The 60948-nt window shown below is 45.0% G+C and overlaps 1 protein-coding gene across 1 annotated transcript; it reads left to right on the plus strand.

Annotated features, from left to right (window-relative positions):
• Positions 1 to 25169: 25169 nt before the first annotated feature.
• LOC138672768 (centromere protein V-like) lies at positions 25170 to 57486 on the plus strand. Its single transcript, XM_069761104.1, has 5 exons — positions 25170 to 25859; positions 43339 to 43437; positions 44604 to 44673; positions 49506 to 49620; positions 57238 to 57486. Exons 1-5 carry the CDS (start codon positions 25552 to 25554, stop codon positions 57360 to 57362), a joined length of 717 nt encoding a protein of 238 aa, XP_069617205.1. The 5' UTR covers positions 25170 to 25551; the 3' UTR covers positions 57363 to 57486.
• The last annotated feature ends 3462 nt before the right edge of the window (positions 57487 to 60948 follow it).

Consider the following 60948-nt stretch of genomic DNA (forward strand, 5'->3'; position numbering starts at 1 on the left):
GCTCCAATCTCAGAAGCATCAACCTCGACCTGGAACGGGAGTGAAACATCTGGCTGGCACAACACAGGGGCAGAAGAAAAACGACGCTTCAACTCCTGAAAAGCTTCTACAGCAGCAGAAGACCAATTGACCACATCAGCACCCTTCTTGGTTAAATCAGTCAACGGTTTAGCAATACTAGAAAAATTATTGATGAAGCGACGATAAAAATTAGCAAAGCCCTGGAACTTTTGCAGACTCTTCAGAGATGTCGGCTGAGTCCAATCATAAATGGCCTGAACTTTAACAGGGTCCATCTCGATAGTAGAAGGAGAAAAAATGAAACCCAAAAATGAAACCTTCTGAACACCAAAGATACACTTTGACCCCTTCACAAACAAAGAATTCGCACGCAGGACCTGGAACACCATTCTAACCTGCTTCACGTGAGACTCCCAATCATCCGAGAAGACCAAAATATCGTCCAAGTATACAATCAGGAATTTATCCAGGTACTCTCGGAAGATGTCATGCATAAAGGACTGAAATACTGATGGAGCATTGGAAAGCCCGAATGGCATAACCAGGTACTCAAAATGGCCCTCGGGCGTATTAAATGCTGTTTTCCATTCATCGCCCTGTTTAATATGCACAAGATTATACGCACCACGAAGATCTATCTTGGTGAACCAACTAGCCCCCTTAATCCGAGCAAACAAATCAGACAGCAGCGGCAAGGGGTACTGAAATTTGACTGTGATTTTATTTAGAAGGCGGTAATCAATACAAGGTCTCAACGAACCATCCTTCTTGCCCACAAAAAAGAACCCTGCTCCCAATGGCGACGACGACGGGCGAATATGACCCTTCTCCAAGGATTCCTTTACGTAACTCCGCATAGCGGCGTGCTCAGGTACAGACAAATTAAACAGTCGACCCTTAGGAAACTTGCTACCAGGAATCAAATCGATAGCACAATCGCAATCCCTATGCGGAGGTAGGGCACTGGACTTGGGCTCATCAAATACATCCCGGTAATCCGACAAGAACTCTGGGACCTCAGAAGGGGTGGATGATGAAATAGACAGAACTGGAACATCACCATGTACCCCCTGACAACCCCAGCTAGACACAGACATAGATTTCCAATCCAATACAGGGTTATGGATTTGTAGCCATGGCAACCCCAATACGACCACATCATGCAGATTATGCAACACCAAAAAGCGAATATCCTCCTGATGCGCAGGAGCCATGCACATGGTCAGTTGGGTCCAGTACTGAGGCTTATTCTTGGCCAAAGGCGTAGCATCAATTCCTCTCAATGGAATAGGATACTGCAAGGGCTCCAAGAAAAACCCACAGCGCCTAGCAAAGTCCAAGTCCATCAAATTCAGGGCAGCGCCTGAATCCACAAATGCCATGACAGAATAGGATGACAAAGAACAGATCAAAGTAACGGACAAAAGAAATTTCGACTGTACCGTACCAATGGTGGCAGACCTAGCGAACCGCTTAGTGCGCTTAGGACAATCGGAGATAGCATGAGTGGAATCACCACAATAAAAACACAGCCCATTCCGACGTCTGTGTTCTTACCGCTCAGCTCTGGTCAAAGTCCTATCACATTGCATAGGCTCAGGTTTATGCTCAGATAATACCGCCAAATGGTGCACATTTTTACGCTCACGTAAGCGTCGATCGATCTGAATGGCCAAAGACATAGACTCATTCAGACCAGCAGGCATAGGAAATCCCACCATGACATCCTTAAGGGCTTCAGGGAGACCCTTTCTGAAAATTGCTGCCAGCGCACATTCATTCCATTGAGTGAGCACAGACCACTTCCTAAACTTCTGACAATATATCTCTACCTCATCCTGACCCTGACACAGAGCCAGCAAATTTCTCTCTGCCTGATCCACTGAATTAGGTTCATCATACAGCAATCCGAGCGCCAGAAAAAAAGCATCAATATCACATAATGCAGGATCTCCTGGCGCAAGGGAAAATGCCCAGTCTTGAGGGTCGCCACGTAATAAAGAAATAATGATCTTTACTTGTTGAACTGGTTCACCAGAGGAGCGGGGTTTCACAGCCAGAAATAGTTTACAACTATTTTTGAAATTCAGAAACTTAGCTCTATCTCCAGAAAATAACTCAGGAATAGGAATTTTAGGTTCTAACATAGGATTCTGAACCGCTAAATCTTGAATGTTCTGTATATTTATAGTGAGATTATCCATCAAAGAGGACAGACCTTGAATGTCCATGTCCACACCTGTGTTCTGAACCACCCTGATGTAAAGGGGAAAAGAAAGACAAAACACAGTGCAAAGAAAAAAAAATGGTCTCAGAACTTCTCTCTTCCCTCTATTGAGAAGCATTAGTACTTTGGGCCTCCAGTACTGTTATGAACTGGTGATTCAGAAACACAATGGACCTGGTGGTTAAGAGCACACAAGTGACCTGATAGTTACTAATAACATAGGACGAGCTCTGAGACGTGGGAACTCTGCTGACCGCAATCCCTAATCCTATCACACCACACTAGAGGTAGCCGTGGAGCGCTCCTGACCAGACCTAGGCGCCTCGGGCACAGCCTGAGAAACTAGCTAGCCCTGAAGATAGAAAAATAAGCCTACCTTGCCTCAGAGAAATTCCCCAAAGGAAAAGGCAGCCCCCCACATATAATGACTGTGAGTAAAGATGAAAACACAAACACAGAGATGAAATAGGTTTTAGCAAAGTGAGGCCCGACTTAGGGTGGTTTCACACTTGCGTTTTTGTCTGCAGCGTTTTTTTTCAAAAAAACGCATGCGTTTTTTCCCTATATTTAACATTGAAAACGCATGCGTTTTTTTGTGTACGCGTTTGGTCGCGTTTTTTGACGCATGCGTTTTTTTACTGCATGCGTTCATTTTCTGAAATGCTACTTGTAGTATTTTTAGAAGCGTTTTTTGGACCAAAAAAAAAACGCATGCGTTTTCATGCGTTTTTTTTGGGTCAAAAAATACATTGGAGTCAATGGGGACGCATGCGTTTTTTGGTGCATGCGTTTTTTGCGGTAAAAAACGCATGCGTTTTTTTACTAAAAAACTAGAAAACACACTGATATTCCACCCCCCAGCATAAAGGTGATAAAGGGAACCTAACCCTACCCCTAACCCTACCCCTAACCCTAAGGGATCCTAACCCTAACCCTACCCCTAACCCTACCCCTAACCCTAAGGGATCCTAACCCTACCCCTAACCCTACCCCTAACCCTACCCCTAAGGGATCCTAACCCTAACCCTACCCCTAACCCTAAGGGATCCTAACCCTACCCCTAACCCTACCCCTAACCCTAAGGGATCCTAACCCTAACCCTACCCCTAACCCTACCCCTACCCCTAAGGGATCCTAACCCTAACCCTACCCCTACCCCTAACCCTAAGGGATCCTAACCCTAACCCTACCCCTAACCCTACCCCTAAGGGATCCTAACCCTAATCCCTTTATGGTTAGGGGTAGGGTTAGGGGTAGGGTTAGGGGTAGGGTTAGGGTTAGGGGTAGGGTTAGGAGTAGGGTTAGGGTTAGGATCCCTTAGGGTTAGGGGTAGGGTTAGGGGTAGGATCCCTTTAGGGTTAGGGTTATGATCCCTACCCCTAACCCTCCCCCTAACCCTAACCCTAACTATTTCTGTTTTAGTGGGTTTTTTACTTTATTTTGATGATTGGCAGTTGTCACACATTTTTCTGCATGCGTTTAAAAAACGCAAACGCATGAAAAAATGCATGTAAACGCGGTAAAACGCCGCGTTTTTTCACCACATGCAAAAACGCATGCGTCAAAAAAACGCAGCGTTTACACGCGTTTACATGCGTTTTTTCACCATGCGTTTTTTTGCGTTTTTTACCGCAAAAACGCACCCGAAAAAACGCCAATGTGAAACCAGCCTTACTGAATAGACCGAGGATAGTAAAGATAGCTTTGCGGTCAGCACAAAAACCTACAAACAACCACGCAGAGGGCGCAAAAAGACCCTCCGTACCGACTAACGGCACGGAGGTGCTTCCTCTGCGTCCCAGAGCTTCCAGCAAGCAAGAAAAACCAATATAGCAAGCTGGACAGAAAAAATAGCAAACAAAAGTAACACAAGCAGAACTTAGCTTATGCAGAGCAGACAGGCCACAAGACGATCCAGGAGAGAGCAAGACCAATACTGGAACATTGACTGGAGGCCAGGAACAAAGAACTAGGTGGAGTTAAATAGAGCAGCACCTAACGACTTAACCTCGTCACCTGAGGAAAGAAACTCAGAAGCCGCAGCCCCACTCACATCCACCTGAGGAAGCTCATAGACAGAACCAGCCGAAGTACCACTCATGACCACAGGAGGGAGCTCGACCACAGAATTCACAACAGTGTGGCCATTATACAGTACTGAGCATTATGTGGGGCCATTATACAGTATGGAGCTCTGTGTGGCCATTATACAGTATGGAGCATCATGTGTGGCCATTATACAGAATGGAGCATCATGTGGGGTCATTATACAGTATGGAGCACTGTGTGGCCATTATACAGTATTGAGCATCATGTGGGGTCATTATACAGTACTGAGCATCATGTGTGGCCATTATACAGTATGGAGCATCATGTGTGGCCATTATACAGTATAGTGCACTGTGTGGCCATTATGCAGTATGGAGCATCATGTGGGGCCATTATACAGTATGGAGCATCATGTGTGGCCATTATACAGTATTGAGCATCATGTGGGGTCGTTATACAGTATGGAGCACTGTGTGACCATATTTTTTTTTTGCTTATAATTGTTTATGACACAGTGTGATCAGCAGTACTAAATGGGTGTGGTTGGGATGTGGACATGGGTGTGACTAGTTGTGAAATGGGTGTGGTCAGAGGCGTGGCCTAAAATTTGCCACGGCGCGCTTTCCCTTCTTCAAAAGTTGAGAGGTATGATACCGCATTTGCCGCAAATGTCCACAAATCCCATAGGAAATGAATGAGGCTGGACACAGTGTTCCCGTAAGTGATCAGTTACGCGGCAGATGCGGAAAAACTGCCCCATCTGCTGCAAATAGCTACTTTCACATTAGCAATTTTTGCCAAAGTCACTGCCGATAGTGTCATACTTACCAAAGGTGCTAAAAGTGCCTAGGGCAGCAGAAACTCTAAATACGGCCCTGAGTCCAGTGTCGGCTCCCTGACACTTCTCAGGTCTCAGTGTTGTGCCTGCAGTGGTGACGCCATGCTGACAGTGGAGGTGGACCCAGGGAGGGTGAGCAACAACTCTATTTGTTACTTTAGGTATTTTAGAGAGCTTTTGGGTCCACTTTCCGGAAAGTGGAAAACTACTTTAGGATATGTGCACATGATGTTTTTTTCAGGAAGGTCTGTTGTAAAATTCATCTGAAAAGGTGTCTGAAAAACACTCAAAAGATTGAAAATATACAGGTGTATGTCAAAACTATTTGCTTTTAATAGCTTCAGGATTCAAAAGATGCAAAAAGTTGTAAAAAAAAAAAAAAGTGAACAGACCATTTTTCGTGCGTCTTCTTGGACAATGCCACAAACTAAATTATTAAGTCTATGATGAGTCCAAAAAGAAACACGAAAGACGCCTAGCTTCTTTGGTAGTGTTTTAAGAAGGCAGCAAAAAAATACCAGCATTTCATTCAGCAGTTCCGCTTAAAAAAAATCTTTTAAAAATTGGTGGGTTTGACCGAGTTTAAAAGATGTCGTGTGCACATACCCTTAAGGGGGTGGTCTGGTACCTAAAGTGTCCTTTATAAATATCAATTTTTATTTCCTAATCACTATTGGCATTTGCTTTATTATAAAATGACCTACGCTTCTCCCTATTTTGCTAAGTGTTTTTTTTTACTTCACTTCCTGTGACGTTTCGTTAGAGAGGAGTGTCAAACAGGCATCATAGGAGGCTGGGGCTGCACTCACTTCCTTGCAGTGTCCATCGCCCCTCCTGGGATAGTATGTCATCAGGTATCAGCCCTGCAGTTGCTCACTAGTTTTTTTTTTTATCACTGCCTCTGTATACACTGCATGCAGAATTATTAGGCAAGTTGTTTTTTGGATCACATGATACTTTTTATATATGTTGTCCTACTCCAAGCTGTTCAGGCTTGAGAGCCAACTACAAATTAAGTAAATCAGTTGATGTGCATCTCTGTAATGAGGAGGGGTGTTGTCTAATGACATCAAAACTCTATGTAAGGTGTGCTTAACCCCTTAGCAACCGCCGATACGCCTTTTAACGGCGGCCGCTCAGGGTACTTAAACCACAGCGCCATTAATTAATGGCGCTGTGGAAAAAGTGAATAGCGCCCCCCAGAGGCGGATTTTCTCTGGGGTCTCGGCTGCCGGGGGTAGCCAAGACCCCAGAGAACATGATTCGGGGTTTTTTTTACCGACCCCGCATTTGCGATCGCCGGTAATTAACCGTTTACCGGCGATCACAAAAAAAAACCAACGTGATTTCTTTTTAATTTCTCTGTCCTCCGATGTGATCGCACATCGGAGGACAGAGAAATGGGGTCCCAGGTAGCCCCCCGATACTCACCTGTCTCCCCCGGTGCTCCTCGTGGCTCCCGATGGGCGCAGCCATTTTCAAAATGGCGGGCGCATGCGCAGTGCGCCCGCCGGCCGGCACCGGGGGAATCTTTGGGGTCTTGGCTGCAGGGGGTAGCCGAGACCCCAAAGAACATGATCGGGGTCGGTTTTACCGACCCCTGTTTTGCGATCGCCGGTAATTAACTGTTTACCGGCGACCGCAAAAAAAAAAAAAAAAGCAAAGTGTAATTCTCTGTCCTCTGATGTGATCGCACATCAGAGGACAGAGAAATAGGGGGATTCAGGGACCCTATCATACTCACCGGTGTCCCTGGGTCCTCCTGCTGCTCCTCCTGGCTGCCGGGGAAAAGAAAATGGCGGGCGCATGCGCAGTGTGCCCGCCATCTATCGCCATCTGCCGGCCGGCAGGAGAAGAGCAGTTGGGGCTAAAATTAGGGTTAGGGCTAGGGTTAGGGCTAGGGTTAGAGCTAGGGTTAGGGCTAGGGTTAGGGCTAGGGTTAGAGCTAGGGTTAGGGCTAGGGTTAGGGCTAGGGTTCGGGCTAAATTTAGGGTTAGGGTTGTGGCTAAATTCAGGGGTAGGGTTGGGGATAAATTTAGGGTTAGGGTTGGGGATAAATTTAGGGTTAGGGTTGGGGCTAAATTTAGGGTTAGGCTTCTTTCACACTTACATCGGTATGGGGCCGTCGCAATGCGTCGGCCCGACATACCGACACACATTGTGAAAATTGTGCACAACGTGGGCAGCGGATGTAGTTTTTCAACGCATCCGCTGCCCAATCTATGTCCTGGGGAGGAGGGGGCGGAGTTACGGCCACGCATGCGCGGTCAGAAATGGCGGACGCGACGTACAAAAAACGTTACATTGAACGTTTTTTGTGCCGATGGTCCGCCAAAACACAACTGATCCAGTGCACGATGGACGCGACGTGTGGCCATCCGTCACGATCCGTCGGCAATACAAGTCTATGGGCAAAAAACACATCCTGCGGGCACATTTGCAGGATCCGTTTTTTGTCCAAAACAATGGATTGCGACGGATGCCAAACGACGCAAGTGTGAAAGTAGCCTTAGGGTTAGGGTTGGGGCTAAAGTTAGGGCTAGGGTTGGGGCTAAAGTTAGGGTTAGAGTTGGGATTAGGGTTAGGGTTTGGATTAGGGTTGGGATTAGGGTTAGGGATGGCATTAGGGATACGCTTGGGATTAGGGTTAGGGTTTGGGATTAGGGTTGAGATTAGGATTAGGGATGTGTTGGATTTAGGGTTTTGATTAGGGTTATGGTTAGGGTTGACATTAGGGTTGTTTTGGGGTAAGGGTTGTGATTATCGTTAGGGTTAGTGATTACGATTATGGATCGGGTTGGGATTAGGGTTAGGGGTGTGTTGGGGTTAGGGTTGGAGCTAGAATTGGGGGGTTTCCACTGTTTAGGTACATCAGGGGGTCTCCAAACACGACAGCCAATTTTGCGCTCAAAAAGTCAAATGGTGCTCCCTCCCTTCTGAGCTCTGCCGTGCGCCCAAACAGTGGGTTACCCCCACATATGGGGCATCAGCGTACTCGGGATAAATTGGACAACAACTTTTGTGGTCCAATTTCTCCTGTTACCCTTGTGAAAATAAAAACTTGGGGGCTACAAAATCTTTTTTGTGGAAAAAAAATATTTTTTTTATTTTCACGACTCTGCATTCTAAACTTCTGTGAAGCACTTGGGCATTCAAAGTTCTCACCACACATCTAGATAAGTTCCTTGGGGGGTCTAGTTTCCAAAACGGGGTCACTTGTGGGGGGTTACTACTGTTTAGGTACATCAGGGGCTCTGCAATCGCAACATAACGCCCACAGACCATTCTCTCAAAGTCTGCATTCCAAAACAGCGCTTCTTCCCTTCCGAGCTCTGCCGTGCGTCCAAACAGTGGTTTACCCCCACATATGGCACATCAGTGTACTCGGGATAGATTGGACAACAACTATTGCAGTCCAATTTCTCCTGTTACCCTTGTGAAAATAAAAATTTGGGAGCTACAATATCTTTTTTTGTGGAAAAATTTTTTATTTTATTTTCACGACTCTGCATTCTAAACTTCTGTGAAGCACTTGGGCATTCAAAGTTCTCACCACACATCTAGATAAGTTCCATGGGGGGTCTAGTTTCCAAAATGGGGTCACTTGTGGGGGGTTTCCACTGTTTAGGCACATCAGGGGCTCTCCAAACGCGACATGGCGTCCGATCTCAATTCCAGACAATTCTACATTGAAAAAGTAAAACGGCACTCCTTCTCTTCCAAGCTCTGCGGTGCGCCCAAACAGTGGTTTACCCCCACATATTGGGTATCGACGTACTCAGGAGAAATTGCACTACAACTTTTGTGGTCTAATTTCTCCTGTTACCCTTGTGAAAATAAAAATTTGGGGGCAAAATATCATTTTTGTAGAAAAAATGTTTTTTTTTATTTTCACGGCTCAACGTTATAAACTTCTGTGAAGCACATGGGGGTTCAAAGTGCTCACCACACATCTAGATAAGTTCCTTAAGGGGTCTAGTTTCCAAAATGGTGTCACTTGTGGGGGGTTTCCACTGTTTAGGCACATCAGGGGCTCTCCAAACGCGACATGGCGTCCGATCTCAATTCCAGACAATTCTGCATTGAAAAAGTAAAACGGCACTCCTTCACTTCCAAGTTCTGCGGTGCGCCCAAACAGTGGTTTACCCCCACATATGGGGTATTGGCGTATTCAGGAGAAATTGCATAACAAAATTTATGGTTACATTTCTGTTTTTACATTTGTGAAAATAAAAAAAATGGTTCTGAATTAAAATGTTTGCAAAAAAAGTTAAATGTTCATTTTTTCCTTCCACATTGTTTCAGTTCCTGTGAAGCACGTAAAGGGTTAATAAACTTCTTGAATGTGGTTATGAGAACCTTGAGGGGTGCAGTTTAGAATGGTGTCACACTTGGTTATTTTCTATCATATAGACCCCTCAAAATGACTTCAAATGTGATGTGGTCCCTAAAAAAAAAAAGGTGTCGTAAAAATGAGAAATTGCTGGTTAACTTTTAACCCTTATAACTCCCTAACAAAAAAAAATTTTGTTTCCAAAATTGTGCTGATGTAAAGTAGACATGTGGGAAATGTTATTTATTAACTATTTTTCATGACATATCTCTCTGATTTAAGGGCATAAAAATACAAAGTTTGAAAATTGCAAAATTTTAAAAATTTTCGCCATATTTTCGTTTTTTTCATAAATAATCGCAAGTAATATCGAAGAAATGTTACCACTAACATGAAGTACAATATGTCACGAAAAAACAATCTCAGAATCAGCGGGATCCGTTGAAGCGTTCCAGAGTTATAACCTCATAAAGTGACAGTGGTCAGAATTGCAAAAATTGGCTCGGTCATTAAGTACCAAATTGGCTCTGTCACTAAGGGGTTAATTATTACGCAACTTCCTTTCCTTTGGCAAAATGGGTCAGTAGAGAGATTTGACAGGCTCTTAAAAGTCAAAAATTGTGAGAAGTCTTGCAGAGGGATGCAGCAGTCTTGAAATTGACAAACTTTTGAAGCGTGTTCACCGAAAAATCAAGCGTTTCATGGCAAATAGCCAACAGGGTCGCAAGAAGCGTGTTGGGCAAAAAAGGCGCAAAATAACTGCCCATCCCATGAATTGAGGAAAATCAAGCGTGAAGCAGCCAAGATGCCATTTGTCACCAGTTGTGCCATATTTCAGAGCTGCAACGTTACTGGAGTAACAAAAAGCACAAAGTGTGCGATACTCAGGGACATGGCCAAGGTAAGGAAGGCTGAAAAACGACCACCTTTGAACAAGAAACATAAGATAAAATGTCAAGACTGGGCCAAAAAATATCTTAAGACTGACTTTTCAAAGGTTTTATGGACTGATGAAATGAGAGTGACTCTTGATGGGCCAGATGGATGGACCAGAGGCTGCATTAGTAAAGGGCAGAGAGCTCCACTGACTCAGACGCCAGCAAGGTGGAGGTGGGGTACTGGTATGGGCTGGTATCATCAAAGATGAACTTGGGATGGAGTGAAGCTCAACTCCCAGACCTACTGCCAGTTTCTGGAAGACTTCTTCAAGCAGTGGTACAGGAAGAAGTTGGTATCGTTCAATAAAAACATGATTTTCATGCAGGACAATGCTCCATCAGATGCCTCCAACTACTCCACAGCGTGGCTGGCCAGTAAAGGTCTCAATGAAGAAAAAATATTGACATGGCCCCCTTGTTCACCTGATCTGAACCCCATAGAGAACCTGTGGTCTCTCATAAAATGTGAGATCTACAGGTAGAGAAAACAGTACACCTCTCGGAACAGTGTCTGGAGGCTATGGTGGCTGCTGCACGCAATGTTGATCGTAAACAGATCAAGCAACTGACAGAATCTATGGATGGAGGCTGCCGAGTGTCATTATAAAGAAAGGTGGCTATATTGGTCACTAATTTTTTTGGGTTTTGTTTTTGCATGTCAGAAATGTTTATTTCTAAATTTTGTGCAGTTATATTGGTTTACCTGGTGAAAAATAAACAAGGGAGATGGGAATATATTTGGTTTTTATTAAGTTGCCTAATAATTCTGCACAGTAATAGTTACCTGCACAAACAGATATCATCCTAAGATAGCCAAAACTAAAAATAACCCACTCTAACTTCCAAAAATATTAAGCTTTGATATTTACGTTTTGGTTGATTGAGAACATAGTTGTTGATCAATAATAAAAATAATCCTCTAAAATACAACTTGCCTAATAATTCTGCACGCAGTGTATGTGCTGGTTCCATGGCGCTGATAGAAACTGTGGAAGTTAAAAAAAGTAATTTAGGGATTAGCAGGATAGGAAGAAGTGAAGGATATTTCATAATCAAGCTAATTGCAAAAGTGGTTAGAGTGTAAATATAAATATTTAAAAAAGATATTTCACCGGACAACCCCTTTAAACAGACTCAAATTCACCTATAGTCTATGTGCACATAGAGTTTTTGGAGGAGTTTTTTTTTGAGTCTGCCTGCTGTAAAAACTGCAGGAATATTTATTTAAAAAGACTCTTCCTGTTCATTTGTTACACCACAGTGCCTTTCACATGTTCAGAATCCGCCTGGAACCCAACTGGAAAAGCGCCGCAAAACCACTGCAAGAAGTGAATAGAATGTGAGTCGCCCGCCACGGCCGTGGGGTACCCGGTACCGGGTCCGGTATTCACAGGGGGATGTCACGGTGGTGACCCGGTCTGTGGCCCTAGGCGCCCATGTAAACGGGGAATTGAATAAAGTTTATGTTCATGACGCCATATGTGGTATTCGGTCAGGGTGACCAACGCTGCTTAGGGGTCTGCTGGGGTGATGTTATGGCAGCTAGATGGTATAACTTCCCACAGGTGAACTGTATCCCCAGGGCTCCCGGTGTGTAGATGGAAGATGGTGAAGTAAAGAAAGGGGACACAGGTTTGCAGTCTCTTTACCTGGTTTACTAAAGACTTCAGGCAGCCACAGTCCAGGGCACCAGATCACAGGACAGGCAGGGTCCGGCTGGCTTGGAAGCGAATTCAGAGTCCCCTTTACCAGGTGGAGTTAAAAGCCTTCCTCTAGCACGGTAGTGTTGTAGTCCCTTACTGCCTATGGCTTTGGCTTCTGATAAGGTCCTCACAGTTCTCTCTGTCCTCCATAAAGGTGAGACATAAACCAGTATGGCAGGTGACTCGAGCCTTTTTACAGGATCTCTATCATGACCCGAGCTCTATGTGTCACTGTGCCTCCTGGGTGTTAGGGCGGACAGGTGATATGTAATCCAGCTGTCCTGACGGTTTCTGCTGTCAGTCTTAGAGTCCCTGACAACCTCGGTGTTCCGGCTACCGGTAATCTGCGCCAGTCAGTGAGGTAGCTAATTCACTGCTCTGCTCCACTGGTATCACCCTCCTGTGCTTTGCTCTCCTACACGCTCGCTGCAATCTGTTCTGCTTTCGGTATTATCTCTGTCCAGGAGCTGCAGCACTTTCTCGGGGCTGCAGGTCTCTTCATTCGTTCTTCCTGCCTCAGACTGCTCCAGTCTGCTCTCCGGCACTATCTGACTAACTTTCCTGACTAACCACAATATATCTCTATATGCAGGGGAGTCACCTATAAATAGGATCAAAAGCTCCCCCTTGTGGCCTGCAGTGTGAACATGTTGCATGTTTTTGTTACCTGGTGAGAGTTATCCTTCATCGTTTCCAAGCGTGACATCACTCTCCCCGTGAGGAAAGCAATGCCACTGTGACGACCAGGACCCTGGGGCGTCACAAATGCACAGCAATGTAAAAACGACATTGTTGTGCACATGTTCTGTGCTCATTACTTTCTTTAACCACTTCAGGGTTTGGATATTTTGGAGGAGTTAAAAGAAGTAACATGTTCATTACAGGGGCGAAAGCTGCTCACTGGTAATAGTTCAAGTTACAGAAGAAGCTGCTGCAAAGACAGGCGGCAAAGCTGCCAGTGCATCCACTTCAAGAAAAGGGAAAACATTGGGGAGTGTGCCGAACTCTTTGAAAGGAATGTGTTATCAGCAACTTTTTTTTTCAGCAATTAACAAAAAAATTAAGTATTAATGTTTTATTTATTTTTCATATTTTAAAAAAACTGTAATGGTATAAAATATGAATAATAATTTTAAAAATTGTGCTTTTTCCACTTTTAAACACTGCAGAAGTAAAGCCTCATTCAGATGTCCCTGCATCACAGACATTTGAATGAGGTTTTACTTTGACACAGCAGAGCTAAGTCAGTGTTCAGAGCACTGCAGTGGGAGGATTTAACTACTGTGCTCTGAACTGTAGCGGTGACAGCGGCGGTGGGCACAGTTAGGACAGCTTGACATTGTACTGATAGCAGGTTACTAACCTGTTCTCATGGCTGGAAGAAGTTACCACCGTAGCCCTGATCTCACTGCTCAGACAGAACTAAAGAGGCAAATGCTGGTGAGAGCTGCTTGGTAGCCTGGAATTACTAGTACAATGTCAGGCTGACTGACCTATAGTCACTGCCGTTGACCAGAGCTCCGGTCACCGCTCGCCACTAGTGTTGAGCATTCCGATACCGCAAGTATCGGGTATCGGCCGATACTTGCGGTATCGGAATTCCGATACCGAGTTCCGATACTTTTGTGGTATCGGGAATCGGTATCGGATCCATATTAATGTGTAAAATAAAGAATTAAAATAAAAAATATTGATATGCTCACCTCTCCGGAGGCCCCTGGACATCACCGCTGGTAACCGGCAGCCTTCTTTGTTTAAAATAAAGACACAAAAGAGAATAGTAAAACCAAAAACACTCAGTTTGAAAAAATGTTGCAGTAATCCGCAAGTGCTAGTAAAAGATGTAAAAAACAGGGTATTTGGTTGATACGTTTTTTGCAAAAAATGTATACTAAGCTGCTCTACCAATCTTCACGGTATACCCTTATCAGAGCAGTCCTAACTAATGTATGCAATCCCTATCTGATGTATTTAAAAACCTGATCATCTGTATATAACCTGTGTGAACAGGGTTCAGAGAGGAAAAATCCATGTGTGCATACAGGGTAGAACAGCTTTTGTGCAGATAGCCCAAGAGGAGTGGTGGAACTCCCCAGTCTTGTAGACACAAGAGAACAATTATGGAAACAGGAACACATGGGCTACTTGCACAGTGAACAAGTCAGTATGATCATGTTCACACACCACCAAGAAACCTGAAGTCACAAAAGAGAATAGTAAAACCAAAAACACTCAGTTTGAAAAAATGTTGCAGTAATCCGCAAGTGCTAGTAAAAGATGTAAAAAACAGGGTATTTGGTTGATACGTTTTTTGCAAAAAATGTATACTAAGCTGCTCTACCAATCTTCACGGTATACCCTTATCAGAGCAGTCCTAACTAATGTATGCAATCCCTATCTGATGTATTTAAAAACCTGATCATCTGTATATAACCTGTGTGAACAGGGTTCAGAGAGGAAAAATCCATGTGTGCATACAGGGTAGAACAGCTTATGTTCTTATTGTTCTCTTGTGTCTACAAGACTGGGGAGTTCCACCACTCCTCTTGGGCTATCTGCACAAAAGCTGTTCTACCCTGTATGCACACATGGATTTTTCCTCTCTGAACCCTGTTCACACAGGTTATATACAGATGATCAGGTTTTTAAATACATCAGATAGGGATTGCATACATTAGTTAGGACTGCTCTGATAAGGGTATACCGTGAAGATTGGTAGAGCAGCTTAGTATACATTTTTTGCAAAAAATGTATCAACCAAATACCCTGTTTTTTACATCTTTTACTAGCACTTGCGGATTACTGCAACATTTTTTCAAACTGAGTGTTTTTGGTTTTACTATTCTCTTTTGTGTCTTCAGGTTTCTTGGTGGTGTGTGAACATGATCATACAGACTTGTTCACTGTGCAAGTAGCCCATGTGTTCCTGTTTCCATAATTGTTCTCTTGTGTCTACAAGACTGGGGAGTTCCACCACTCCTCTTGGGCTATCTGCACAAAAGCTGTTCTACCCTGTATGCACACATGGATTTTTCCTCTCTGAACCCTGTTCACACAGGTTATATACAGATGATCAGGTTTTTAAATACATCAGATAGGGATTGCATACATTAGTTAGGACTGCTCTGATAAGGGTATACCGTGAAGATTGGTAGAGCAGCTTAGTATACATTTTTTGCAAAAAACGTATCAACCAAATACCCTGTTTTTTACATTTTTTACTAGCACTTGCGGATTACTGCAACATTTTTTCAAACTGAGTGTTTTTGGTTTTACTATTCTCTTTTGTGTCTTCAGGTTTCTTGGTGGTGTGTGAACATGATCATACAGACTTGTTCACTGTGCAAGTAGCCCATGTGTTCCTGTTTCCATAATTGTTCTCTTGTGTCTACAAGACTGGGGAGTTCCACCACTCCTCTTGGGCTATCTGCACAAAAGCTGTTCTACCCTGTATGCACACATGGATTTTTCCTCTCTGAACCCTGTTCACACAGGTTATATACAGATGATCAGGTTTTTAAATACATCAGATAGGGATTGCATACATTAGTTAGGACTGCTCTGATAAGGGTATACCGTGAAGATTGGTAGAGCAGCTTAGTATACATTTTTTGCAAAAAACGTATCAACCAAATACCCTGTTTTTTACATCTTTTACTAGCACTTGCGGATTACTGCAACATTTTTTCAAACTGAGTGTTTTTGGTTTTACTATTCTCTTTTGTGTCTTCAGGTTTCTTGGTGGTGTGTGAACATGATCATACAGACTTGTTCACTGTGCAAGTAGCCCATGTGTTCCTGTTTCCATAATTGTTCTCTTGTGTCTACAAGACTGGGGAGTTCCACCACTCCTCTTGGGCTATCTGCACAAAAGCTGTTCTACCCTGTATGCACACATGGATTTTTCCTCTCTGAACCCTGTTCACACAGGTTATATACAGATGATCAGGTTTTTAAATACATCAGATAGGGATTGCATACATTAGTTAGGACTGCTCTGATAAGGGTATACCGTGAAGATTGGTAGAGCAGCTTAGTATACATTTTTTGCAAAAAACGTATCAACCAAATACCCTGTTTTTTACATCTTTTACTAGCACTTGCGGATTACTGCAACATTTTTTCAAACTGAGTGTTTTTGGTTTTACTATTCTCTTTTGTGTCTTCAGGTTTCTTGGTGGTGTGTGAACATGATCATACAGACTTGTTCACTGTGCAAGTAGCCCATGTGTTCCTGTTTGTTTAAAATGAGCGCGTTTAGGGACTTCCATGACGTCACGGCTTCTGATTGGTCGCGTGCCGCTCATGTGACCGCCACGCGACCAATCAGAAGCCGCGACGTCATTCTCAGGTCCTAAACTCCTCATTCTAGGAATTTAGGACCTGAGAATGACGTCGCGGCTTCTGATTGGTCGCGTGGCGGTCACATGAGCGGCACGCGACCAATCAGAAGCCGCAACGTCATTCTCAGGTCCTAAACGCGCTCATTTTAAGCAAAGAAGGCTGCCGGTTACCAGCGGTGATGTCCAGGGGCCTCCGGAGAGGTGAGCATATCAATATTTTTAATTTTAATTCTTTATTTTACACATTAATATGGATCCCAGGGCCTGAAGGAGAGTTTCCTCTCCTTCAGACCCTGGGAACCATCAGGATACCTTCCGATACTTGGTGTCCCATTGACTTGTATTGGTATCGGGTATCGGTATCGGCGATATCCGATACTTTTCGGGTATCGGCCGATACTATCCGATACCGATACTTTCAAGTATCGGACGGTATCGCTCAACACTACTCGCCACTGAACACTGCATAAGCAAAGGCAAAGGGAAATTGTAGCTATGTGCGCGTAGAGCTACAATAAAATGGCACCAGGCATCACCTACAGCTGTGAACTGAAAAGCCGAGACAGGGAACAGAGCCAGTTCACGGCTCAGGCAGTCACATTACTAGAGATATGGTTGGACACTGACCACATATTCTATGCCCAGTAGCTGCCGTATTTGCAGTGTTTCAGTGTTGTGCTCAGAAACTCACATACCCGTAATTAAAAATGTCAGCCCCTAGTTTCTAAGTTAATTTAATTACCATTTATTTGTATGTATTTATAAATACACTTTTAAACATGTGCTCCAAACATTTTTTTAAAAACTGTGCTAAATTACTTTTAAATACGTCGTGTGCACAAACCCTAACCCAAGTTGGCTTTCTCTAATATCTGCTAAATGTAGTCTTAAAAATGAAGGCCTACATTCATCAGTTGCAAGGGGGTGAGGAGGTTTGTTGTTTTTTTTTTCAGCAAATTCTTCAAAATGTTACATGCTGTTCATGAAATTATCTCTATTTTTCTTTAAATTCTTTTGTAACTTTTTAGCACAAAAAATTTGAATATTCACGTAAACTGATGCAAGAATTGTGCCATGATAATTGGCATATACAGTTATATGAAAAAGTTTGGGCACCCCTATTAATCTTAATGTTTTATAAAAATTGTTTTTTTTTTGCAACAGCTATTTCAGTTTCATATATCTAATAACTGTTGGACACAGTAATGTTTCTGCCTTGAAATGAGGTTTATTGTACTAACAGAAAATGTGCAATCTACATTCAAATAAAATTTGACAGGTGCATAAGTATGGGCACCCCACCAGAAAAGTGACATTAATATTTAGTAGGTCCTCCTTTTGCAAAAATAACAGCCTCTAGTCGCTTCCTGTAGCTTTTAATGAGTTCCTGGATCCTGGATGAAGGTATTTTTGACCATTCCTCTTTACAAAACAATTCCAGTTCAGTTAAGTTTGATGGTCGCCGAGCATGGACAGCCCTCTTCAAATGATCCCACAGATATTCAATGATATTCAGGTCTGGGGACTGGGATGGCCATTCCAGAACAGTGTAATTGTTCCTCTGCATGAATGCCTGAGTAGATTTGGAGCGGTGTTTTGGATCATTGTCTTGCTGAAAGATCCATCCCCTGCGTAACTTCAACTTTGTAACTGATTCATGAACATTATTGTCAAGAATCTGCTGATACTGAGAGGAATCCATGCGTCCCTCAACTTTAACAAGATTCCCGGTGCCGGCATTGGCCACACAGCCCCAAAGCATGATGGAACCTCCACCAAATTTGACTGTGGGTAGCAAGTGTTTTTCTTGGAATGGTGTGTTTCTTGGCCACCATGCCTAACGCCTTTTTGTATGACCAACAACTCAATCTTGGTTTCATCAGTCCACAGGACCTTCTTCCAAAAAGAAATTGGATTCTCCAAATGTGCTTTTGCACACCTCAGCCGACTCTGTTTGTGGCGTGCTTGCAGAAACGGCTTCTTTTGCATCACTCTCCCATACAGCTTTACAGCTTCTCCTTGTGCAAAGTGCGTTGTATAGATGACCGATGCACAGTGACACCATCTGCAGCAAGTTGATGCTGCAGCTCTCTGGAGGTGGTCTGAGGATTGTCCTTGACTGATCTCACCCTTTTTCTTCTCTGTCTTTCTGATGTTTTTCTTGGCCTGACACTTCTGGCCTTAACAAGAACTGTACCTGTGTTCTTCCATTTCCTTACTATGTTCCTCACTGTGGAAATTGACAGGTTAAATCTCTGAGACAGCTTTTTGTATCCTTCCCCTGAACAACTACTGTAGGTTGAATAATCTTTGTTTTCAGATCATTAGACAGTTGTTTTGAGGAGCCCATGATGCCACTCTTCAGAGGAGATTCAAACAGGAGAACAACTTGCAAGTGGCCACTTTAAGTAGCATTTCTCATGATTGCATACACCTGGCTATGAAGTTCAAAGCTCAATGAGGTTAGAAAACCAAAAAAAGTGCTTTAGTAAGTCAGTAAAAAGTAGGTAGGAGTATTTAAAACAAGAAAATGATAAGGGTGATTGCATCATTTTCACTGTTTGAAACGAAAGTATTTCATTGTATGTACCTTGGGATGTGTCTTTTCTGTTTTTTGACACGCATGTGCATGATTTCCTGAGATCTGAAACACATAGGATTCATCTGCCCATGCGCAGGGTTAACCCTGGACCTTTAGACCACATACGCCTGAAATCACCCAGTAAGTGCCGCCAACAGGTGTCGGTGCTTTCGGGGTGATTTGCAAGTGCACTTGCTTACTATTTATAGGGAGCTGACTCGTGCTATGACGACTTCCCCTGATGAAGCTGCTTTAAGCAGTGACATGCATTGGGCAGAGCGGCTCTGGTGACTCTCCACTAGGTAACTATGATCATATGTATTGGCTACTTATCTTAGGGATGTTTGGATTCACGAGGAAAAAATGAAAAGTGGACCCACTGGACCGTGACGACGATCCCCTCATGGACGAGCTGACCAGGTGGACCTCCCCCTATACAGGGAGAGTTAGGGGCAGGCCCGTGAGGGACTATCGCCTCGGAAGCTGAGGAAACAAGACAGGAAAAAGGCCAAAGAAGGCGTGGGACCAGGAGGAACACAAGAGACACCAGGCTGACGTGAGTGGTAGAGACACAGGACTGATGAGGGGACCAAGACACAGGAACGCAGGGACTAGGAATGGAGAGAGGACTGCCGTGACACAGGACTGCAAAGGAGCAGGACTGCAGGGATACAGGATTTGGTGAGACAAGGCTGCAGAAACACAGGAATGAAGGGACCCAGAACAGTGGAGACACAGAAATGGCTCTGGAAGAAACAAGGAGAGAACCAGGATCAACAACACAAGGAGTATTAAGAGAAAGCGAGCGACCAAGAACATAAGTAAAACACAAATGATCTTCAGGCACAGAGGGGCGGAAGCAGCTTACATACCAGTACAGCGCAGCACTTCCGGGTGAAGGTCCTCCAAGACTATAGAGAGGACGATAAGGAGCGCCAGCAGGAAGGTTAGAATTGTGCGCGCGCAGTGCTGAAACTGGCATGTGCGCGCACCCGGCGAGCAGCAGAGGGCGGGAGCGCACGCAGAGAGGAAGACACCGCAGGAGAGGAGGCAGCGGCATAACAAGGAACCTCATGAGGTATATATGTCTCAAAGGAGTATAATATAGTGAAGCTACCATTGACATCTTGATGACAACTGGCTATATGAATATTTATATGTATTTTAATTTTTAATATCTATGGGATCTATTGTTATCTGGTAATTTTGGTACCATTTTACTTGTGGTTTCTCTACTTGTAAAGTATTTTTGCTATGATTGCTACTGGAGTGTTGTATCTTTTAATATACGTGGTTGATAATATTTCACTATTAGGCTGGCGTCACACTAGAGAGAAATACGGACGAGGGAGAGGCGCAAAAACAACGCATTGCACATGGACCAATGTTTCTCTATGGGGCAGCTTCCATCAGCCATATGTTTCTCGGCCTTATTTAACGGGCTGAGAAAATCGCAGCATGCTGCGTTTGTCAGCGTATTCCTCCAAAACTCATATGAACTGTAGCGTGAGAAAATATTCGGAAAAATTCCCACGCTACAGTTCAAATGAGTTTATGCCACCAGGTGGTGCAGCTTCAGTGACGGCACCGCAAGTCACCAAAGCTTCCCTGCATTCCATTCATTCCCCTCTCTTTTACAGCCCTGAGCAGTCGCATTAGCAGGCTCCTGGTTGTAAATGTATTTAACCCCTTCAGATGGATTTACAGCATGGGACATGACTGTACAGCGGACAGGTATGGGATATTGTTGCTTTTTTATTTTCCTTTTTTTCAGAAGATCAAGGGTCTTCAGGTGGATTGAGCGTACAATAAAGATATTAAAACCCCATGTGTTTATTTCATTAAAATACTTTATTCGTAATGTGTGTGTATTTTTAAACCTTACTATTACTATTGGATTAATAATAGATAGGTGTCTTATTGACATCTCTCCATCATTAACCAGGCTTAATGTCACCTTACATTAGCAAGGTGACATAAACCCTTCATTACCCCATATCCCACAACTACTCGGGAGTAGGAAGAGAGAGGCTAAGTTCCAGAATAGGCGAATCTTACAGATGTGCCTTTTCTGGGTTGGCTGGGGGCAGATGTTTTTAGCCGGGGGGGCAATAACCATGGTCCCTCTCCAGGCTATAGGCTATCAATATCTGCCCTCAGTCACTGGCTTTCCCACTCTGGCGGAGAAAATTGCGTGGGAGCCCACGTCATTTTTTTCCATGATTTAACCTTTTATTTTAACACCTAGAGCTCCCACATTTTGCACACACAAACTACTAACATTATTAGTGAGGAATATGTAAAAATATAATGGATATGAAATGGATTACTGTATGTAAACCATGTCTCATATCCTGTAGGGTTTGATAAGGACTTGAAATGAATTACCGGCTTTTATGCTATCTAGCTCTCTCTCTCTATATATACTATATAATTGTCTAAGGGTCACTTCCGTCTGTCTGTCTGTCTGTCACGGATATTCATTGGTCGCGGCCTCTGTCTGTCATGGCAATCCAAGTCGCTGATTGGTCGCGGCAAAACAGCCAAGGACCAATCAGCGACCGACACAGTCCGGTGGAAAAATGGCCGCTCCTTACTCCCTGCAGTCAGTGCCTGCTCCATACTCCCCTGCAGTCAGCGCTCACACAGGGTTAATGGCTGCATTACACCGCATTATGCCACGGTGTAACGCACTCATTTAATGCTGCTATTAACCCTGTGTGACCAACTTTTGACTATTGATGCTGCCTATGCAGCATCAATAGTGAAAACATCTAATGTTAAAAATAATTAAAAAAAATAAAAAATCATTATATACTCACCTTCTGTCGGCCCCCGGATCCAGCCCAGGCCTTTCACGCTCCTCGCGATGCTCCGGTGACAGGTCCATGCATTGCGGTCTCGCGAGATGATGATGTGGCGATCTCGCGACACCACTACGTCATCATCTCGCGAGACCGCAATGCACCGTGCGACCAATCAGCGACATTGCCGCGGGATATAAATCCCGCTTCGCTGATTGACAGCGCCCAGCCGGCGCGACCAATCAGCGACATTGGCGCAGGATTTAAATCCAGCTTCGCTGATTGGTCGCGCCCAATCAGCGACATTGGCGCAGAATTTAAATCCTGCTTCGCTGATTGGTTGCGCCCAGCCGGCGCGCGCGACCAATCAGCGACATTGCCGCGGGATTTAAATCCTGCTTTGCTGATTGGTAGCGCCCAACCGGCGCGACCAATCAACGACATTGCCACGGGATTTAAATCCCGCTTCGCTAATTGCTCGCGCCCAGCCGGCACGACCAATCAGTGACATTGGCGCCGGATTTAAATCTCGCTTCGCAGATTGGTCGCGCCCAATCAGCGACATTGGCACCGGATTTAAATCCCGCTTTGCTGATTGGTAGTGCCCAGCCGCCACGACCAATCAGCGACATTTTAAATAATAATAATTTTAAAAAAAGGTTATTCTCACCCTCCGACGTGGGGCGCTGTCCTCGGCAGTGCAAGCGGCAGGTTCCGGTGCCAAGGATGCTATGCGGGAAGGACCTGCCATGACGTCACGGTCATGTGAATGTGACGTCATCACAGGTCCTGCGCTCATACCAACCCTGGGACCGGAAGCTGCCGAGTGCACCGCACACAGGCGCCAGGACTTCAAGGGGCCCTCGGAAGGTGAGTATATGTTTATTTTTTATTTTAAGTCTTTTTTAACCACGCATATAGTGCCCACATTGCTATATACTATGTGGGCTGTGTTACATACTGCGTGGGCTCTGTTATATACTACATTTCTGTGCTATATACGTCACTGTGCAGTATACAACATCACTGTCCAATATACTATGTGGCTGTGCAATATACTACGTGCTCTGTGGTATATACTACGTAGCCGTGCAATATACTATGTGGCTGTGTCGGTTCTGTTATATACTACGTCGACTGTGCAATATACTACGTGGCTGTGTTATATACTACGTGGCTGTGCAATATACTACGTGGCTCTACAATATACTATGTGGCTGTTATATACTACGTAGCTCTGCTATATACTATATGGCTGACCAATATACTACATGCCTGTGCAATACACTACGTAGCTGTGCAATACACTGCATGGCTATGTTATATACTACGTAGCTCTGCTATATACCACGTACGCTGTGTTACATACAGTTATGTAGCTGTTATATACTACGTCAGTTGTGTTATATACTACGTCAGTTGTGTTATATACTACGTCACTGTGCAATATAGTACGTTGCCTGTGCTATATACTACCTACATATTCTAGAATACCCGATACGTTAGAATTGGGCCACCATCATATATATATACGGTATATATATAAACCACCACATACTCACCTCGCTCTGTTCCCCCGGTGCTCTGCTCCAGTCTCGGGTGCACTGCTCTCCGCACAGCAGACGCGATGGAGTGATGTTATTGCATTTGTTGTCTGAGTTGCACGTGCTTACTAGTGCGAAGAAGGAGTCGGTGGCTCTGCCCTCCACCAATGTATTCACCGCTATGTATCTAGATGCAGGTGGTGGAAGCGGAGGGTCTGGTGAGTCCCGGGGGCCACTGCTTTCTGCCCTTCGGCTGTCTTGGTCCGCAGGCCGCACTTTGCCCAGGTCTGCACTGCAGTATTACAGTATATTGTACCAGTCAAGTAATAGCGGATTTAAGTGCCCTATGGGATGAAAACAACTGTAAAAGTGAAAAATCTAAATATTTTTCCTATCGCTCATTGTTTCATAACATAAATAATAATAATAAAAAAATCATATATTTACTATTGCTGAGTGTGTAACCGTCTAAAGTTTATACGCTAGACTCTAAACTAATAAAATACCATATTTATCCCATATGGTAAAAGCTGAATTAAAAAAAAAATTGTGATGAAGGAGGTGTGAGATCATAGAGTCTTTTGGGCCCTAAAACACGAAAGTATGAACTTGTGGATGGTGAGGAGGGAAAAGCAAAGGCAAAGATGAGCCCACTGGGGGCCCGGGCGCCCACCTACAGCTCAGGTACGAGTGGGTCAGGGTGATGCAGTTTTTGTTCTTTTTACAACCATCTGTTACCTCAGTAATGGCGGATGAACATTACAATTTGTAAGAGGGTAAGAAAAACTGAGATATCTGTGTCTGAAGGAGGAATCGTACATGTGACAGGGGCTGACACTTGGCATTCGTGGCACATGCGGGTCCTGACTTGCCTTCTACACGGCAGTGCAGAGCCTCCATACTGCGCTCTCTACTGCCCCCTGCTGCACATGCGGGTACTGCCCGTGGCCCTCCTTCTACACGGCAGTGCAGCCTCCATACTGCTCTCTACTGCCCCCTGCTGCACATGCGGGTACTGCCCGTGGCCCTCCTTCTACACGGCAGTGCAGAGCCTCCATACTGCTCTCTACTGCCCCCTGCTGCACATGCGGGTACTGCCCGTGGCCCTCCTTCTACACGGCAGTGCAGCCTCCATACTGCTCTCTACTGCCCCCTGCTGCACATGCGGGTGCTGCCCGTGGCCCTCCTTCTACACGGCAGTGCAGCCTCCATACTGCTCTCTACTGCCCCCTGCTGCACATGCGGGTACTGCCCGTGGCCCTCCTTCTACACGGCAGTGCAGAGCCTCCATACTGCCCCCTGCTGCACATGCGGGTACTGCCCGTGGCCCTCCTTCTACACGGCAGTGCAGCCTCCATACTGCTCTCTACTGCCCCCTGCTGCACATGCGGGTACTGCCCGTGGCCCTCCTTCTACACGGCAGTGCAGAGCCTCCATACTGCTCTCTACTGCCCCCTGCTGCACATGCGGGTACTGCCCGTGGCCCTCCTTCTACACGGCAGTGCAGAGCCTCCATACTGCTCTCTACTGCCCCCTGCTGCACATGCGGGTGCTGCCCGTGGCCCTCCTTCTACACGGCAGTGCAGAGCCTCCATACTGCTCTCTACTGCCCCCTGCTGCACATGCGGGTGCTGCCCGTGGCCCTCCTTCTACACGGCAGTGCAGAGCCTCCATACTGCTCTCTACTGCCCCCTGCTGCACATGCGGGTACTGCCCGTGGCCCTCCTTCTACACGGCAGTGCAGAGCCTCCATACTGCTCTCTACTGCCCCCTGCTGCACATGCGGGTGCTGCCCGTGGCCCTCCTTCTACACGGCAGTGCAGCCTCCATACTCCGCTCTCTACTGCCCCCTGCCGCACATGCGGGTGCTGCCCGTGCCCCTGTGGGTTGCCTTCTACACGGCAGGGCAGGGCAGCGAGCTTCCATACTGCGCTCTCTACTGCCCCCTGCTGGATGTTCAGCGAAGCGAGCGATTAAAAAAAAAAAAAAAGAAAAAAAAGAATTGAATCTGCCAAACAAAGCGAAAACAGCGGCGCTGTCCTGAGCGAGGACTTACCGGTGACAGCCGCTTATCTCCGTCCTGAGCGAGGACTTACCGGTGACAGCTGCTTATCTCCGTCCTGCCTGGCAATATCCCCCGGGCGGAACTACAACAACAGGGACAACTAAGATGGTGAAGGCAAAAAAATCGTCCCCTAAACGTGTCGCAAGACTCGTAACCCCAGAGCGACACACCAGGACTGCGGGGGCAGCCGGGGCTTTGCTGGAGGCTCCTAAAGCCGCAGTGCAGGTGCTGGGCACCAAGAAGGGCAAAGCCAAGAAGGCTGCCATCAGGAAGCAGGTGGAGGAGGACAGCACGGAGGGCGACCATGGCTTCTCACTGCTGGCCCTGGGGGCGCAGAAGGATCGCTGGGTCAGCTTCGTCCGACAGCAGAGTCTCAGCACCGAGGACGCGGCCAAACTTCTGCTGGACTCCTTGTAAGTAGCCTGGGGGCACGGAGAACTGACTATGATCAGGAGGTGTGCTGGGTGCTTGCCCTGTACAGTGGGCAGCAGCTGGTGGTGCCATCCATGTCTATGGCACTGGAGGGGATTGCATGGCTGCCATTGTGATGGACAGCCTCGGAGACCATGGCAGCTGCTCTGACAAGGGTCTCTTTCTTCTTAGTTGGGGGTGTCAGGTGTCTTTGTCCTGGGGGCCGATCCTGTGATTAGACAATATCTCCGCTCTGTAGAAGGATTACATTCTGCACATTTCTATAGGAATCCATTCTTTACATTTATATAGATTTTTTTTATCATATATCATCGTATAGTTCAGGCATTACTAATAATCCCCATCCTTCTCTCTGATCTGGGCTTGTAGTAGGTAACCGGGCACAGGATAGCACAAAATGGCAGCTGCCAAACGCTGGATACAGACACGTCTACCCCCGGGGTCCAGCCGTATACACAGATAGTGGGGTCCATGGTTATCACTGTCATCACCGACATGGCGTCACCTTCACCTGTACAGACCCAATCTTATCACAAGCCTCCTCATGCTGGATACAGACATGTCTACCCCCGGGTCCAGCCGTATACAGATATAGTGGGGTCCATGGTTATCACTGTCATCACCGACATGGCGTCACCTTCACCTGTACAGACCCAATCTTATCACAATCCTCCTCATGCTGGATACAGACATGTCTACCCCCGGGTCCAGCCGTATACAGATATAGTGGGGTCCATGGTTATCCCTGCCATCACCGACGTGGCGTCACCTTCACCTGTACAGACCCAATCTTATCACAAGCCTCCTCATGCTGGATACAGACACGTCTACCCCCGGGTCCAGCCGTATACAGATATAGTGGGGTCCATGGTTATCACTGTCATCACCGACATGGCGTCACCTTCACCTGTACAGACCCAATCTTATCACAATCCTCCTCATGCTGGATACAGACATGTCTACCCCCGGGTCCAGCCGTATACAGATATAGTGGGGTCCATGGTTATCATCCGCCATCACCGACGTGGCGTCACCTGTACAGACCCAATCTTATCACAAGCCTCCTCATGCTGGATACAGACACGTCTACCCCCGGGGTCCAGCCGTATACACAGTGGGGTCCATGGTTATCACTGTCATCACCGACGTGGCGTCACCTTCACCTGTACAGACCCAATCTTATCACAATCCTCCTCATGCTGGATACAGACACGTCCACTCCCGGGGTCCAGCCGTATACAGAGATAGTGGGGTCCATAGTTATCACCTGCCATCACCGACGTGGCGTCACCTTCACCTGTACAGACCCAATCTTATCACAATCCTCCTCATGCTGGATACAGACACGTCTACCCCCGGGTCCAGCCGTATACAGATATAGTGGGGTCCATGGTTATCACCTGCCATCACCGACGTGGCGTCACCTTCACCTGTACAGACCCAATCTTATCACAATCCTCCTCATGCTGGATACAGACACGTCTACCCCCGGGTCCAGCCGTATACAGATATAGTGGGGTCCATGGTTATCACCTGCCATCACCGACGTGGCGTCACCTTCACCTGTACAGACCCAATCTTATCACAATCCTCCTCATGCTGGATACAGACACGTCTACCCCCGGGTCCAGCCGTATACAGATATAGTGGGGTCCATGGTTATCACCTGCCATCACCGACGTGGCGTCACCTTCACCTGTACAGACCCAATCTTATCACAATCCTCCTCATGCTGGATACAGACATGTCTACCCCCGGGGTCCAGCCGTATACAGATATAGTGGGGTCCATAGTTATCACCTGCCATCACCGACGTGGCGTCACCTTCACCTGTACAGACCCAATCTTATCACAATCCTCCTCATGCTGGATACAGACACGTCTACCCCCGGGTCCAGCCGTATACAGAGATAGTGGGGTCCATAGTTATCACCTGCCATCACCGACGTGGCGTCACCTTCACCTGTACAGACCCAATCTTATCACAATCCTCCTCATGCTGGATACAGACATGTCTACCCCCGGGGTCCAGCCGTATACAGATATAGTGGGGTCCATGGTTATCCCTGCCATCACTGACGTGGCGTCACCTTCACCTGTACAGACCCAATCTTATCACAATCCTCCTCCAGTTCAGGAACGATTGTACTGGGAGTCGGTGGTCGAATAGTGCTAGTTAGGCTACTTTCACACTAGCGTCGGAATCTCCCCGTCGCAATGCGTCGGGCAGAGATTCCAACGCTAGCGTTTATCGCACTGCACAACGGAGGCAGCGGATGCATTTCTCCGGCGCATCTGCTGCCCCATTGTGAGGTGCGGGGAGGTGGGGGCGGAGTTCCGGCCGCGCATGCGCGGTCGGAAAAAGCGGTCAGTCAGGAGCAAAAAATGTTACATGTAGCGTTTTTTGCTCCAGACGGTCCGCCAAAGCATGACGCATCTGTCGCACAACGGATGCGACGTGTGGCAATCCGTCGCAATGCGTCGTCAATACAAGTCTATGGGGAAAAAACGCATCCTGCAAGCACTTTTGCAGGATGCGTTTTTTCTGCAAAACGACGCATTGTGACGGATTGCAGTTAACGCTAGTGTGAAAGTAGCCTTACCAGATGTAGGAAGCTGATAGATAATATATAGGATGATCCGTGGGACAGATCCTCCAATAATCGCCCTCATCTATTACCGGTGTCTATTGGAGCTGGTAGAGCCCATCATCTGCGCAGGGCGGATGCTGGGAGTTGTGGTAATGTTGAATGGTAGACTCATTTTCGGTCACATTCCGCACTTTATGTCCCTACCAAACGTGTACGTGTCAGACTACGTGACTATATGGCGGTGTACATCTCCTATGAAATGAAACTACACAGTATATGCTTTATTTTAATATAAAAATTGCCCTTGACGTTGCCTGCCTGTGTATGGAGCGGGAGGTCTTTCTGTGAATTTAGTCATACAGGAATAATTGTCAGCTAAAGGCTCACTCGCATTCTGGGCTCGTGCACACGTCCGTAAGAATCAGACCAGTGCTATCCGTGGTTCTGACCCCTACTTATTCCACACATGCGATGTTTTCATCAGACCGAGTTACAAAAGACACAGCATGAATGAGTTACATCCGATTATCAGATCTCTCGGCCATTCATGCCTATGGGTCCGTGAAAAAAAACCCAATGCATTTAGATGACATCTGAGTGCAGTCCAGATTTATAGAATGGAGAAGATTGAGAATTTTTTTTTCTTCTCCACATCTGAGAAAATCGGACCAAGCTCTGATGAGAGTGTGAGTAACGTTAACAGACCCGATTCTCGGATGAGAGACAGTCGCTCGTGTGACCCTGGCCTATGTTTGTGTACAAGAACCCCGACTCTTTTTCAACTGTGTGCTGGATCCAACATTCATCTATTTTTTTTTAGTTTCAAGTCCAATTTTATTACGGGATTGTTTTTTCTCGATTGCAAAAATTCCAAGTACATTCCAAGCTTCTCATTCAGACGGGCGAGTTTGTTCCAGTACACACAAAAATGGTCTGAGTGTCATCAGTGTTTGGTCAGTGTTTACCATCAGTGATTTTCACGGATGGAAAAAATAAATGTCAAACCTTCCCAATGTTAATCTTGGACAGCGCACGGACTGTACTCTGATTCCATCCATGATTTTTTTGCACCCATAGACTTGGATAAATACACTTTCTTTTTTTAAAGGACACAATTCTCAAAAAAACTGTGAAGAGCTCCATAGTCTGATATGGGTACATGTTTTATGTATGTGAAAAACAGATGTCTGAACTAGTGATGAGCAAATGTGCTCTGATAAGGTGTTATCTGGGCATGCTCATGTGCTAATAGTGACTTCAGCGTGTTCAAATAATATGTTTGAGTCCCCGCGGCTGCATATCTCGTGGCTTTTTGACAGGTGCAACACATGTAGAAATTGCCTAACAAACAGGACATCCCTGCATGTGTTGTAGCTGCCAAACATCCATGAGACGTGCAGGTGCAGAGACCCGAACAGATTTTTCTCTGTTTTTTTTTCCTCACAGGCCCATTGATTTATATGGATGAGAAGCGGTCATGTCTCTATTTTTTGGACACACTCGATCTGTTCTGTTAGGCCTCATTCAGACGTCGGATTTTTGCGTATAAGTGTTATCCGTGATTTTCATGGATAGCACTCATACCTGTGATATATGAGGCCATTCACATGTCCGATGAACCGACCAATTCCCCGAAAATATAGGGGACATGTCCATTTTTGATCCGAGGGTCGTCTGAATGTGTTGACTAAATCATATACAGGTCCTTCTCAAAAAATTAGCATATAGTGTTAAATTTCATTATTTACCATAATGTAATGATTACAATTAAACTTTCATATATTATAGATTCATTATCCACCAACTGAAATTTGTCAGGTCTTTTATTGCTTTAATACTGATGATTTTGGCATACAACTCCTGATAACCCAAAAAACCTGTCTCAATAAATTAGCATATTTCACCCATCCAATCAAATAAAAGTGTTTTTTAATAACAAACAAAAAACCAACAAATAATAATGTTCAGTTATGCACTCAATACTTGGTCGGGAATCCTTTGGCAGAAATGACTGCTTCAATGCGGCGTGGCATGGAGGCAATCAGCCTGTGACACTGCTGAGATGTTATGGAGGCCCAGGATGCTTCAATAGCGGCCTTAAGCTCATCCAGAGTGTTGGGTCTTGCGTCTCTCAACTTTCTCTTCACAATATCCCACAGATTCTCTATGGGGTTCAGGTCAGGAGAGTTGGCAGGCCAATTGAGCACAGTAATACCATGGTCAGTAAACCATTTACCAGTGGTTTTGGCACTGTGAGCAGGTGCCAGGTCGTGCTGAAAAATGAAATCTTCATCTCCATAAAGCATTTCAGCCGATGGAAGCATGAAGTGCTCCAAAATCTCCTGATAGCTAGCTGCATTGACCCTGCCCTTGATGAAACACAGTGGACCAACACCAGCAGCTGACATGGCACCCCACACCATCACTGACTGTGGGTACTTGACACTGGACTTCAGGCAATTTGGCATTTTCTTCTCCCCAGTCTTCCTCCAGACTCTGGCACCTTGATTTCCGAATGACATGCAAAATTTGCTTTCATCAGAAAAAAGTACTTGGGACCACTTAGCAACAGTCCAGTGCTGCTTCTCTGTAGCCCATTTCCTGCACACGCCTGTGCACGGTGGCTCTGGATGTTTCCACACCAGACTCAGTCCACTGCTTCCTCAGGTTCCCCAAGGTCTGGAATCGGTCCTTCTCCACAATCTTCCTCAGGGTCCGGTCTCCTCTTCTCGTTGTACAGCGTTTTCTGCCACATTGTTTCCTTCCAACAGACTTACCATTGAGGTGCCTTGATACAGCACTCTGGGAACAGCCTATTTGTTGAGAAATTTCTTTCTGGGTCTTACCCTCTTGCTTGAGGGTGTCAATGATGGCCTTCTTGACATCTGTCAGGTCGCTAGTCTTACCCATGATGGGGGTTTTGAGTAATGAACCAGGCAGGGAGTTTATAAAAGCCTCAGGTATCTTTTGCATGTGTTTAGAGTTAATTAGTTGATTCAGAAGATTAGGGTAATAGGTCGTTTAGAGAACCTTTTCTTGATATGCTAATTTATTGAGACAGGTTTTTTGGGTTATCAGGAGTTGTATGCCAAAATCATCAGTATTAAAACAATAAAAGACCTGACAAATTTCAGTTGGTGGATAATGAATCTATAATATATGAAAGTTTAATTGTAATCATTACATTATGGTAAATAATGAAATTTAACACTATATGCTAATTTTTTGAGAAGGACCTGTACAAGGAGAAGTGAAGACATGGGGCTATTAGAAGGGGAACGTTACCAGGCTCTGTGCATTGTGCCGTACTCAGGCTGGGGCTACACACAAGTGAAAAGTCCAGCCATGTTGGATGTCTTGCGACTTGCATGTCACAGGACCCCGGGGTCGCAGTGCGTCCCCCTTCTTTTGTATTGTGCTGCAATGTAACAGCAAAATTAGGCCGCGCTACAGGTGTCATCTTCACAGTCGCCGTGTTGCCCGGCATAAAGCATGCACAGCAGACCGGGTTTTCCTATCCATAGGGCCACCACATAGGTGCATGCCGCGTGACAATTTTTTTTCTAATGGGGCCTTATTGGTGACCCTTATATCATACATCGGAGATATACACATGGTAATCTTCCCAACCACAGTAAAGACACAATATACCGTGCTGGTGTGGAGTGTGTACAAGCTTTGCATGCGCTTTAGTGGTCCATTTGCCACCACGGCATTTAAACAAAGGTCTCGAGAGTTGGAAATGGATTGGTTGCTATTGGCAACTGCTCCATTTTTCCTTCGTAGCAGTTTTGATAAATTTTCTTTGTCTCCTGTCGATCGTCAACGATTCGTAGTTTCTTTTAACCCAAGGCCAACACCGTAGCCGGCAGCGGAGCGTCTCCTTTCTCATGAATGATGGATGGTTTGTTTGGGTATGGTGCATGTGTATGAGGTTTTGTGTCATTGTTTTTTTTAGCATTTTTCAGTAGCATTTCCACTAAAAATGACAGTGGTTTCATAACAGATAAATCATGTAGACCCTGAGCAAATGTAAGCGAGGAGACCTTCAATGCGTCTTCTAACATTCCGAATTTTGGGGTTCACAAGGAGACTCATTCACTTGCTGCTATTCCTATTCTGACAGGAATTTTAACATCCTGCGTCCAGCTGCTTTCTTGGTCGGTATCTTTTACGCCTATAGAATTACAGGAGCTAATCTAAGGAACTAAATATACAATGTAATGTCACCTAATCTCCAGGCCGCAGAGTAAACTGCTACGAGAGAGAAGTCTGCGGCGTCCGTCTATAATAAGGTCAGATGCCGATCTCGCCCCTCCGCTAACGACTGACCGGCAGCGCTAAGTGACCGCTAAATATTTACCTATCGGTGGTCGTTTACCAGCCCGATTACACCCACAGATCGCATGTAGCAACGCATACTGAAGGATCTCTACTAGATCGCTCGTAGGCTGCCATAGTTCTCCACAGCACAAGTCCTGGTAATACGATGTGCCGCCAAGAATAGTGGTCTTTTATGCTGCACAAAAGATCACCTCACCCGATGAACGAGCATTTACCTGGTTCATTTGGTGATTGACAGTTTTTTTTTATTGTGAAATGGCATTCTTAAAATTCACCATAATCTTTCATGGTAAAATTCACTACTAGGACAATCCCTTCTTGAGCAACATGTTTTTCCCCCCATAAAATAATAAAGCCTATACTCCCTTACCGTGTCGGCGCCATTTCCGCGGTGTCGGCATTCGCTCTTGTGAGGTTGTTGCGACATGTGACCCCTGGAGAACGAGTGCCGACACCAAGGGAACGGCGCCAGCACCGGAGGTGAGTATAGGCTTTTTTATTTTATCGGGGCCAAGTGAGGGGTATGAGAAGAAGTTGTCCAAATAGCGGACAACTTCTTCAAGTTAAGTTCCCACAATGAGCATTTGATTTTTCGATACTGCATGTTTTTGCTGCCAAAAAATAGCGGTAATGCTGATTTGTATGTGCAGATATTCCCCTTAGACGTCTATTAGATGTGGAAAATTCGCAGGTAAAAAAAGACACACATGTGGAAAAGCACTAAAAACTCATGAAATCTACACATGACTGTTTCAATTAAGTTTTGACAAAGTCAAATACCAGGAAGTCCTATCAAAAACAAAGGTAGCTTCATTAACAGCATGACAAAAAATGTAGAGTCAAAAACATGATAAAATCATGCAGATAGCCAAGTTTACCTAATGGGTGCAGAAAATCTGCAACATCAAAAACTCACCAAATCTTCATTGTGGGAATGTAGCCTAAGGATACTTTCACACTAGCGTTAACTGCAATACGTTAAAATGCGTCGTTTTGCAGAAAAAACGCATCCAGCAAAATATTTTGCTGGATGCGTTTTTTCCCCATAGACTTGTATTGGCGACGCATTGCGACGGATTTGCATACGTCGGTATACGTCTTTCGACGGATGCGTCGAAATTAGGCGACACGTCGTCTGGAAAAACGTAGATTGCAACGTTTTTTGGCTCCGACAAAAAAACGTGTCTCGGCGCATCCATCGGCATGCGTCTTTGGCTACAATGAAAGTCTATGAGCGACGGATGCGTCGAGACACGTCGTACGACGCAATGCAGCGCTGCAATACGTTTTTTTCTACTGAGCATGCTCAGAAACAGGATTTTTTTAGCTAATTGGCCAGACATCCCCAAATAGACGGATCCGTCGAAATGCTGTATGCGTTGCATACATTTTGCACTTTTTTGACGCATCCGTTTTTTTGGCAAAAAGACGTTTTTGTGACGGTTTGCAGTTAACGCTAGTGTGAAAGTAGCCTTAGGGTGCATTTACAGTTGCAGACTTGTGTCGTTAAACAACCGCTGATCGGCTACATGACTACTGAAGGGCGGTCACTAAATAGCCTGTTTGGATAATCGAACTACTCTTTCTATGTGCACAGAATAATCCTTTTTCCTTTGTATTTCTGCTTTAGGCTATGTTCACATGTTGTGTTTTTGCGACTCTGACTCCACAGCACTGGTCACTACTGAGCATGTGCATAAAGTGCAGCACATATTCATCTCATCTATAACCTCACAGCACTGGTCACTACTGAGCATGTGCATAAAGTGCAGCACATATTCATCTCCTCTATAACCTCACAGCACTGGTCACTACTGAGCATGTGCATAAAGTGCAGCACAGATTCATCTCCTCTATAACCTCACAGCACTGGTCACTACTGAGCATGTGCATAAAGTGCAGCACAGATTCATCTCTATAACCTCACAGCACTGGTCACAACTGAGCATGTGCATAAAGTGCAGCACAGATTCATCTCGACGGAGAGAAAATCCGCATCATCAGAAAAAAGGAGAATTTTCTCCAAATGGATTTTACTTGAAAAAAAAGAAAAAAACTCATCAGATTTACCCTCCTCCAAAAAACTCTGTACACACCTTTAAGCTATGTTCACACAACTGTATTTCTGTCCGAGTGCCGTCCATGGAAAAAAACCTGACATTTGGACGGGATATCTGAATTTCCATCTTCAAAAAAATAAAAAAAATCTGATTTCACACGGATCAACCATATAGAATCCTATTTTATGGATACATTGCCGGTATTCACATTGAAATCAGTTTTTGGGCTCGTACATTTTATTCACTGCTGATGGATAAAAACAGATGCCGTATCGATGACAGCACAGATGAAAATCAGACTTTTTTTTTATACCCTGTGTTCTTTCGGGCAGCTGGTAGCATTCACACAGGCACTTAGTTTCTGGGTCACACAGGGAGGTGCACAAACTTCCAGCAAAACGGAAAACCAACAGCCAGGGATGGCACAATGCAGAGAAAGATGAAGAAAATACACTCCAAAATTGTTACTAATAGTTTATACAAGTATCTACTAAAACAGAAATGCAAGGAGAGCCGCTGAAATATGTCTTGAAAATTTGCACTATTTTTTGCTTCTTTGGTAATTTTTCAAAATACTAAAACCAAATAACGTCTGTGTGTAATTGCACGACTTTGTTGCCCGAGATCCAGTGCGGGCACAGCGGTGTTACATGGTTGGCACGCTGGCATTTAGTAGGTATAAGGTTACAGGCGGCTGTAATCGGTCTCCCTGCCGCGGGGCCGTCCAGTATCTGTTTAATTGGTGTATTGTTTAGGAATTTGGGACCAGCAGAGGATAAATGATTGGATCAGACTCCACTCACTGCAGCTGGTGGAACATACCCCACGTGCCCGAGTGTCCTTCTTACATGGGGGGTGACTTGTGCACCATGAACTGCCTGATCGTTTTACTCTGAGATCTAGTGATAGAGGTGACACATTGCATTATTAATACTATATGGTGCTGTCCCAGAACATTTACTGCACTGTTCAGGAATATAGACGGGGTCCGACCTCTGGGACCCCTGCTGATCATAGTCCAAAGTGACAGAAATGGGGAAGCTGTTGCAAAACGTTTTCTTTCCAGGACATGAAAAAGTGAAAAATCTGCTCTAAGACCTACATATACCAAGTGAATAAAACTAAAGGCTTATCTTTTTACAGTTTTGAAGGTTTTCTGGTGACGTTTGTTGGTTACACTATAGGCCCTTAGAAGTGCTGCCTAGACTAGATTTCCTGCAGCACTTCTCTATGGGGGAAGCCGACCATTGCGTGCCCAGCACAAGTGCGGACAAATCTTTGTTTCACCAGCAGTATGGCCGCTTCATTCTAAGGGGGGCACGATAGCTTATGGCCGAGCTCTCATTTGACCAGCTATCCCTCATGACTTCCCCATACACGTGAGCATTCAGCACAACCGAACATTCGTGTAATTTCAAGCAAGAGCTCAGAGAAAGACACTGACAAACAGCTCAGACAGAAGCTTATTTCCTAAATAAAAGGATCAGATGTAAAAATTCAAGCTGCCTAACCCTTATCTCCCCAGACATTATCTGCCAGCGTGAGTCTGGAGCGCCCCATACACACTAGGGTGTCGATAGAGCTCAATATCCATGGGATCGTCACTCCTTGGCCTAATGTGTATGAAGGCCCTAAGGATTTTTACATTTTAAAAATTACAAAAAGGAAAATGGGCCGATGCAAAAGTTTGGGCACCCTGCATGCTTAGTACCTAGTAGCACCCCATTTTACAAGTAGCACAGCTTGTAATAGCTTTTTGTAGCCAGACAAGAATCTTTCAATTTTTGTTGAGGGATTTTCTTCCATTCTTCCTTGTAAAATTCTTCTAGTTCTGTGAGATTCCTGGGTCGTCTTGCATCCTCTGCTATTCTGAGGTCTAGACACAGACTTTCAATGATATTCAGATCAGGTGACTGTGAGGGCCATTGCAAAACCTTCAGCTTGTGCCTTTTGAGGTAGTCTGTTGTGGATTTTGACGTGTATTTAGGATCATTATCCATTTATTGAAGCCATCCTCTCTTCAACTTCAGCTTTTTTTTACAGATGGTGTTATGTTTGCATCGACAATTTGTTGAAATTTCATTGAATCCATTCTTCTCTCTCCCCGTGAAATATTCCCCGTGCCATTGGCTGCAACACAACCCCAAAGCATGATTACCGTAATCCACCCCCATGCTTAATAATTGGCAAGATGTTTTTTTCCTGAAATTCTGTGCCCTTTTTTCTCCACACATACCATTGATATTTTAACCTCTTCGGTCCACAGGACTTGTTTCTAAAATGCATCAGGCTTAGATGTTCTTTTGCATACTTCTGACACTGAATTTTATGGTGAGGATGCAGGAGAGGTTTTCATCTGATGACTATCATGAAGGCCATATTTGTGCAGGTGTCTGTGAACATTAGAACAATGCACCACAACTCCAGAGTCTGCTAAATCTTTATGAAGGTTTTTTGCAGTCAAGCGGGAGTTCTGATTTGCCTCTCTAGCAATCCTACCAGCAGTTCTCACTGAAAGTTGGCTTGGTCTTCCAGACCTTATCTTGTCCTCTACTGTTCTTGATAACTGCAATTTTTTAATTACACAGTTGAACTGAGAAAAGGGCAACTTGAAAACGCTTTACTATCTTCTTACAGTCCTCTCCGGCTTTGTGGGCCTCCACCCTATTAGGAGAGTGCTAGGCAGCTGCTTAGAAGGACCCATGGCTGCTGTTTCTTTGGCACAAGGTTAGAGGAGGCTGGGTTTTTTAAATTTGGTAAATTTGCATCACCTGGCCATAACCCCAATAAACTAATTAAGGTGTGAAGCCTTTGTCAAAGTTATCTGAGCACACAGATCTCCAAGCAGAGGCGTAGCTAGAGCTTTTGCCGCCCGGGGCTGTTCCCGAGTTTGGCGCAAACCCCCCCGGCTCAATACACACAAAGGTTACCAAAAACGGTTTTCCTGTTTTGTAGACCTTAAACTGGGCCTAATGGTGTCACCCCCACATGCCACACCTGTGACTTAATACCACCACACCATGACCAGGCCACATAGTGACCGAATAATACTACATACAAGGGACAAATACCACAACACCATTTCCAGACCACATATTACCACCACATAGTGACTGAATACTACAATACTGATCAGTAATAAAAAAAAAAACACAATACTATCACCATAAGTGCCAGTATTCACAGGAGATCTGTACTTAGTATGCAGTGTCTGTGTAGAGGTAATACAGAGATCACTGGTGACATTATACACAGGACCTCTATATAGTATACAGTGTATAGTGTCAGTGTATAGGTAACACTGACTCACCAGTGACGTCTCTAGGTGAAGTCCTTCATCTTTCATCCAGCACAGACCGCCATCATTCCTTCCAGCCAGGACTCGTTTCTGCAGGAAATAACACAGTTATCTCGAGCTCCGCTTGCAGAACACATTACTTAATTTTTCACAACTTCTACATTACATCACATGAAGAAAAAAAGGTGATATAGTGTCACTCTGCACAGTAACAGGACCGCCCCCCCCATTTAAAACAGTATACTCAAAAAATAAAATAAATACATCACTGCAGTAATAATATCCCTTAATTAGCCCCTATGGTAATAATATTCCCCACCCTGGCCCCGTTTCTCATTCCTGGCTCCAGCCATATGTTCTCGCATCCTGCCCTCATGAGTATCCATTCTACCCCATATGATCTCCACATCGTGCCCCACCAGCCTCCATCGTATCCGTCCTGCCCCATGATCCAATCCTGCCCCGTGTCTCCAATCATGCCCCGTATCTACATTCTGCCCATGCCTCAAGTCCTGCCCCCAGTGTGTCCAGCATATTACCCCCATGTTGTCCAGCAATCTGCCCCAGTGTGTCCAGCATATTACCCCCATGTTGTCCAGCAATCTGCCCCAGTGTGTCCAGCATATTACCCCCAGTGTGTCCAGCAATCTGCCCCAGTATGTCCAGCACTGCCCCCAGTGTGTCCAGCAATCTGCCCCAGTGTCCAGCCTTTCCCCAGTGTGTCCAGCAGTCTGCCCCAGTGTGTCCAGCATATTACCCCCAGTGTCCAGCATTGCCCCAGTGTGTCCAGCATATTACCCCCAGTGTGTCCGGCAATCTGCCCCAGTGTCCAGCCTTTCCCCAGTGTGTCCAGCAGTCTGCCCCAGTGTGTCCAGCATATTACCCCCAGTGTCCAGCATTGCCCCAGTGTGTCCAGCATATTACCCCCAGTGTGTCCAGCAATCTGCCCCAGTGTCCAGCCTTTCCCCAGTGTGTCCAGCAGTCTGCCCCAGTGTGTCCAGCATATTACCCCCAGTGTCCAGCATTGCCCCAGTGTGTCCAGCATATTACCCCCAGTGTGTCCAGCAATCTGCCCCAGTGTCCAGCATTGCCCCAGTGTGTCCAGAAGTCTGCCCCAGGGTCTCCAGCATTGCCTCAATGTGTCCAGAAATCTGCCCCAGGGTCTCCAGTATTGCCCCAGTGTGTCCAGCAATCTGCCCCATGGTCTCCTGTATTGCCCCAGTGTGTCCAGAAATCTGCCCCAGGGTCTCCAGTATTGCCCCAGTGTGTCCAGCATTCTGCCACATGGTCTCCTGTATTGCCCCAGTGTGTCCAGCATTCTGCCACATGGTCTCCTGTATTGCCCCAGTGTGTCCAGCAATCTGCCCCATGGTCTCCAGTATTGCCCCAGTGTGTCCAGCATTGCCCCAGCCCCAGACAGTCAGACATAAAGAAAAAAAAAAAAAAGTAAAATCCTCACCTCTCCCGTTCCTAGCGCAGGTCCGGTGCAGTCAGCGTCTCTCCGGCTCTGCGACGCTCAGGACAGAGAGGCAGAGCGGCGCGCACAGTAGTGACGTCATCGCGCCCTCTGCTCTGAGACGTCGCAGAGTCAGAGGACGCTGTAGCTGCCGGCGCCGCAGGAACCAGGAGAGGTGAGTATAGAGCGGGGGGCGGGGTCCGGTGGTGGGGGGAGCTGGCCCTGGTCGTGGCGGCGGACGGCGCCGCCCGAAGATTTAAAGGGGCGTCTTTTTTTTTTTTTTTCTTCTCCTGCAGCGCCGGCCGCCCCCCGCATTGTGCCGCCCGGGGCGGACCGCCCCCCCCCCCGCACCCCCCTTCCTACGCCACTGTCTCCAAGGGTGCCCAGACTTTTGCATTGGCCCGTTTTCCTAATTTTTAAAATGTAAAAAATTACATTTTTTTAACTAAAAAATAAAGGAAATTTCTCATCTTTAACTTTAGGCCTTTTAGAGATAATTTTACCTTCAACTTGCTTAACTATTCACAATTATGGTAATTTTGACTAGGGGTGACATAACTTTTACATGCTACTGTATATTAAATTCATGGGATCAGATAGCTAAAAATTGTCATGTGCATATGTATTCATCCCTTTTGCGACGAAACCCCTAAAAACTTCTGTTGCAAGCAATTACCTTCATAAGTCACATGCTTAGTGACAGGAAGTCCACCTGTGTGCAATCTAACGTCACATGGTCTGTCAGTATATACACTTTACTTTTCTGAAAGGCCACAGAGACTGCAACACCGTTAAGCAAGAGGCATCACTAACCAAACACTATGAAGACCAAGGAGATCTCCAAACAAGTCAGGGACAAAGTTGTGAAAAGAACAAATTGGGGGTTGGGTTATAAAAAAAAAATATCCCAATCTCTGATGATCCCCCAGCACACCATCAAATTTGTAACATATATAGTAACATAGTTAGTAAGGCCGAAAAAAGACATTTGTCCATCCAGTTCAGCCTATATTCCATCATAATAAATCCCCAGATCTACGTCCTTCTACAGAACCTAATAATTGTATGATACAATATTGTTCTGCTCCAGGAAGACATCCAGGCCTCTCTTGAACCCCTCGACTGAGTTCGCCATCACCACCTCCTCAGGCAAGCAATTCCAGATTCTCACTGCCCTAACAGTAAAGAATCCTCTTCTATGTTGGTGGAAAAACCTTCTCTCCTCCAGACGCAAAGAATGCCCCCTTGTGCCCGTCACCTTCCTTGGTATAACCAGATCCTCAGCGAGATATTTGTATTGTCCCCTTATATACTTATGCATGGTTATTAAATCGCCCCTCAGTCGTCTTTTTTCTAGACTAAATAATCCTAATTTCGCTAATCTATCTGGGTGTTGTAGTTCTCCCATCCCCTTTATTAATTTTGTTGCCCTCCTTTGTACTCTCTCTAGTTCCATTATATCCTTCCTGAGCACCGGTGCCCAAAACTGGACACAGTACTCCATGTGCGGTCTAACTAGGGATTTGTACAGAGGCAGTATAATGCTCTCATCATGTGTATCCAGACCTCTTTTAATGCACCCCATGATCCTGTTTGCCTTGGCAGCTGCTGCCTGGCACTGGCTGCTCCAGGTAAGTTTATCATTAACTAGGATCCCCAAGTCCTTCTCCCTGTCAGATTTACCCAGTGGTTTCCCGTTCAGTGTGTAATTCATTATCAATTGGAAAGAACATGGCACCACAACAAACCTGCCAAGAGAGGTCCGCCCACCAAAACTCTGAGCCTGGGCAAGGAGGACATTATCCAGAGAGGCAGCACAGAGATCGAAGGTAGCCCTGAAGAAGCTGCAGAGTTCCCAAGCAGAGACAGGAGTGTATGTCTATATGACCACATTAAGCCGTACACTCCATAGAGGTGGCCTTTATTAAAGAGTGGGAAAAAAAGCCTTTACTTACAAAAATTTTAAGGCTCTTTTTGAATTTGCCAAAAGACGTGGGAGACTCCCCATATGTATGGAGTACGGTGCTGTGGTCAGATGAGACCAAAATTGAACTTTTTAGCCTCCAAGGTAAATGCTATGTCTGGCACCAAACCAACACAGCTCTCCATCCACACAGTGAAACATGGTGGTGGCCGTATCATGCTGTGGGGATGTTTTTTGGCAGCACAGGCAGGGAAAATGGTCTGAAATACAGGAATATTCCTGATCAAAACCTGTTTCAGTCTGTCAGTGATTTGAGACTGGGACAGGGGTTCACCTTCCAACAAGATAATGACCCAAAGCATACTGCTAAAGCGTCAATCGAGTGGTTTAAGAGGAAATGTGTAAATGTTTTGATGTGGCCTAGTCAAAGCCAAGACTTTAATGCAATTGAGAACCTATGGTCAGACTTGAAGATTGTTGTCACAGAGGAAACCATCTAACTTGAAGGAGCTGGAGCAGTTTTTCCTTGAGGAATGGGCTAAAATTCCAGTGGCCAGAGGTAGAAAGCTCATAGAGACTTAGGCTACTTTCACACTAGCGTCGGTACGGGGCCATCGCCATGCGTCGGCCCGACGTACAGACGCAAACTGCAAAAAAAAATGAACAACGGGGGCAGCGGATGCAGTTTTACAATGCATCCGCTGCCCCATTGTAAGGTCCGGGGAGGAGCGGGCGGAGTTCCGGCCACGCATGCGTGGTTGGAAATGGTGGACATGATGCACAAAAAAAGTTACATGCAACGTTTTTCTGTGCCGACGGTCCGCCAAAACACGACGCATCCGTGGCATGACGGATGCGACATGTGGCCATACGTCGCAATGCGTTGGCTAATACAAGTCTATGGAAAAAAAAAACGCATCCTGCGGGCAACTTTGCGGTTTTTCTCCAAAACGACGCATTGCGACGTATGTCACATAACTATAGTGTGAAAATAGCCTTATCCAAAGCGACTTGCAGCTGTAATTGCCGCAAAAACGAGGCTCTAGATAGTACTAACTTTAGGAGGGTGAATAGTTATGCACACTGAAGCTTTAAAGTTATTTTGTCCTATTTGTTGTTTGCTTCACAATAAAAAGAAAACCAAATGTTTACAGTTCTGGGCATGTTCTTTACATGACCTGGTGATAACCTACAAAAAACTGTGACATTCTAGGATGTGAGGTAGCAAAACACGAAAAATACCAAGGAGGGTGAATACTTTCGCAGGCCACTGTAGGTGGCAGAAGAGTTCCTATCCTCTTCCTTCTTGAAGAGACAATTTGCACATTACAAATACAACACATACCCATTATAGTCCATGATGCGTTTCACACGTCTGTGTTTCTTTTTTGAGGACTGAATGTCCTGCAATAAATCACGGAGACGTGCGTTTTTGATCTCAGTCACGCATCAAAATTACTAATACAAATCTATTGGTCTGTGAAAGTCACAAACAGCAGACGCATGGCATAAGTGTACAGTCCCTGATTAACATTGCAGTTTATAGGTAAAGGTCTGTAATATATTTATTTTCAAATGCGAACATTACAGATGTTAAAAATTGAAATTTTGCTTACATGAAAAATCACAGAGGACTGAATGAGGCCTAAAATACAGTGTTTATTTTTCAATTTCCTTAATGTAAACTTTTATAAATGGTGTTTTTGGGATGTCCCCCTCAGTCAGGTCACCTGTGTCCCACTATGAATGCAGACTATGTGAACAATACCATTCCTGTCATTCTGCAGTGAGTACAAGGGGCTGGTGAAGCACAGCGGAGGATGCCACTGCGGAGCCGTTCGTTTTGAGGTTTGGGCGTCTGCTGATCTCCATGTCTTTGACTGCAAGTAAGTTATGAAGAAATACAATGAGAAAGTCACTCATGCATCATTAATAGTATCACCCAGACCATGTGCCAGCACAAGGTAGTATATATACTGTAAACGTGATGTATTTGTCAATAAAAGCTTATAGGGGTTATCCAGGACTAAATAGGTAGTTTGCTAACAGAGGCATCTCCCTGCCTGTTGTACCCAGTGGCAGCTCATCGTGGTCACTGACCGCTCCTGACGGCGATTCAGCTGCTGCATGTCAATAGAGCAGCTCTTCTTCTTCCTTGCTCTGTCGATGGGGCGTGACTGAGGACGACATGCTGATTGACAGCCAGGTCACTCCGGCAGAGAAGCTGCTGCCCTGTCAATATGATGCTATAGGAGGCCACTGAATTGCCGGCAGGAGTGGTCTGAGCCAGCAGAGACCTGCGTTGGGCACAATAGTTAGCAAATACCTGTCTTTTAGTTCTTAGACTCATAGTAAAAAAAAAATGAAAGTCCTGAATAACCCCTTTAAAAGCTTCTGAAATGTTCATAATTGTACTTCAGTAACCATAGAAACATCTGACTAAAAGATCTAAAAACACTAAAGCTGCACAGTCTGTGAAAAGCAAAATTTTTGTCACTGTACCCATCAGTGTCACATAGTGAACGTGGAAAGGTTATGTACTTTAAGGAAAATGATATTGCTTTTTTGTGCTTTGTGAAACACAATTTTGCAGGGGAATGCCTTCTCTGTCCCAACGTTAACCCTGTCGTTTTACGTCAGTCATTCAGTTGAATGGTTGGACATGGAAAGCTCTATGTTTCCAGAGCAGCTTTTCATTCTGGCTCACAATGTGAAGACTTTGTGCAAATGCTTTATAGGGTGGCGATACATTGTCTCCCCACACACAGGCTCTCCATGCGTGTGCTGTGACAGTGACACAGCCACGACACATGCAGCTGCGGAGCCGATCAGCCGGAGCGCTCCATGTATCCGGGTTCCCTCTGCAGCTTATTCGGTAAGCACTATAAGACCCGATCAAATTCGCTCAACTCTAATTGTCAAACACCCCATCAAGATTAAGCGTAATATCGTGAAAAAAGTTCCCTCGTTATGTTCCAAACAGCCAAAACATTGTTCCATTATACATACATTTGTGTGATGCAGTTTAACTTACTATAGATTTATTTTTTAGCTGCAGCATTTGTGTGAAGAAGCAGAATCGCCATTTCATCGTCCCTTCATCGCGCTTCAAGTTACTGAAGGTAGCATCTATTTTTCCATTTCGCTCAGCTGAGGCCCAGCATGTGCACATTTTTTTTTTTTAGCTTTCTTCTTTTGTTCTGTTCAAATTTATGTATTAATGAACGTAACCATGAAATCATTACGAGCTGCCAATTTCAGGAAGGTGGTGAACAAGAATAATCCTGATAAAATGTAGGAAATTATAAACCATAAGAATAAAATAAAGTGATAGATCTGTCCTGGAGCATAGGACACGATTCACATCATTATAAGAGACCTGGATAGGAGACCAGGATACGAGACCAGGATAAGAGACCAGGATACGAGACCAGGATAAGAGACCAGGATAATAGACCAGGATAATAGACCTGGATACGAGACCAGGATACGAGACCAGGATACGAGACCAGGATACGAGACCAGGATAAGAGACCAGGATAAGAGACCAGGATACGAGACCAGGATACGAGACCTGGATACGAGACCTGGATACGAGACCAGGATACGAGACCAGGATAAGAGACCAGGATAATAGACCAGGATAATAGACCTGGATAATAGACCAGGATACGAGACCAGGATACGAGACCAGGATAAGAGACCTGGATACGAGACCAGGATACGAGACCAGGATAAGAGACCAGGATAATAGACCAGGATAATAGACCTGGATACGAGACCAGGATACGAGACCAGGATACGAGACCAGGATAAGAGACCAGGATAATAGACCTGGATACGAGACCAGGATACGAGACCAGGATAACAGACCAGGATAAGAGACCAGGATAAGAGACCAGGATAGGAGACCAGGATACGGGACCAGGATAACAGACCAGGGTACAGGACCAGGATACCAGACCAGGATACCAGACCAGGATAACAGACCAGGGTACGGGACCAGGATAAGAGACCAGGATACGAGACCAGGATAAGAGACCAGGATAATAGACCTGGATACGAGACCAGGATACGAGACCAGGATAACAGACCAGGATAAGAGACCAGGATAAGAGACCAGGATAGGAGACCAGGATACGGGACCAGGATACGGGACCAGGATAACAGACCAGGGTACAGGACCAGGATACCAGACCAGGATACCAGACCAGGATAACAGACCAGGGTACGGGACCAGGATAAGAGACCAGGATACGAGACCAGGATACGGGACCAGGATAACAGACCAGGATACGAGACCAGGAAAAGAGACCAGGATACGGGACCAGGATAACAGACCAGGATACGAGACCAGGATAAGAGACCAGGATACGGGACCAGGATAACAGACCAGGATACGGGACCAGGATAACAGACCAGGATAGGAGACCAGGATAAGAGACCAGGATACGGGACCAGGATAAGAGACCAGGATACGAGACCAGGATACGGGACCAGGATACGAGACCAGGATATGGGACCAGGATAACAGACCAGGATACGAGACCAGGATACGGGACCAGGATAACAGACCAGGATACGGGACCAGGACACGAGACCAGGATACGAGACCAGGATACGAGACCAGGATAACAGACCAGGATACGGGACCAGGATAACAGACCAGGATAACAGACCAGGATACGGAACCAGGACACGAGACCAGGATAACAGACCAGGATACGAGACCAGGATAACAGACCAGGATACGGGACCAGGATAACAGACCAGGATACGAGACCAGGATAACAGACCAGGATACGGGACCAGGACACGAGACCAGGATACGAGACCAGGGTACGAGACCAGGATACGAGACCAGGATACGAGACCAGGATAATAGTCCAGGATACGGGACCAGGATAACAGACCAGGATACGGGACCAGGATAACAGACCAGGATACGAGACCAGGACACGAGACCAGGACACGAGACCAGGATAACAGACCAGGACACGAGACCAGGATACGAGACCAGGATACGGGACCAGGATAACAGACCAGGACACGAGACCAGGACACGGGACCAAGATAACAGACCAGGATGCGAGACCAGGATAACAGATCAGGACACGATACCAGGATACGGGACCAGGATAACAGACCAGGATAACAGACCAGGATACGGGACAGGACACGAGACCAGGATACGGGACCAGGATAACAGACCGGGATACGGGACAGGACACGAGACCAGGATACGGGACCAGGATAACAGACCAGGATACGAGACCAGGATACGAGACCAGGATACGACACCAGGATACGACACCAGGTAAGAAACCAGGATACGACACCAGGATAACAGACCAGGATAACAGACCAGGATAACAGACCAGGATACGGGACCAGGATACCAGACCAGGATACCAGACCAGGATACCAGACCAGGATACCAGACCAGGATGATATGAGCATGCTGTAATGCCCTGATATAGGGACTCCTGCAATACAGAGCTCCTAGTCTATATTCACCACTGTCCTAGAGAGCAAAAAGTGTTGAGATGTCAGTAAGGCTAGGTTCACACTAGCGTTGCGCCGCCCTGCGTCGGCGACGCAACGCGCGACGCACGTAAAAACGCGCGCAAACGCGCGCAAAAACGCGCGCGTTTTGCGACGCGTGCGTCGTTTTTGACGAAAATCGGACGCACAGAAAATGCTACAATGTAGCGTTTTCTTGCGTCCGACGCTAGCGTCGGAAACGACGCACGTGGCGAAAAACGCCACCAAAACAACGCACGCGTGCCCTATGTTAAACATAGGGGCGCGTCGCCGCTGCGTCGCCGGCGCAACAGCGACGCACATTGGCGGAACGCCAATGTGAACGTAGCCTAAGTGATGATCCTTGATTTCTTTTCGTTATCATCTTCTGGATTTATGATCTTTCCTTTAAAATGTTTTCCTTCCTTACAACGGTCACTAATTATTTCATTTACAAAATTCATCTGGTAAAGAAAAACTCATTTGTGATACGGCCAACTAATTGCAACACTCTGTTTTTTTGCCATTTTTAAGAATATAAGGCTCTGCTTAGACCACACTTCCATCTGAGGTATCCTGTACATCAGGAGTATTTCTCCATTATATTCCCTTGACTTAAGTTTTTCTCATACAATGGATAAAAGGCATAAGTACACCCTCTTGGAATTCTAGGGTTTTACATATCAGGAATTCTGCCACCATCATCTGAAAGCTGCATAATGTAGGAAGAGAGACCCTGATTCCAGCAATGTGTCACTTAGTTTACTGGGTGCAGCAGTTCTGATACAATCAGGGTATGTGCACACGATCAGGAATTGGCAGCACATATCCGCTGCATCCAAAGCGCTGCCGGCTATTGAACGCAGGTGATTCCGCATGTGATCACTGAACCATGTGGATTCACCGCTTCCAATACAGTTTGCGGGTGAAATTTATCTTGTGGAGGCTCGCGTCTCTGCAAAAGAAATTGACATGCTGCGGTCTGGAAAAACGCACCACATGTCCGTCTCCGTGGGTGAGCCGGACGCCTATGGACGTATTGTGGACACGAGATTTCCTGAAATCCCATCCACTATGCTGTAATATCTGGACGTTCCACAAGTTTGCAGCGTCCAACCTGCAGCGTTTACTGATCGTATGCACATACTCTCAGAGTTTTCTCTGCAGTAGATGTAGCAGAGCTCAGAAAGCTAACCCCACCCGCAGCTTACCATGTACACTGTATAGTGACAGAGTACTGCTAATCAGTGCTGAAGGCGTGGTTGGACCAGGAGGAACGTGGCAGCTAGTCTGGCAGTGATAAACTGTTTTTTTTAATCTACTTCTGATAAAACACTTCTTGTATTGAAACAACACACAACTTAGTAAGTGACTCATCTCTGGAATCAGTGTTTCAGCCCCTACCTCAATCAAACTAAGAAAAAAATAGCTGCACTGTGAAATGCAAAACATTAAATCTAGAAAATTGGAACTGCACTCCTGCCATAAAAAATAAGTGGATGCTATCATATATACATATGATATATAGAAAAATGAAACTGCAATATTGCTACAGAAAAACTTTCTATAAAACAAAACTGAAGGTAAATTGGTCAATTTATAGGCCAAGTACCTTCAATTTTTTGTAGCAAATTGTAGACTTTTCAGCCCAGGAGAGGACTCATGTCAGGTTAGGTTCCCCACAAGAAGGTACGCCTTGCTGATGGGCCCCCATAAATTGACTGATATATTTGACTGGGTCTCTTTTCAGTACTTTACTGCAATTTATAAAGATAACTGGTTGCTTTAATTCAATAGATATTTTCATTGCTATCTTCTACTTAATAAAAATCCTTGCTGGTCACGAGATGGGCAAAAGCGTGTACGGCTCATTACAGTCCAGGATACAGAGCTGTGTCTCGGAACGAGTCGTGCACCTGTGTGTCCAATACAAGATCAGTCTGGCAGAGGGGATATCATCATGATGTGCGGGCCCGGCTGCGCTGATGAGATACAGAGTATAAACTAGGCTTTTTTTTATTCTACCCAACGCGTTTCATGTCTTAAGGTTGAGAAAGGCACCGAAACGCGTTGGTTGAATAAAAAAAACCCTTTGCTTATACTCTCTGGATCTCACCTTTTCCATGAGCGCAGTGCGGCCCGATCATCACGGTAATACCCGCTTTGCCAAACTGCATTCTGAACACTACTCTCCTCCAGCCACGGGGCTGCACATCAGGCTTCTTCAGGTGCTGTGTCCATACACATCCCTTACAGGTGAGCGCTACTATCAGCCTCAATCTGCCCTATCTGTGCCCGGTTATCCCATCACATGATCAGGACAGACTTATATCCCATGGATGGGAGTTATTGATAAATGACTGCAAGCAGAATTTTGAAGGAATAATGCAGAAGTGACACTTTATGTTAATTGTGACTTTTGAATCTTCAGGGTGCAAATAACCTCACAACCTACACGTTCAACACCAACAAAGCACAGCATACGTTCTGCAAGACCTGCGGCGTCCAGAGTTTCTACACCCCTCGCTCCAACCCCGATGGCTATGGTAAGTCATAAGTGATGGCTCTACGTCCCCCTGTGCTGCCACCACTGTTCCTCCGCACCAATATAGCCCTGTCGCATCAGCGCTTTATTCTAATCCATCCACTATTCAGTACTCAATACTAAATTATACAATCTAAAATATGAGAATGTCCATTATACTTAACGGCAAAGAGCAGAACTGACGAGTGAACAGTAAAGTCAGCCATCAAAATCAATGTCGGCCAAACCCACCGATATTGGCAGGACAGGCACACCATCTGTTGTTGGACCTGAATGATCAAAAATTCTAAATTCCTTATCCAAAAAACTAACAAAATGGGCATTTTGGGGAAATATGACCCCTTAATTATGCCTGGTAGAGCCTCGATGACCAGCCATTTTTTTTATATTACTGTTGTAATGCAGGAGGACATAATGAGTTTTTTTTCTATTTTACTTGCATGATTGTTCAAGGCAGAAAATGTCATACCAGTGCTTGGGAATCCATTTAAATTACTGTGTCATTTCTATAGATTTTAAAATATAGTTTTGTGAATATAACTGTTCATTTAATTCAGGATATTACATCTTCTACTGGGACATAACTAGAATATAGGATTCCCTAGTAAAATTACACCATCTAATTACAGGAAGCTTATAGAGCAACCATCGTTTCAAGTTATATTTCCGAAATCACATTGTGCTACTTTACTGATTATTAACGCCTTACCATAGACTTAACTTATATTTCAGAAATCAATAGTACACATGAAAATAAGCAACTTTGTAATAAATCTTATCAGAGAAATCTGCATCTTTCTCTGCCAAAATAGATCAGTCCTTAGCAAAACTCTCAATTCTGGGGTAAAATCTGTATTCAGTGAAGACTCTTCCATTACTGAGATAGGAGATGAGAGGCGCTACTGATGAGATTCTATGTAGATAAAATATATATACGGTGTATATATATATATATATATATATATATATATATATATATATATATATATTGAACCCCATCATAAATCTCAGGGGGGTGTTGCATTTCATTTTATTGTGTACTTTTACATGGTACCTGGGGGGTTAAGAGGAGGAAAACATCCCCTGCAGAGCTCAGCTGAGTCTGCTACAAAAACATGGTGGCTGCTGCCCTGCAAAAACAGGGCTACACCAGGGCACAGATTGTGTATGATATTGCAGCTCAGCCCCCCATTAACTTCAGTGGTGCCAACCTACAGTATATGCACCCATGATGGAAAAATCCATTATAGATTTGTTGTGCAAAGCTGCATGCACTACATTCTACATACAGGGATAGTAGACACAGTGATGTCACAGTACAGAGATAATAGACAATGATGTTATAGTACGGGGATAATAGACAGTGATGTGACAGTATGGGGATAAAAGATGAGGTGACACTACAGGGATAACACAATGATGTCATAGTACAGGGGTAATAGGAGTGATGTCACAGTACATAGTGATGTCACAGTACAGGGATAATACATAGTGATGTCACAGGACAGAGATAATACACAGTCATGTCAATGTACAGGGTTAGTAGTGATGTCACAGTATGGGGATAATAAATAGTGATGTGACACAGTACAGGAATAATGGATAGTGATGTCACAGTATGGGGATAATAAATAGTGATGTGACACAGTACAGGCATAATAGACAGTAATGTCACAGTACAGGGATAACAGCGATGCCACAGTACAGAGATACTAGACAGTGTCGTCAGTACAGGGATAACAGATGATGTCACAGTACAGGAATAATGGACAATGATGTCATAATACAGGGATACTAGAAAGTGATGTCACAGCAGAGATAAGACAGTGATGTCACAGTACAGGGATAATAGCTTATGTCACAGCAGAGATAATACACAGTGATGTCACAGTACAGAGATAATACATAGTGATGTCACAGTACAGGGATAATACACAGTGATGTCACAGCAGAGATAATACACAGTGATGTCACAGTACAGAGATAATACATAGTGATGTCACAGTACAGGGATAATACATAGTGATGTCACAGTACAGGGATAATACATAGTGATGTCACAGTACAGGGATAATAGCTTATGTCACAGCAGAGATAATACACAGTGATGTCACAGTACAGGGATAATACATAGTGATGTCACAGCAGAGATAATACACAGTGATGTCACAGTACAGAGATAATACACAGTGATGTCACAGTACAGGGATAATACATAGTGATGTCACAGTACAGGGATAATACATAGTGATGTCACAGTACAGGGATAATACATAGTGATGTCACAGTACAGGGATAATACATAGTGATGTCACAGTACAGGGATAATACACAGTGATGTCACAGTACAGGGATAATACATAGTGATGTCACAGTACAGGGATAATACACAGTGATGTCACAGTACAGGGATAATACACAGTGATGTCACAGTACAGGGATAATACATAGTGATGTCACAGTACAGGGATAATACATAGTGATGTCACAGCAGAGAGAATACACAGTGATGTCACAGTACAGGTATAATACACAGTGATGTCACAGTACAGGGATAATACACAGTGATGTCACAGTACAGGGATAATACACAGTGATGTCACAGTACAGGGATAATAGACAGTGATGACACAGCACAGGGATAATACATAGTGATGTCACAGTACAGGTATAATACATAGTGATGTCACAGTACAGAGATAATACATAGTGATGTCACAGTACAGGTATAATACATAGTGATGTCACAGTACAGGTATAATACATAGTGATGTCACAGTACAGGGATAATACAGAGTGATGTCACAGTACAGGGATAATACATAGTGATGTCACAGTACAGGTATAATACATAGTGATGTCACAGTACAGGTATAATACATAGTGATGTCACAGTACAGGGATAATACAGAGTGATGTCACAGTACAGAGATAATACATAGTGATGTCACAGTACAGGGATAATACATAGTGATGTCACAGTACAGGTATAATACATAGTGATGTCACAGTACAGGGATAATACATAGTGATGTCACAGTACAGGGATAATACACAGTGATGTCACAGTACAGGGATAATACATAGTGATGTCACAGTACAGGAATAATAGACAGTGATGTCACAGCACAGGGATAATACATAGTGATGTCACAGCAGAGAGAATACACAGTGATGTCACAGTACAGGAATAATAGACAGTGATGTCACAGCACAGGGATAATAGACAGTGATGTCACAGTACAGGGATAACACATAGTGATGTCACAGTACAGGGATAATACATAGTGATGTCACAGTACAGGGATAATACATAGTGATGTCACAGCAGAGAGAATACACAGTGATGTCACAGTACAGGAATAATAGACAGTGATGTCACAGCACAGGGATAATAGACAGTGATGTCACAGTACAGGGATAATACACAGTGATGTCACAGTACAGGGATAATACATAGTGATGTCACAGTACAGGGATAATACATAGTGATGTCACAGCAGAGAGAATACACAGTGATGTCACAGCACAGGAATAATAGACAGTGATGTCACAGTACAGGGATAATACATAGTGATGTCACAGTACAGGGATAATAGACAGTGATGTCACAGCACAGGGATAATACACAGTGATGTCACAGTACAGGGATAATAGACAGTGATGTCACAGCACAGGGATAATACACAGTGATGTCACAGTACAGGGATAATACATAGTGATGTCACAGTACAGGGATAATAGACAGTGATGTCACAGCACAGGGATAATACACAGTGATGTCACAGTACAGGGATAATACATAGTGATGTCACAGTACAGGAATAATACACAGTGATGTCACAGTACAGGGATAATAGACAGTGATGTCACAGTACAGGGATAATACATAGTGATGTCACAGCACAGGGATAATACACAGTGATGTCACAGTACAGGGATAATACATAGTGATGTCACAGTACAGGAATAATACACAGTGATGTCACAGTACAGGGATAATACATAGTGATGTCACAGTACAGGGATAATAGACAGTGATGTCACAGTACAGGGATAATACATAGTGATGTCACAGTACAGGGATAATAGACAGTGATGTCACAGCACAGGGATAATACATAGTGATGTCACAGCACAGGGATAATAGACAGTGATGTCACAGCACAGGGATAATACATAGTGATGTCACAGCACAGGGATAATAGACAGTGATGTCACAGCACAGGGATAATACACAGTGATGTCACAGTACAGGGATAACACATAGTGATGTCACAGTACAGGGATAACACATAGTGATGTCACAGTACAGGGATAATACATAGTGATGTCACAGTACAGGGATAATACATAGTGATGTCACAGCACAGGGATAATAGACAGTGATGTCACAGCACAGGGATAATACACAGTGATGTCACAGTACAGGGATAACACATAGTGATGTCACAGTACAGGGATAATACATAGTGATGTCACAGTACAGGGATAATACATAGTGATGTCACAGTACAGGGATAATACATAGTGATGTCATAGTACAGGGATAATACATAGTGATGTCACAGTACAGGAATAATAGACAGTGATGTCACAGCACAGGGATAATACACAGTGATGTCACAGTACAGGGATAACACATAGTGATGTCACAGTACAGGGATAATACATAGTGATGTCACAGTACAGGGATAATACATAGTGATGTCACAGTACAGGGATAATACATAGTGATGTCACAGTACAGGGATAATACATAGTGATGTCACAGTACAGGGATAATACACAGTGATGTCACAGTACAGGGATAATACATAGTGATGTCACAGTACAGGGATAATAGACAGTGATGTCACAGCACAGGGATAATACATAGTGATGTCACAGCACAGGGATAATAGACAGTGATGTCACAGCACAGGGATAATACACAGTGATGTCACAGTACAGGGATAACACACAGTGATGTCACAGTACAGGGATAACACATAGTGATGTCACAGTACAGGGATAATACATAGTGATGTCACAGTACAGGGATAATACATAGTGATGTCACAGCACAGGGATAATAGACAGTGATGTCACAGCACAGGGATAATACACAGTGATGTCACAGTACAGGGATAACACATAGTGATGTCACAGTACAGGGATAATACATAGTGATGTCACAGTACAGGGATAATACATAGTGATGTCACAGTACAGGGATAATACATAGTGATGTCACAGTACAGGGATAATACATAGTGATGTCACAGTACAGGAATAATAGACAGTGATGTCACAGCACAGGGATAATACACAGTGATGTCACAGTACAGGGATAACACATAGTGATGTCACAGTACAGGGATAATACATAGTGATGTCACAGTACAGGGATAATACATAGTGATGTCACAGTACAGGGATAATACATAGTGATGTCACAGTACAGGGATAATACATAGTGATGTCACAGCAGAGAGAATACACAGTGATGTCACAGTATAGGAATAATACATAGTGATGTCACACTACAGGAATAATGGACAATGATGTCACAGCACGTATGCACTGTTCTGTAATAGATCACTCAGTACAAACAGGCTACCATTGTTCTGACAATACGAGCCCTATTAAGGCTAAGTTCACATTAGCGCTTGAATCATCAGCGTGCTGCTGCGGACTTCTTTCCTTAGCTCCGCCTACTCTGCATGCATCATGTGTACCTATCTTTAACATTGGGTACGCAGGTACATGCGTTGTATGTGGATGCGTCCACTTGCGTCGTTTGGACGTGCCTGTCGAATGCAAGAAAATGCAACATGTTGCGTTTGGTGGTCATGTCAAAATGACGCACGCGGAGGTATCCGAATACAACGCATGTCCCTGCGTACCCAATGTTAAAGATAGGTACGCAGGACGCATGCAGAGTAGGCGGAGCTAAGGAAAGAAGTCCGCAGCACCATGCTGTGGGCTCAAACGCTAATGTGAACCTGGCCTTACAGAGGACGATGCATCGGCAAGAACAGCACAAAAGATCATTTTACCTGATGAACAAGCATTAAGCTTCTTATTGGAGTAATCAGCAGCCTGTTTACTTCAAAAGATTACTGTGAAATGAGTGTTCGTAGGGACGCTTGTTCACAATAATCTTGCAGGGTACATAGACCTTTAGACTGGCTTTAGTCATTAGCTGACTGTTGATCGCTTTTTTCCTGACTTCTCATTAGACTTCCATACTAGGCTGAAGGTGTTTGGCTTCTCAGTAGGAGAGGAAGGCTCAGTGCACACTGCATTAATGCACTTAGTCATAAGTATATGACGATAAAAGTTTACAGTTTATAGTCCAAATTCTCACCGACTCCTTATCACCAGAGGCCAAAAGTCTGCCGGCCACACACAATAGATGGCTGTCAGCTGAACTATGCTTTGGCTGACAGCCATAAAGGCTAACAACTCTCCTATACACAGGAACGCTCATGTCGCCACGTGCTCTGATGTCCTCTATCAGATATTTAAAAAGCTATTCTGCACTACAAAATCGAACATGCCCGATTTACGGCACATCTTCCACAACAGTCAGTTGCCCAAGACTCCCATACACATTAGAGTGGTGGCCAAACCCGTTGGCCGACTTTGTCCTTTGTCAGATCCCTCTGACGGCAGCTTATCTCATCCATAGAGAAAGATTTGTCCGGGCCCATCAATATCAGTAGGTCTGGCTAAAATACACCTAATGTGCATGGCCATACCCCAACACAGTCATTTCACAGCAGATGAATATTACATCTAGTTGTCTCATGTCCTCAGTGATTACCTTGCACTTGAATAGTGCAGGCACTAATGAAAACGAAATTTATGGGAATCTGTCAGCAGGTTTTTGCTATGTAATCTGAAATCGCCATAATTTAGGAACAGAGAGCCTGATTCTAGCGATGTGTCACTTACTGGGATGGGTTTTGCTGTTTGCAATACAATCAGTGTTTTATCAGCAGGAGATAATCACTAGAGGACTACTGGCCTCATGCCTACTAGTCCAACCTCTCCTCCAGCACTGATTAGCGACTGTCACTATACAATGTACAGAAAGCTGTGGCGTGCTTATACACAACTCAACGACTGTGATAGAATCACAGAAAACTGTTCTATCACAACGGCTGCACCCAGTAAACTAAGTGACACATTGCTGGAATTGGGCTCTCAGCCCTTACATCATGCTGCTGTCATATTACATATTAAAAACCTGCTGACGGATTCCCTTTAACCATAATGTTATAGTACACAATGCAACTAAGTGTACTGCAGAAGTAATATAAGCACAGCAGTGTCAAAGTAGAGAAATAATGCAATAAACCACAAAATAATTGTATTTTCAGGAAACCTTTGTCAGGGCACCTTGGTGGTCACAATACAACCCCATTGACTTGCATCTTTGGCCACACAGCCTTTGTTGCAGCCACAAGTTGCCACGTAGCCCGAGCCATATAAAGACACGGTGACTTATGTCCTAGTGTAGAATTCCTCTGTATTAATAGATAATAGTACAGACTCATTTCTATAAGAATCACTCTTGGGTCTGGTGGAATGATGATATACCGTATAATATATTGTTTGTCATTTTCAGGCATTGCTTCACACTGCCTCGATGAAGGGACAGTGCGCAGTGTCCACATGGAGCAGATCAATGGGAAAGAATGGGAGAAAGCTATGAAAGAGCACAAGACCATCCGCAACATGTCAAAGTCCTGAGAGCGTCCAGACACTTGTTTTAATTCTTAGTCATTTATAGGTTTCTGTCCATTTCTAGTTTTATACATTTCTGCCATCGTGGCCTGTCTTCAGTTTAGTGAATTAAATCTTTTCTATACAGTCATTAATATTTCTTCTGTGATATTTTTAAAGCCTATCTATCAGTGTAGAACAATGAGGCAGTGTGTAAGGCATAGTGCCAGCTGTGTTGTGCGACTGAAGCCAACAGAATCCATCAACTTTATAGGCACCATAAAGAACCATGGTCTAGTCAATAAAAAGTACTTACCTATCAATCCCTCTCTGCCCCCTCCTAGCACTTCCTAGGTCCCCCACTGGTCTCTGTGGTCCCTCTTTCCGCGGGGACTGGTGTTGCTCACTTGTTTGGTGAATGGTTAGCTAGAAGAGCAGTCACGGAGACCATCAAGGAGCAGGGAAACGCTGTGAGAGGAGCAGGGAAAATATTATTTTTAGGATTTTATTACAGCAGTCCACATGATTTTTGGGGCAATGCGACATTTCCCTCTAAATGGCCATAGTGGATGGTCAGAAGATTTATAGAAGACCCCAGTGCTACACAAAGCCTATGGCACCTGCATTTTCAAGGTCAGTGCGGGGTCCTAAGCTTGGACTACTACTAAGCATAAAATTATGGAACGGTCTATCAATATGCCATTACATTTTTACGTGGCAATACCCCAGAAATAAGTTTCTTTTTCCAAGCACGGTGATATGCCATTGTGGCAGAAATCTGGAATGGATTGAAGTGTTAGTCATGACATTGGTTAAATATTAATGGTCTCTTCTTTGGCTTAGTCGGGGGTGGGGAATATTTTTTCAGCCAAAGGCCATTTGGATATTTATACCATCCCTCAGGGGCCGTACACATTGTGTGATAACTCTGCCCACAAAGTACATCCTGACGCTGGCACTGGTGTCAGGACGTAATCATTCATTGCACGCTCCTCAGTGTTCAGCAGTGAACAGTGTGTGTGTGCTCACAGAGCAAGAATTAATGAGCCGGCGGTCGGCAAAATACAGCTGCCAACCCAAGCACTGCAGTCCCTGGGAATATGCCCAGGGGACAGATAAAAGGTCATCAAGGGCCGTAAACAGCCTTCAGGCCTGAGGTTCAGTCCGACACCCAGCACCTCCACTGGTGGATGCAAACAGTATATGGAGCAGAGCAGCAGAGCTATCTGCACCATGCAGTAATTGTGCTCTAGTACTGCAGCTCAGCTCCTATCCACTTTAATAGGAACTAATCTGAATAACCGGGCAGCGGCTCTACACAGTGCATGGGGTTGCGTTCTTCCAACTTCGTGCAACATCCAGCTGCTGCAATGGGAGCTGCTAAGATCTGATTGTCCATGGTTTTCGATCCACACAATGTGATACAAATGACAGACTATGTAAAAGCCATTATTGTCTCAGTTGTGGACAACCCCTTTAAATAAAATCCGAGTTAGGATGAACAAACAATTAAATATATCACTCTAAAAAAGGTTAAGAAATATTCTGAAAATTGTTATAAAACAGCTGAAAATGTAACAACTCATCTTATACATACCCATGAACCATTAGTTACTGTCTGGGTCACAGAACATCACTGCAGAGTATAAAGCAGACTGCCCAGGCGTTTATAGTCCAAAACGTCACTGCACAGTATACCAGCTGTGGGAGCGGAAGCCGGCCGTCAGAGACAGACTTCTCATAGTGAAGGCAGAGAGGGTTCATTACCCTCTCCGCCTTCCTGATCACTGTATACACAGCACTAAACAAGGTTCTTTTATGACGTTGCGAAGGGCACAATGTGTGAAATCTAAAAAAAAATAACGCTGCAACCCAACCCTCCTGGAAAAAAAGTGTTCAATATATAAAAATAATTACCGTATTATTGCTCAAAAAAATAAAGGGAAAACTTAAACAACAGAATATAACTTCAAGTAAATCAAACTTCTGTGAAATCAAACTGTCCACTTAGGAAACAACACTGATTGACAATCAGTTTCACATGCTGTTGTGCAAATGGAATAGACAATAGATGGAAATTATTGGCAATTATCAAGACACACTCAATAAAGCAGTGGTTCTGCAGGTGAGGACCACAGACCACATCTCAGTACCAATGCTTTCTGGCTGATGTTTTGGTCACTTTTGAATGTTGGTTGTGCTTTCACCCTCGTGGTAGCATGAGACGGAATCTACAACCCACACAAGTGGGTCAGGTAGTGCAGCTCATCCAGGATGGCACATCAATGTGAGCTGTGGCAAGAAGGTTTGCTGTGTCTGTCAGCGTAGTGTCCAAAGGCTGGAGGTGACAGAAGACAGGCCAGTACAACAGGAGATGTGGAGTGGGCCGTAGGAGAGCAACACCCCAGCTGCAGGACCGCTACCTCTGCCTTTGTGCAAGGAGGAACAGGAGGAGCACTGCCAGACCCCTGCAAAATGACCTCCAGCAGGCCACAAATGTGCATGTGTCTGCACAAACGGTTAGAAACTGACTCCATGAGGATGGTCTGAGTGCCCGACGTCCACAGATAGGGGTTGTGCTCACAGCCCAACACCGTGCAGGACGCTTGGCATTTGCCACAGAACACCAGGATTGGCAAATTCGCCACTGGCGCCCTGTGCTTTTCACACATGAAAGCAGGTTCATTCTGAGCACATGTGACAGACGTGACAGAGTCTGGAGACGCCATGGAGAGTGATCTGCTGCCTGCAACATCCTTCAGCATGGCCGGTTTGGCAGTGGGTCAGTAATGGTGTGGGGTGGCATTTCTTTGGAGGGCGGCACAGCCCTCCATGTGCTCTCCAGAGGTAGCCTGACTGCCATTAGGTACCAAGAGGAGATCCTCAGACACCCTGTGAGACCATATGCTGGTGCGGTTGGCCCTGGGTTCCTCCTTATACAGGACAATGCCAGACCTCATGTGGCTGGAGTGTATCAGCAGTTCCTGCAAGATGAAGGCATTGAAGCTATGGACTGGCCCGCCCGTTCCCCAGACCTGAATCCGATTGAGCACCTCTGGGACATCATGTCTCGCTCCATCCACCAACGTCACATTGCACCACAGACTGTGTAGGAGTTTGCGGATGCTTTAGTCCAGGTCTGGGTGGAGATCCCTCAGGAGACCATCCGCCTCCTCATCAGGAGCATGCCCAGGCATTGTTAAGTAGGGAGGTGATACAGGCACGTGGAGGCCACACACAATACTGAGCATTAGTGATGAGCGAGTGTACTCGTTGCTCGGGTTTTCCTGAGCACGCTCGAGTGACCTCTGAGTATTTGTTAGGGTTTGGAGATTAAGTTTTCAACGCCTCAGCTGCATGATTTACAGCTATTAGCCAACTTGATTACATGTGGGGATTCCCTAGCAACCAGGCAACCCCCACATGTACTCAGCCTGGCTAGTAGCTGTAAATCATTCTGCTGAGGCGATGAAAACTTAATCTCCGAACACTAACAAATACTCGGAGGTCACTCGAGCGTGCTCAGGAAAACCCGAGCAATGAGTACACTCGCTCATCACTACTGAGCATCCTTTCCTTGTCATGAGGCATTTCCACTGCATTTGGATCAGCC

This window comes from Ranitomeya imitator, chromosome 3 (assembly GCF_032444005.1).
Source record: "Ranitomeya imitator isolate aRanImi1 chromosome 3, aRanImi1.pri, whole genome shotgun sequence".
In the NCBI taxonomy this organism is placed as follows: Eukaryota; Metazoa; Chordata; class Amphibia; order Anura; family Dendrobatidae; genus Ranitomeya; species Ranitomeya imitator.

Coding starts and splice junctions, on each gene's coding strand:
- LOC138672768 (XM_069761104.1), top strand. CDS start 25,552: ATGGTGAAGGCAAAAAAATCGTCCCCTAAACGTGTCGCAAGACTCGTA. Junction 25,860..43,338: donor AAACTTCTGCTGGACTCCTT/GTAAGTAGCCTG, acceptor GTCATTCTGCAG/TGAGTACAAGGGGCTGGTGA. Junction 43,438..44,603: donor CTCCATGTCTTTGACTGCAA/GTAAGTTATGAA, acceptor TTTATTTTTTAG/CTGCAGCATTTGTGTGAAGA.